Genomic DNA, 67,295 nt, shown 5'->3' on the forward strand with positions numbered 1-67,295 from the left:
GTTCCCATGTAACACCTCTCCTGCACGAGCTGCACTGGCTCCCGGTGGTCTTCTGGGTGCGCTTCAAGGTTTTGGTTACCACCTTTAGAGCGCTCCATGGCTTAGGACCTGGTTATTTACGGGACTGTCTACTACCACCAATAGCCTCCCACCAGCCGGTACGCTCTCATAGAGAGGGGCTCCTCCGGGTGCCGTCGGCCAAACAATGTCGACTGGCGGCCCCTAGGGGGAGAGCCTTCTCTGTGGGGGCACCTACTATCTGGAACGAGCTCCCCCCCCCCGGAGATACAGAGGATCCCAGATCTGTGCACCCTCCGCCGTGCTCTTAAGACCTTTTTATTCCATCAGGCGGGCCTGGCCTAATCTTTTTCCTCTTTTTAATTATGCAAATTTTAATCGGTTTTAAATGATTGGGGTGTTTTAATCTGTCTGGGCCAAATTGTTTAATTCGATTTTACTTTGTTTTTAAATTTTGTATCTATGTATTTTTACTGTTTGGCTGTTCACCGCCCTGAGTCCTTCGGGAGTAGGGCGGTATATAAATCAAATAAAGTAAGTAAGTTTATAAAGTGAGAAAAGAGGCCTGTTTCTGCACTTATTAAGTCAGTGTAGAATCATTACCTTTTTTAAGATTGTGTCAAAATTATAAATATTTAAGTATGTATAAGAACTATTACCCATTGAAACTAAGAGATACTTGTTGTACTGTTTACTTAAGTTTTTAAAGAACTAGTGCAGAGCCAATTTGGTGTAATAGGTAAGGCACTGCACTAGAAATCAGGAGACTGTGAGTTCTAGTTCTGCTTTAAGCACAAATTCAGCTGGGTAACTTTGGGCCAGTCTGTCTCTCTCAGCATTAGGAAGCAGACAATGGCAAATTACTTCTGAAATCTTGCCAAGAAAACTGCAGGGACTAGTACAGGCAATTGCTAGGAGTTAACATGACTCCCAGGCACAAAAAAACAAACAAAAACTAGTGGCTCTTGGATGGTGAAAATGGGATTGCTTTGCCATTTATTTATTTTTTGCCAGTGGAACTCCAATTCTTGAGTAGCAGTAGCCTTAGAGGTTGGCAGCGTTTAATTGAACTTGGCTGATCTTAAAAACTAGTTGTGTTGAGTCTTGCCAGTACTTGTATGGAGAAACTGCTGGGAATTCCTGTGCAATTAGCTAAATTGGGGAATCAAACAAACAAGCACACACATCAGAAGAAGCAGCCTATTGCAAACCATTACGTTAAGATTGGCACCACCTGGGAACAGAGGCAATAGAGGCCGGGTAAGGATTGGCAAATTTCGAGCTGATTTTTTTTTTTTTTTTTTTTTTTTTTTTGCCAATTTAAGGGTACATGGACAGCTCAATACAGTAGTGGGAAAAGTCCCTAAAACTAAATCAACCTGATTCATCAGGTTGACTCAACCTTCTATCCTTCCTAAGTGGGTAAAATGAGGAACCAAATTGTTGGGGACAAGAGGCTGACTCTGTAAACCGCTTTGAGAGGTCTGTAAAGCGGTATATAAGCCTAAGTGTTAAATGCTATTAATGCTGCAGTCTTCCTTTTTAGATTCTTCCTGCTGAAGCATACAAATTACTCTGAGTTACCACAAAGAAGTGTCTCTTGCTGATTTCTGAATATTGTGGAAATGAAAACTTGGCCCATCAACATGCTGTGCAAAGCAATATTAGTAAGCAAGAAAACCTTGAAAATGGAAAATTAGTTCAGTCTGACCAAAAACCACCATGAAAAAGATTGCTTGTTAGTAATCTTGATCAGAATTTATGGATTAAAAATATTTTAAAAGATTTTAAGATGGAAAAGCTTCTAAATCTTTTAGCATGCAAAAACATTGCAGTAGAGCTTTTTGACAGAGTCAATCTCAGCCATTTGAGCCTCATGTCTTACTTTTGCAGATGGGTGATTTCAACATATGCTTTCTGCTTTTTGTCCAGTTGTATGCCAGCCTATTTCTCTTTATTTTCTGGTGACTATATATTTGAGATTTCTTCTTCTGTGACCACCGTTCTATTTTTCCTCATTGCTTGGGGGAAAAAAAGTGCACTGCATATGACCGCCCAGGAACTCTTCCGCATAACTTTTAATTTCCCCTGCTTTAGATATTTCCATTTGACATTTGCTCCTATCTCCCCCACCCCTATTCTGGCCCCGCACATAGAGCACCATCGGGAACCAGAAGTATCTGCCGCAATAGCCGAGACTGTACCTCTTTAGCGAAAACAAACCGCCTTCTAGGTTCAGGGTGTCTCGCGGCAGCGCCGCTTTTCAGCGCATTCATTGGCTAGGCTTCGCTTGGGGGCGGGGACTGAGGAGGGAGGAGGGAGACCGAGACGATAAAGGAGCGCTTTCACCGGCGAACCTCAGAGCACCGAAAAGACTTTTTTAAGGGTTGCGGGGAGCACGTTAGAGGGGACCGAGACGGCAAACAGGGACTCTTTGGGGTGCGTCTTGGTGACAAGAGGCAGCCATGCTGTGCTATGTGACCAGGCCGGATGCGGTGGTGATGGAAGTAGAGGTGGAGGCCAAAGCCAATGGCGAAGACTGCCTGAACCAGGTGAAAAGTCGCGCTTTCCTTCGCCACCCCCTCCCCTTTACACCTGAGCGGCCGTTCGGGGCTCGCGGAGGGGCTCCTCCGGCGAGTGGCCTTTCCCTCCTCCCCCCCCCGCTCTTTCCCGATGCCACGCGCTCCCCCGCCCGCGCGCCCTGTGGCTCACGCGCTGGCGCGGCGCGAGGCGGGACCCTCAACCGCCGCCTCGCCGCTCGATGCAGCCGCTGCGGGTGAAGCCAGAAGGAAGGAGACGTGCCTGTCTCCCCCCCTGCTTCTCCCCGGCGGTGACACCGGGCTGAGCCTCCTCATCTCCCACGCGTTGCTTGGGAGCCACTCAGTTGATATGCCGGCTTGCTGGTTTGCTCGTTATCCCCCCCCCCACATACATACACACACAGACCGGGAAAATCCCCTCTTAGCCCCGTTTTAACCGCACTGGCCACGTGGCATTTGCAGAGGCGGTGGCGCCCCCTGAATTGGGCGCTGCTTGAGAACATCCCGCCGGGCTTCGTGGACCTGTTGGGATGCGGAGGGAGACAGGGAAAGGAAGCAGGAGCGCCTGTTAAGCAAACATTAGAGATGCCTGTGGAGATTCTCAATCATCCCGGGTCATGGTTGTCCCAGAGGTGCCTTTTCCAAAAGGCAAACTGGACTTTCTCGGTTTTTTCCCTTGGAAAACGAAAGTTAGAACCGAAGAAGCTTCTTGGAGGAGAAGCGAAACCTTTTCAAAAGTAAAGCCCAGTTGCCTTTTGGGGGGAAAAAAGCATTAGAGTGCTCCTAATTTTGACCTATTCGTGTCCATGTATAGTTGAAACTCCTGGTTTGAAACTCCAGCTGCTGCAATTGCTATCCACAAGGTTAAAGGTTCATATTTTAAGTTATTCTCTAGGGAGACTGTTATATTTTTGGGTTTTATGTTTGCAATTTTGTTGATCCCTTGAAAGCTTTAGATAGGAAGGTCACTAAGCTTCCATAAGAGCCCTCTTAGCTGACTACTTCTTCCGAAAATATTGTCTTGGCTGGTAATAATTGGGAAACTGTTTAGGTAACCTTGTTAAGTAAATGGGTACCTTATAGCATCTTTTGCTAGTGCTCATTACAGTAGTGTTTATGATGTTTAACTTGTAATCATAGGTTTGCAGGCGACTGGGGATTATAGAAGTTGATTACTTCGGACTCCAGTTTACAGGAAGCAAGGGAGAGAACTTGTGGCTGAATTTGAGAAATAGAATATCCCAACAGATGGATGGCTTGCCTCCTTACAGATTGAAACTACGGGTCAAGTTCTTTGTGGAGCCACATCTGATCTTGCAGGAGCAGACAAGGTAAAAAGAAATAAACCTTCACTGAAAATTGTTTCTGTTTATTATTTTGTAGTCTGCGGCTCCATAGAGTAACTATGACTTTGAACTTTCAGCAATACTTAAGGTGTCTTAGTTTTTCAGTTGATCTTAGCTTTATGGTATGCTTTTTATTGTGTACCCTGTACTGGAAAGAGGCCACCATTAAAGGCTCTAGTTGAAAATATTGAAAAACCTTACTGAAAATATTGGTGTTATGTAATTATTAGTGTTCCTGTATGGATTTGGCAATGGTTCATTTAGTTATGGAGTTCTAGAAGAATAAGAAATTTAAAGTATTGGCTCCAGTGCCCGATAGTAACCTCTTCGCAGTGTTATTGCAGGTCATTTTAAAATGTTCAAGACAGGAAACTTCCTCTGTGTTTCAGTTTACAGGACTCCTCCTTTAATCTGTGTCATATTACAGTAATACTCAAATGACTGTTTCAAGCTACAAAGAGAAAACAGATGTTTTTTCTTAAAAATATATAACTATAAACTGGATTTACAAGTACTCACAAAAAATTGTCATTGACTTTTAGCAATTTGGAAGACTATTATTTTATTTGTGGTTTGTGAACTGTAACATGTCTGAACTTAAACGTCCAGAGTATGTTCTTTATTTTCCTAGTTTTTGTAAGAGTTTTACAAAAATTTTGGAAAGTTTTCTGCATGTATGATGGAAGAATATTCTTTACATAAATCCTTTACTTACAAGTTTGAGGGTTCATTGAGGCTATCAATCACCTTCTCTATGCAGAATCAAAATTATAACTTTGCTGACAGATTGGCTACATTACCATATCCCTGAAGAGCCCAGACCTTCTGTTGTTCTACCCTTATATGGTAGAATAATTACTGAATATTTTGCTTATAACATTGTAATAGTGCATCACTGTACAATGCAACCCAAATTATTGTTTGAAATATAATTACAGCACTATGCAAAAATCCCACTTTGTTTTAGCAAAGGTTTAATGGCCATCTATAATTATTTCCTGGTCTTGGTTTCCTTTGAGAGTGGCTTTCCTGATGCAAAATTATGATTTTACATCTGTCAAATTCTGTGATCTTTGGCATTTTGGCTGTAATTGAAAGTTGGTCTTATTAACAAGTTTCCAACAGACATACAACATGTGTCTGAACTGTGTGTAATGCCCAAGCATGTCTTGCACAAACCTGGTATAATAGAGCTTTTTGCACAACAGTCATTTTGGCATGGAATAGAAGGACACATACAGGTGGTAGTAATGACAGTACTTAGTGTTCCATTCCATTTGGGTTTTCAGAAGTCATGTGTGTACTGTTGCTCAAGTGTATATAATTGCTACTTTAGCCTATGGAAGCTGTTTTTTCTCCCTTTTCCTGTTTTTTGAATACAGCATACAAATTTCCTATATTTTCTGGTTGTATTCTGATAAGGAGACTGAGACATAATTATACATATTGTCATTATACCATTGCTCCAGCAACAAATCTAATGGTGGTCTAAGACTTTCACAGTACTATATATTTTTGTGGAGTAGCTGCAAAGCATGATTTATACCAACCTGAGACTCTGTTGGAATTAAAATCTACTGATTTCTATGCTGTGATCTACACCACGATGATTCAAATTTATGTCACGTCAATAAATCAGCTGGGTTTTTTTGCCTACTTCAACAGGTTATGAATGCTATTTGTATATTTTCCCCTAATTGTTAGCATTTTTTCCTTAGCCTATCTAATGATTGAAGAAAATAGATTTGAGACAGCACCAAATTAGCACAGAAAATATGCTAAATATAAATATGCTATTTCTTTTCCCTCTCTTATGTGGATATCCATCTTTGGTAAAAAAAAAAACAACCCCCAAATAAATTAGGTTTAAAAAATACATGTTCCAAAAGGCATTGTAGTGTGAAAGCTGACTCCCAAACACTTTTGGGCGTGACTCATTTTGCAATTGTAAAGTCTCTGGCTTAAAGGAAGAAAGTCTGGTGCTGAGAAAAGCAACAACAATGTAACTATAGGTCATTGACTGAAAGTAACCCTTGTTAATAGCTGCTATGCTGTTTCGTCAAATCAGCGGCTGCTTCCCTGGAAGAAAGAGGAGATGCTTAAGAAATTCAGTCCCTGATTGGTCTGCCGCAGTTGCCTCTGGCAAAAGTTCTGCTTTTGTAGTTCAACTGTCTTGAAGAACTTATGGCAGTTTGCTATAACTTTTTTTTTGGGTGTTTAATGTCTAAAAATTAAAGAACGGATACAAATTTTTGAGAAAAGTCACCTCAAATTGATTTCCCATTTAGTGAAGAGCTTAATTTCTCAGACTTGAAGTGAGCTATATTAGATGTGCTACTTAGTTCAAATGGATGTCTGCAGTTAAAATCATAGTTTCATCAGACATTTGCACTAATGAAATATTTGTAATTTGTAGTCCAAACATCAAACCACTGCACTAGATAAAGTGTTTGTTTATGTAAGTGCTGTAGAATCTATTGCTTTTTTCTGAGATAAGTGCTGTATATCCTTAACTGCGTGCAGCAGAGTTGAACATCCGGAGTTAACCTTTCCCCTGATTAATCAGCAGTGTAGCTTGTAAAACCTTTGCCTTTGCTCTGGTATGCTATGGCACCGTACTATAAACCAGCCTTATCTGTTTTTGTATCTGATTCAATTCTTTATTTGAACTGACATAAAATGAAGCTACTTCCAAATATTCAGAGTGGTAGAAAATTAAATGTTTATTCTAAAAAGATGTTGCTATAAGGAATATAAAGAACAAATATTCTTTATATTAGATTGGCAATCAGCAGGAGGCACTCAGCAGGAGTTTCACATTAAATACTGGGCATATTCAAAAAGGTAAAAGTGATGAGTCCAGATTCAGGTCTCAAAAACCCTCAGTTTTAATAGGAGCAAATCAGTTGTTCTGAGACGTCACTAGATATATATTTGGAGTTATATTCCTAAAATATGATTTTTCTCAGCCTAAGATGTTCACATTATGGGATATTGGAATTTTTCTGAATTTAGTTGAATATGTTTGTATCCTGTCACATTCTTTTCTAAGATATTCCCTGAGTTTTTGTATAGAATATGGCATACCATATAACAGTTTCTTGGCTAATAGTTTTAGGAAGCTATGTTTGATGTTTACCAAATATCTTTTAAGAGATTAAAATCTCAGATTTCTAATAGGAATCTTGAATATTAGCTACTTTTTTTGTAATGATGGAATAGCTCTTTTTTTTTCTTCTAACTGCTTTACATTCTTTTATTTCATGTTTTCCTAATCCTATTGGGCTGGAACTAAATTTAAATATATTACTGGGTTTTAGTCTTCCAATTTTATTTTAAATGCAGTTATTTTACTGGCACTTTTTTAAAGAATGTTTCCAATCAATTTACTCTGGGATTTCTTGTAGTTCCATTTTTATTCACAATATATTTCAGTTATTAGCAGAAATATTTCTTGTAGTATTTGAGCAGGTCTTAAATGTTGCTAAGTTTCATTTCTGCATTACAAAAATAAATTTCCTGTTTTAGGCATATGTTTTTCCTGCACATAGAGGAGGACCTTCTGGCTGGTAATCTACAGTGTCCTTCTGAACGTGCTGTTGAATTAAGTGCTTTGCTTGCCCAGTTGAAGTTTGGTGATTATAATCAGAATACTGCCAAATACCACTACGAAGAGTTCTGTATGAAAGAACTGACCTCTTCTACTTTGGACAGGTAACTTTTGTTAAACTTTCAATACAGCAGGAGTATATAAGAATAATTACTTGTAAGTTTCATTTTTTATTTTTGTTTTAATGTGCATGTGAGTTCAGTAGATGCAAGGGTTTTAATTTATGAAAGTTGCTTTCTGTGAGAGAACTTACTTTCTGTCCTCTGTCCCTTGGAGCTGATTAGAATAATCAAAGTGATTAATTTTTGTCTTGGACCTAATAAGGGTTTAAATAAAAAGTTATACTTTTGATTTAGTAAATTTAATTTTCTCAATATAACTGATAATATTACATTCAGTAAAATTATAACTTTCCATCCTCAATGTTAATTATACCTTCAAATTGATTGTATTAAATTTAAGAGTTATGGATTGTGTAAAATCTGTTTTAAGAGTTCTCACAATAAAATCTAGCAAATCAATATATTTATAAGATAAAATCAAAATTGTGATTAACCTATTTCATATTTTTATCCACAGTATTATTGCAAAACATAAGGATCTTGACGGTCTCAGCCAAGTTTCAGCTGAATATCAAGTTTTACAGATTGTGTCAACACTAGAGAACTATGGAGTAGAATGGCATTCGGTTAGAGACAGCGAGGGGCAAAAACTTTTTATTGGAGTTGGCCCTGAAGGCATTTCCAGATGTACAGATGACTTCACTCCCATCAACAGGTGATTACCAGAAAGTCCTGCCTGAAAAACTTTATCAAAAGCTTGTAAAATAGCCAAAGGATTCTGAAGCATGCAGCTGTTTTATCTGAGTCTCTAGCATAACGGTATTGAACATTTCTTACTGTGTATTGTTGAAATGGATTGTTTCATTTAGATGTACTTTTGGGGATGGGAAAGATTCTAACTCCAAATAACTATAGATATTCTTTACTGCAGAAAATTCAGGAATTCTTTTTATATTTCAGATCTGCTACCGAAGTATTATACAATGGTTAAATTTTATTTCTTGAAGTGGCAACATTTTGGGAAAGATTTTCATTGCTATTAAAGCTAGTTTCATTTCTTTCCAAAAATGATCAATTCATCTTTACATTTCATCGTTAATTTTACATCGCCAGTCTACTTGGTCTATTTTTGTTTTGATAACAGCATTTTAGGGCTTAATATTATGGTGTCATTCTTTGTATTTTTTTCCCATTGCTTTAGGATTGCATATTCAGTTGTTCAGATGGCTACACAGTCTGGGAAGAATGTATACTTAACTGTCACTAAAGAATCAGGAAACAGCATCGTTCATCTTTTCAAGATGATCAGCACCAGAGCAGCTAGTGGACTATACAGAGCAATAACAGAAACACATGCATTTTACAGGTTTGTATTTCTGTGTACACACACATACACAGAGTTGTAGGTCAAATTCAACTACAGCGTTCTTGATACTATTATATAAGTGGTTTGTCATACAACTGTTCCATTATGTTGTAAACAAGTAGATAATAAATCCATTTTAAATCACTAATATTGAAATATGTAAATTTATATTATATTTATATTACGCATGGCTTTTCCCCCTCGCCAGATTCTTATTTCACTAGTTTTGGGATATAAAGGAAAAAAGGTTGTTTGATTCATGTATCTTTTATATCTTCTTTTCCTGCTAGGTGTGATACTGTTACTAGCGCTGTCATGATGCAATATAGCCGAGACCTAAAGGGCCACTTGGCATCCTTGTTCCTGACAGAAAATATTAATCTTGGGAAAAAGTATGTATTTGACATTAAGCGGACATCTAAGGAAGCTTATGATCATGCAAGACGAGCTCTTTACAATGCTGGCATTGTGGATCTAGTTTCAAGTAATGACCAAAGCCCCCCCAGTTCTCCTCTTAAATCGTCAGAAAACAGTATGAACTGTAACAACAATTGTGAGGGTCTCAACTGTCAGCAAATGAAAGCTCTTCAGGAAAAACTACAGAAGTTTAAGGAGTCTCTGCTGTGTATGGCATGCTGTGAAGAAGAAATAAATTCAACATTTTGTCCATGTGGCCACACTGTGTGCTGTGAGACATGCGCCATACAGCTACAAGTAGGTATAAAGTCAGTTGCCACAGTAAAGTATTACATTTTGATTTAAGTTTAAAAAATACTGGAAATTCTTTTAACTCTCAAACATACAATAACTTTGAATGCAAGATTTAAACATCAGTTCATGGCTAAGTATAGCCATGCATCAAGACACTATGGAAGGAAGAGAGGGATAAGCTTTATTCATCAATGCACTACTGGCCCTGTTGATTAACATACAACAAATATAAAAAGGCCTGTGGTGAGTTAAGTGATGCTGTGTCCTCCCTCTCGCAGTGTCTGGGGGCTGTTAGGAGCTGGATGGGGAGCAACGGGTTGAAACTAAACCCTAGCAAGACAAAGTGGTTCTGGGTTTGGGGTTTGTTGACTCAGGGAGAATTACCATCTTTGGTCTTGGATGGGGTGGCCAAACAGACACTGCGTAAGAGCAGGTGGTCGTGGCCAGGAGGGCCTTTGTTGCAACTGCAGGTTGTGCGCCAGTTAGGCCCTTTCCTGGACCAACAATCCTTACAGTCACTCATGCCCTAGTCACTTCCCATCTTGACTATTGCAACATGCTCTGCATGGAGCTGCCCTTGAAGAGCATTCAGAAGCTCCAGTTGGTGCAAAATGTAGCGGCCCGTATGGTTTTGTGCAGACCCCGGTGTGCACATGTATCACCCCTGCTGCGGGCACTGCATTGGCTGCCGATTTGCTTCCGGGTACAATTCAAGGTGCTGGTTGTCACCTTTAAAGCCCTTCATGGCTTGGGACCAAGTTATCTGAGGGGACCGTCTCTTGCTGGTCACATCTACTCGACCCATCAGAGTGGAGAGGCAGAGAATGCTGTGGGTCCCATCTCCGAGGGAGATACACCTGGTGGGACCCAGAAGAAGGGCCTTCTCCATGGTGGCTCCCTCTCTCTGAAACATCATTCCCCCAGAGATTAGAACAGCTCCCACTATAGTACTCTTCTGGAAGGCGCTGAAGACTTGGTTCTGCCAGTGGGCCTGGGGAACCCAGAATGGGATGGAGCCCATTAAATGGCTCGTGATCTGCTGTTGCTGGGGTTGGGGGTGATTTTATTATATCTAATTTATTTGATTCTTTTTATTAGTTTTATTGTTTTAAATGTGGTTTTATTCTGTAAACTGCCTTGAGTCTTCATGGGCGAATAGGTGGTTATATAAATTCAATAAATAAATAAATAAGTGTGAAGCTTTTAATTGAAATCTGTAAATGTTGCATTCAGATGAAATATTTTCTTAGGATTTTATTGTTTCCTAGACAGCTGCACCTAAATATGAGTAAATATGTAAAATGTTCTAAGTTGGCATATGTTGCAGTTCTAGAATCTCTGTCCTCATATTCCACCAGAACAGGTCAGTCCAAATGTTCCATGTGTCCATATGTTTCTGGAAGTCAATTCACTGGAATCAGAAATGTTTAATTGGGCTCCAGAAATATATGAATCATTAAATGAACATTCAGAATATTTTTTCTAGATATGTCAACATTTTGACAGAGGTGCCAAGTAGTGAAAGCGTACCTGCAAGGCTATAGCAACTTCAGGTGGGCAAGAGAAAGAGGGATATCTACTGCTTCTTAACTATTGCAGCAGTTGACCTAATGGCTTTATCTGGTCAATCACTACAACAGGTCCCCAGGCTGTGGCCCATTACTAGGCCGAGGCCTGTTCAAAATTGGGCCAGATGAGTGATGGGCAAGTGCACATGTGAGCTCCCTGCACTCATGCGAAAGGAGCTTTGCGCACAAGCATAAGTGCCTTCTGCTTGCATGTCAAGCTCCATTTGTGTGAATGGAGGGCGCGTGCATGCCACTCGCACAAATAGAGCTGTGTGTTCATGTGCATGCTCCTGCCCTCCCCCCCTCCCCCCATACATAGTGTCAGGTTGGGCCTCCAAGCTGGTAAGGGTGGGACCGCTGCACTATGAAGAATTCCTCTCCCACTGGGGGAGAGAAGGAAGAGAAAGCTAGAAAAAGTAGCAGAAGATAATGGCATTGGGGCTACCATTTCTTTACTGCAAAAATCCAGACTGTCACTAGATGACAGAAGGGATACAAACAAATCTTAACTTTATGTTGCCATTTAGTGGCAGTCTGGATGTTTGCAATCCAGATTTAGTTCAGACATTGGCGTCCCATAGATGTGTTCCCAGACAGTTTTAATTATTTCTGTACTCCTATTTTTAGATTTTGGAAAGGAGTCATTGGAAGAAAGCATTTGCTGTGTAATAGGGTAGTGTGTGTGTGTGTCTACGCAAATAAAATCCATTAATGGAAAAGACTTCAGTAGTGTCAATTGTGTATTAGCATTTTCTGTTTATGATAATTAATGAAACTTACTCTGGACATTCAGTTGGTAACATTATTCTTGTATTTTCCTTCTAGGTGTGTCCAGTCTGCAGATCTGAAATAGAACACGTGCAGCATGTATATTTGCCTACCCACACAAGCTTGCTTAATTTGACTCTAATATGACCTCTGTGTTACTTTAACTAATCCATACTTCCAAAGTACTGCCCTAAAGTTCCAATTCCACCGATAAAAAAGAACTATCACTTCTACATCTGCCAGCAATTACTGGAAGGACCACGACAAAAGTTGGAAAGGGAGAATATGAACAAGCTCTTATTAGAATAAATTTTAGAGGATATACTGTGAATGACTTGTAGACAAACTTGTGTTATTTGAAACAGCATTATTAATAAATTAACAATATTCTGAGAGTAAAGATGAAAATTTAGTCTGCAGTATCCAGCAGTAACTCAGTTTTATGCATTTTATTAAAATTGTTTTAAAAATTACTTTAGCATGACCATTCCCATTTATCTTTTAGAAAGACTAGTTTTTAATACGTACATCCATTGTAGTATAATTACGTTTCTGCTTTTGTTTTACTGAAGTAAGAAACTTATTTTTAAATTTGTGCACTTAAGACATTAAGATTGCAAAGCTTTAAGCAAATAGCTGGGTTTATTCAGCAGATCTTGCAATCAGATTACTTGCAAAATTTATTATCAATTTTTGAGTCAATCAGCAGCCTGGTGGGTACCTAAGAAAATGTGGATAAAACACTTAAAATGTAATTTTGATTTTCTAAAGATTTTCTGTCCTTAGAAAACTCAGCTGTTGTTTCTGTTCATATGCCTTATATTTGGAGAAGTGTTCCTCAAATACTATAATCTTAGTGTCTCCTTAAAATGCAGTTGTGTTAAATTTCTTAAAACCATCTGCCACAAACCCTATTTTCCCTAAGCATTTTGGATTTTGGTCAACTAGTGAATGCCACAGAATACTGAAAGCTAGATGATCATGTGCAATACTAGCTGAAATGAAAGCTAGAAAAGTCACTTTACTGCGACTTTCTAAATATACTTTTCATATTGCCTTAATGTAGCAGTAATATGTGTATGCATTTGTTTCTTTGCACAGACATTTTGTCAAATATCAAAACTACTTTTTTATAGCACATTAGCATATAAATCTTGTTCCCAAAAAGATATTTATTTTTTCACTTTGTAAAAATGTTTTGTTTCCACATGAAGTAAGAGCTCCTCTATGATAGAAAACTTCTCTTTTTTTATATATTCAGGTTAATAAAGGACTTTTAAAATAGCTTTGGCAATCTTCTCTACATCTCACTTGTGTATTAATCTTAACTATTCAATTCATCACAAAACATTTGCGACCATAGATATGATGTTCTCTTACCCATAATTGTTTTGGCTGCAGTGGTGAACTTACCTATAGGGCTGTTATAAGAAGCTTTTTTTATTACATAATGTTCAGGTCCTTCACATATAATTCCATGGGATAATTCTCATCCCAAGGATGAGAAAGGTGTTAGTACTCAGGTAGTTGATCAGTTTGCAGAGACTGAATAGAAATATAATGACTTCATTGGGAAAGGAGGCATAGTTATATCAGCATAGCACCCTCTTAAAGCTGTAGATGAGGGAATTTCAAGTCTACTGTAAATGTAAATTGCCAAAAGCCATCTTTTTGAGTGAAAAAGGTGGAATAGAAGCTAACATAAAATAAAAAGAGAAGCCTGCCTCTATTACAAGCTAGCTATTATTAACTAGGATGTATAGCACTTGCAAATGGAAAACCTTGGGGCAGAAGTTTAAGGTTTTTTTAGTAGTTAAGCAGTTTTATTGTGGGGAGGACCATGTATACATCAGTATGTAAGATTTCTAGGCTGGTCCAATCTGATGACCAGACAGCTTGCCAAAAGGACAATAGAAAATACAAAGATAAAACATTTAGAAAGGGTCTAGAGAAACAGCATAAACTAAAATACCACACAGATCTGGAACCTACTCTGACTCAAGACCTAGGGGAACAGTCAAGCCGTGAGAGCTCATTTAAATAAGGCCATGGTGAAAGCCAAATGGATCTCGAGGAGAATGTTGTTTCAGAGGCAGTGCATGACAGGTCCATTTCTTGAGTTCCATCACATGACACTTAAATTGATGGGCACCTGATTATGCCAACTTAGAATTCAGGGGTCTCGGAGAAACTACTAGAGATAGATAATTCCTCAAATAACTAGATGCTGTGTCATGAAGGGGTTTACAGATATGTAGACAATTTATGACCCATTGGGTCATCATTTCAGAGATCTTTATTTACCTAAACAGAAATAGAATGACTACAAGCAGATTAAAAAAGCAACGGGAGTAGGAGTGATGTCAGACTTCCTGCCAGCTTCCATACGACTTTCGTTGTGGAAGCTGACAGGGAACATTGGAAATGACAATAACCAGATGATGGCGCAGTGGTACTAAAATGGCCACAACTTTGCCAAATTTCAATTCTATGAGAATCATGGGTCCTGGATATTGGATACATTCTTTAAGATAGCCCTTTTGAAGCATGTTGATTCAAAAATGGTTGCCCTATCATGTACCATTTCCCCCAATTAAAAGTTACAAACAGATAAACAGCAGACTTACATATATACATAGCCAGCACCTTGAATTGTACCTGGAAGCCTACTGATTACCAACTGATAAAGCAGAGATGTTACATGGACATGGTATAACTGCCCATGCCCCCATATTCTGGACAAATTACAGTTTCTGACTGGTCTTTCTACTGGCAACCCAGGTAGTGTGCATTGTGGTAGTCCAGATATGATGTGACAAAAGCATAAGTTGAGTGTCTTAAGGATCTCCTGGCCCATGTACGGGCACAACCGATGAACTTATATAAGCTTTCCTGGCCACAGTTGCACTTCCTATTCAAGGAAGCGGTATGATCCAAAAAAATTCCCCAGACTGTACCAGCATTGAAAGGGGAAGTACAATTCTGTTCAGGGCTAAAAATGGACCCACTCCAGACTCAGACAATCAAGTGTTCTCAGCCATTCAGTTTTGTCAGAGTTATGAGCCCCTACTCACCCAAACTGCTTCCAGAAATTGTTATGAGACCTTGATGTGTCACCTGGTTAGCCTAGGGCCTAAATGTATAGCTGGATAAGGTCAATAGCTAATAATAGTGAGCCACTAACCAACAGATGATCTCATTCTTTCACTCAAATGTGAAAGCATCAAGCTTTGAGGTACCCCACCTCTACCTCAATTTCTATTTTCCCCCTTATACTGACTGGAACTGATTCAAAGGAGAGGAATCACTGGAATACTTCTTATTCCAGGAAGCAGTCCAAAAGGACACTGTGGTCAAGGGTATTGAAACAGTGGTGGGTTGCCCCTGGTTCGCACCAGTTCTATAGAACCAATAGTAAAACCAGCGGGAAGCTCCGCCCACTGACCTTGACATCACCAAAATGCTTCTGTGCATGCGCAGAGTAGTGCGTGTGTGCGCCGCCCCATTGCGAACTGGTAGTAAAGGTAAGTAGAACCCACCCCTGTATTGAAAGCTGTAAGAGATAATCTAGTACAGCCAAGTACTGACCAACCAATGCTGTGGTGCTGATCCAGGGGTGGGTTCTACTTACCTTTACTACCGATTCGCAACGGGGCTGTGCACACGCGTGCTCTTCTGCGCATGCGCAGAAGCATTTTGGTGACGTCGGGGTCGGTAGGCGGAGCCTCCCGCTGGTTTTACTACGGTTCTATAGAACCAGTGCGAACCCGGGACAACCCACTGCTGTGCTGATCATCTACCCAGCAAGTTTCTCTTCTGAGGGAAGATTGAGTGAAAATTTTCAGAAAGTTGGATCTGGCAATGGCTTTTTGAGGAGGGTGCTTATCACTTTCACCTCAAAGGTAGGAGGTACTGCCCCTCCCTCAAAGGAGCAGATATTACCATCTTGGTGCAAGTGTGTGTTATCTCCCAGGTGGTCTTCATGGATCTAATACAATCTCATAATCTAATCTGAGATTAAGTCCACAATAGAAATGACATTTTAGTCCCACATCTTCAGGAATTTGTTCACCTCAGCAGCCTTTGAAGCTTTTAACTGGTTGCCTTACTTGGTTAAAAAGTTGGCCAGTTTTTATTGGTATGTTTATTTTTCTGTCCCTCTGGGATTGTGCCTTGCAAACTGGATATATTGGAAGATTTATGAGATTCGTCACTGCTACTGCTTATAACCCTCCTCTTTTCCCCCCATTTTCATAACCAGTTAACAAACTGATTTCCATCCAGTTTTATTCTTCTCTTTCTTTTCCTTCGAAGTGTGTCTTCCCGTTTCCTTCAATCATCCCCATCTGGGGTTTAGTTGTCTGTTTCATTTGGAAATAGGGCAGAGCATTGAATGTGGTATGTGGGAGAAAGTTTGGTACCTGCAGGTAAGATTAAGTTTATAATGGAGGTACCTTATTTCACAAGTTTATAATGGAGGTACCTTATTAAACAGTGATTTAATATTTTTCTTAGCCCCATTCTTTTGGGGGTTTCTATATCAGGATTCTATAGCAACATTTGTATTAATCTAACGTCTCTAAAAGTTAGCTGTACATATATCATATGTGACCAGGCACAAAGTTTCTGTGATACATGAACTTTCTAAATAATTGTTTCCTTTAAAAAATACTTTGATACCTTGGAAAAGAGATGATCTATTCAAAAGTATATAAAAAAGTACTGCAAGTTTGCAAAGTTTCTTTGACAAAAGGAAGCCTTAGTACAAAAGGGCAAATCATAATCCAATTAAACAGATGACATTTTTGTCTTCTTGACCTACAACATGGCTGTGCCAGCCTAGCAGAAGAAACACAACTATATGAAAGATTAAATGATAAGATAAACAACCTTTATTCAGGAGCATGTGAAAGATAAATACCTGCTGATTAATCCTTGCAGATGATAAAGTTCAACTTTTTGTGTGCATGCCTTCCTAAGAGATAAAAGATTAAAAGTCCCAGGGCAAGCTGTATACTAGCAATTTTGCTTGAGAGCTAGAAAATTCTATTTATAAGTGACCAATTCTAAACTACTTGTGCAGGAGCTCAGATGAGATGTCAAATTTTCCAAGAAGCCATTGAGCTAATGTGATACTACATTTGTAGAGCTAGAGTTGTTAGCCTTGTTTCTGAATTGTTTGCTGTTAAAAGCAACAAGGTTGAACGTTCTATGGTCTTCCAGATGTTGATAGACTAAAGATTATGTTGGCCATGTAGAATTTGCTGGCTCTAAACATCTGGAGAATGGCAGGATGGGTAAGGCTAAATGAAAAAGCAATGTGTTTAAATAAAAGCCAAACCAGCAATTCAAGCACTGCCAGATATCAGATATGTTCTATGCTGGTTATAAATATTTTTAAAAATCATCTTTGCACAGCTCTTATGCTTGTTTACTTACAAAAGTATCATTCAGCCATTCCCTTTCTCTTGATAACAAGAGATGACATGCTTCAGGCCTATCAATTAAAGGGTGTCAAATGATGGGATTTAGGAGGTGGTGGGCTTTCTCACTCACAGCACTGGCCATCTAGAGTAGCATGACCAATGACCCCTACTTTGACCTCATCACACAAGCCTTGGAGACTGATCTTCTCCCAGGCACATAGTGCGATAGATCCCTTTTGGAAACATGGCAAATTAAGAGTTATATTTTTATTGCTTTGATATGTCTTTTTTGCTTGGTTATTGTGATTTTTATTGTTTTTAATGTTCACCACCCAGGATTGTTATGGAGTCATGTGGCTTTAGACTTTGGACAAACAAATAAAAAATAAAACTTATTCCAAAGTATACAATTATATCTCAGAATACTGATAGCTTAATAATGCCTAGCAACCATAACTCTAGGCAAATTAGTTTGGTTAATCTCTATGAAAGGCAGGAGCTGTTATACAGAAGAAAGCATCTGAATTAGTGTGGGATCAAATTATACAGGACTTTGAATGAAATTAGGGTTGCCAGGTCTGCTTCCAAAAAATAGCGGACAAGCGGGGGGAGGGGGGGTTAAGTAGTAAAAAAATAAAAAAAAATTACAATTAAATTATACATTTTCTTACAAACATTTTAACACGTATTAAAATAATCACTTCAAAACTTTACTTAAAATTCAAAACATCAAATATATTATAATAATATGTAAAATATTAAATTACATTTTACTTTGCTGTCGTGTGTATTTATTATTTGACTGCGCAGCTTTGATCAATTCTTTGTGTTTAAGGAATAATTCCTTAATTTCAGTACAACGTTGAGAAATATTAAAAAATATACAAAGTTCACTTCGAACTGATGGTACAAGCAGTCGGTTACATTTGTCAGTCCACAAATTTCCCATGATGCTGAAAATTCGTTCAACGTTTGCATTTGATACCGGAATTGATGCACAATACTGGAACAGTTTCAGTAAACTCAGAGCTGGCTCTTTCTTGAAAAAGTACGTCCACTTATCAAGGGATGAATCGCCCTGCAGATGAACATAAACTTCTTCTAAGGCAGAAATTTCATCGAAGAGAGTATTGGGTGGAAGTTCTTCTCGCCATGGTGATAATAACCAGATGTTTGTCATTTCTTCTAAAGTTGGAGGATTATTGCGATCAATTAGATTGAAACAACTTAGTGTCTCATATACTGAATCGGTGAAATTATACCACTTTTCTAGGTACGCAATGGCTCTTTGATACACGTTGATGGCTTCTTTCTTGAACTTTTGCACAGCATTCTCAGGCAAATGTTTTTTATGTAAGGCAAATAAAACTTTCATTCCAAAAAACTGCTCATCGTATTTTTTTTTTGCAAAGAATCACGCAGCTTACACATGATAATGTGAAGATCATATGCAAGAATTTTCTTGCTTTCCAGCTTCAGTAGGGTGTCTTGCATTATTGACATGAAGAAGTGCGTGAAATATAAATACAATTCTGAAATTGTTGGTTCATCGTCTTTGCAAGTTCATTTTCCTGATCCGAAATAAGGTTCCAGATAACCTTATGGCACTCATCAGATCCAAGAGAAATAAAATATGATTTTAGAGGTATCCAGTTTAAAAGAAGTCTTTCAACCGCTTTAAACAAACTTAACCAATGTGTTGGAACATGGTGCAAAACTTCATGGAATTCTGACTCGCAAAACTTACGTACCATTTCATCATAAAGCTTTTGAATAAAAGAAATGTCCACTATTTTGTGAAAAAAAATAGTGAACATAATGTGAAAAAAGCGGACTGTCCGCTCAAATAGTGGACAGAATATTTGAAAATATCAGAATATATGACCAGAATATTTATGAAATATATTTCATAAATTAATCAGAAATTAACTGGCAACTAATATCATGCCCTCAGTACAGGTGTGATATGATTGCTTTAAATTTCCAGGGAGGTCAATTTGATTGCAGAGTTCTGTTCTAATACAAGTTTGTGGACTAGACACATAATAGAGTTAATCTGATTATAGGATAGTACTCAAGGTTATTTTCTTCCAGACATAATAGCTAAAGCTGATAAAAGACAATCTTACCAGTGTGGGCTGTTTCTCCCAGTGTAAGAAACATCTGCATGCCTGTTTCTTCTAGGTCACTATAGCAAGATCAACTCAGTGGTGAAATCTAAAATTTGTTACTACCGGTTCTGTGGGTGTGTTTTGGTGGTAGTGGGGAAGTTCGGTGAAGAGGTTGTAAAAAAAATGCTTTCAAAAGGCTCTGACGATCCCAGCTGAGTTGCCTGATCGGCAGAGGCTTTTTTTTCTTTTAAAAGCCTTTAACGATCCCAGCTGAGCCGCACGATCATCAGAGGCTTTTTTTAAAAAATTTTAAAAGCATTTTTTCAGTCGAAGAGGTTGTAGAAAAAATGCTTTTAAAAGTTAAAAAAAAAGCCTCTGATGATCGTGCGGCTCAGCTGGGTATGCGGGGGGAGGACAGGGATTTTTGCTACCAGTTCTCCGAACCACCCGCCTCCATCGCTACCGGATCGGGCAATCTGGTCTGAACTGGGAGCATTTCACCCCTGGATCAACCCCTTCCTTGAATTCTGGATTCGTTATATTGTAAAGAAGGTGATTATTATTGCAAAACAGGAAATCCTTAGAATAAAAGTACCCACTAAGATAAAGTCATGTACTACAATCTTCCTGAGGTGAAGCTCTAATTCTATCGTTATGTATATATGGGATGCCAGCAGCTCTATTACTATTGATACAACCATTGATTTCTTCTTCCATAGTTGCTCAACTTCAATTTGCAAATCATGATATTTTGTTATTTTTTTAGAGCGGTTTCTCTTCAATTCGAGCATCACCTGGTATTGCAATATCAATGGATTATTGTTATCATTATTGCTGTTGTTATTGCTTGCACATTCAGATTAGATTTGGCATTTTTGTCTACCTAGCAAATTCTTCCCAAGGACCTGGGATAAGCAGATGTTGTTGTTTGATAGTATTAAAGGTATTGTCGCAGGATGTGATTTGTTCCAAGTAAAGCTGCCTTTTGCAATTGACATGGCCATTTTGTCAAAGTTGATGGTGTGGAAGTGTTGTTCTAGATATATTAGGACTGGACTCAAGGCATCTATTACTATCCTCCTCCTCTTTTTAAAAAACAAAATACTTTCAATATTTTAAAAACAGTATGTATTAGGCTTGTGCAGAGCCCTGGATTTGAAGAGACAAAAGTGCTCTGGAGTATGAGAGGCCAGTCCGCAATTCCATAAGGCAGTTGTGATCTTATCCAGATGGCACAGCTGCCCTCCACAGCTGCAGCACAAGCCAGCAAGGAAACTGAAGGAGTTGCTGTCAAGTGTTAATGCACATCTATCCATGTTCCAAAGCACTTTTTCTTTTTTGAATCTTAAGTTTTGCACAACTCCAACACACACAGGAAATGAAGAGGGAGTCCACTGGAATGTTTAAAGACAAATAAGGAAAATGTAGAAATAGCATCAGAAATGCCAAAGCTCAGAGTTATCTGAGATTAGTGCAGGATGCTTCGCCAAGGATTTCATCAGAGTTTGGTCAAGAAGAAAAGAACAAATAAATAAAAATATATAAGTGGTTTGCTAGTTACTCAGAGTAGACATTAAAGAACAGGCAGAGCTACTTAGTGCCTATTTTGGCTCTCCCATGGGCAGTATGTCTGCCAACACGAATTTTGAAGAGCAAGATGAATCATAGTCAGGGAGTATCTGTTTATTTGGAAGAAGTTGATGAATTGTATTTGAGGGCTCTGTGAGAACCAGCTGATGGCTTGGCCAAACTCTATTACCTTTGAAGAAGCTGGGAGAACAGATGATTAGAGAATGGCCTAGGATGGCATATGTTGCCTTTATTTTCAAAAACAGAGGGAAAATGTTGGCTTCCAGGGCAACATGGCAGACTGATGCTCCTTGATGGGATGAAGATCAAGTTGTTTAAAAAGAAAACAAGGAAAAAAAAGATTTATTAAGTGAATCTGGTGTGTGTGTATGTGTGTGTGTATGTGTGTTTGTGTGTGCAATGGTTTCTGGTAGCTGTTAATGGGATTTCTGTATGAGTAAGATTGTATAATGAGGCTTGAAAACTTAGTTTATAAGTGGGAAGAGGTTTCTTCTGCTTTATTTCATAGGGAAAAGGGTAAATTAGGATTAAAAAGTTGATTCTTTAAGATTAATATATACATATTAATATTTCTGGTAGCTCATAAATATACTTTTGCTAATTAGGATGGAATTGTGTGTTTTTTGTAATTTGAATCTTGATAAGGGATGAGATATGAGAAACTAGGGTGTTTTTTTGGAAGTAACTAGAGAAGGTACTAAATTAGTCAAATAGTTCATACTTGTCTGGAGGGAGGAGTCATCTTTAATACACCTTTTTAGTTTTTTTCTATTTCTTTCCATTTTTCTTCTTTTTTATTTTTTATATTTCTCTTAGTTTGCACTAGTGCTTAATCTTTTTATTTATAAACTTACTATTTTTTAAAAAAAGTGTAAAATAGGGAGAACTACAAACAAATCAATTTAATATCAATGTTTGGAAGCTTTCTAAAGTATTTAATACAGAGATCAACCTGTAAGCACACCGAAAACAGTGCAGTAGTTAGTAGAAACAGGGTCAATTTGTCAGGAACAAGTCTTGCTACACTAACAATACCTTGTTTTTGATTTGGTGATTTATTTATTAGATTTCAGCAAAACATTTGCCAGAGTACTTCATAAGATTCTGATTAGTGAGCTAGTTAAAAGTGGGCTAAATAGAACGGCAATTCAAGGGATAGGAATGCAAAATAATTTGCATGAAAGTTAACTAAGGAATCTCTTATTGGAAGAGACAAGCAGAATGCTGGGCATGTTCAAGTTAAAACCTGCAACTCTCTGCATATGAAATATGATCCTTGAAATACACAACTTCCTCAAAGATTAAACAGATGGTTGTGCTTTCCCCTATTACTTATTTTGGAGAGGGGGTAGTCAATATTTCATGAGATTGTCTGCAGTTTGAAGGGATCCTAATGTATTTTGCAGTGCCAGGAAAAAAGCTAACATACCAAGAAAATTATTGCTGTTTTCAGTCTGCAGTAATAATAAAACATACTTTTAACCAAATGTATGACATGGCCACCTCGTCTCTTTCCATTATTATATCAGAAGGTTACAGATGTTTTATTCGCACTGTTCAAAAATATTGCTGAGCTATCATTTTATCACTAAACAAATGTGGTGAAAATAATGATGTTTGCCCACTATGATAATATATAAAGGCCATTTGTTGGTAGTGGGCCCTGATATTTTTCATGCCAGTTATGAGATCAATCTTGGTCTCAGAAAACAACCCTGTGCTGGTCAATGTTAGTATTTAGAAGAGAATGATAAATCAAAATGTTGAAATGAGAACCAACCGGTTGCTGTCACTGTTTCTTTGGTTTTTGGGTTGTTTTTTTTTTGCCTCACAGTACAATTGGTGTAATCATTTTAAGTAATTTAGCTTGGCCAAAGGCATCAACTGTGATTTATAGGATTTTCCAAGCAATGATTTACTTGTCTGAATTTAATCAAAGTGTGGTGAGAAGCAACCACATATTTTTCCAACTGTTGGCAATTAAATCCTTCCTGGTCTTCAGTTTATCAAAGCAAGACCCAAGTTAGATGCATGTAAGGTACAAGGAGTACATTTTTTCTTAACGGTTATCTTTGGAAATGCCACAAACAAGAAAGAGGTCTGTGTTCTTGGCATTAAAAAAAAACAACCTTTCTGTGCCAAGAAAAAAGTACTTCCTCATTTCTTCACTCTTAAAACTTGCTGTTTGTTGCCATTAAGTAAAAGCTGAAGTGTTTTCTGTTGCCCAGAATAAACACCACTGATTGCTATGACCTTGGGGGGGTCAGTCTTGAATCCCATTTTTTAAAAAAACATAACTAGCACTGAGAAAATGCCCCAGGTCTAAGACCATAGGAACAGTAGTGGGTGTCAATTTTGGCCGCTATCGGTTTGCTCATGGGCGCTTGCGCGCTCGCAAAACTTCTGCACATGTACAGAGACGTCCTGGCAGGTGGGCGGAGCCTCCTGCCACCGCCGCTACCAGTTCTCTCGATCCGGGGCGAACCAATCGCAATCCACCACTCCATAGGAAGAAGCCATAACAAGTAAAAAACAATAAATAAAGGGGTCAGCAGATTGATCCATTCAGCAGTGCCCAAAAAATAAGACCTGCCTCTTCAGATATTATATTTTCAGATGCTGGGATTGTGAAAGAAAGGGAAATTTACAAAATGGATATTTAGATAGGAAGAATCTTCTTTGTACAGGCAGGTCAAAGGAAACTATAGGTAGTCCTTGATTTACAATCATTCGTTTAGTGGCTATTCAGTTACAACAGCACTGAAAAAAAGTGACTTGACTGTTTTTCACACTTATGACCGTTGCAGCCTCCCCAGCATCATGTGATCAAAATTCAGATGCTTGGCAACTGGTTCATATTTCTGATGTTTGCAATGTCCTGGGATCATGGAATCACCTTTTGTGACCTTCTGACAAGCAAAGTCAATCGGGAGGCCAGATTCACTTAACAATCATCAGTAATTCAAAAACTGTAATGATTTACTCAGTACCTGTGACAAGAAAGGTTGTAAAATGGGGCAAAACTCACTTAATCACTGTCTCATTTAGCAACATAATTTTGCGGTTCAATTGTGGTCATAAGTCAAGGACCACTTGTTTTTTTTTTTTCCTAATTTAGAACAAACCTTTCATCCTTCTCTTTTCTACCGGCACTATCAAGAAGTAGCTTTCCCAGTTTTCAGCTCTGCCTCTAAAGGCAGAAGGCTAAAGGGCAGGATGCAACTGTTAACACACCTATAGACATGTCTGGTCACACTTCCCCAACCTAATGAGGTGCATTGGGTATCTTCTTCCCCCCACCCTCAAGAGAGCAGCATGTAAAGCAAGACATGTTTTATTCCACTTTGAACAATGTATGAGTTTGAACAAGTTTGAAAAATGTGTGACTTCATCCTCCTGATGGCATCCAACAGATTTGGTCCTTGCTTTTTATGAACTGAGTTTATCCAAACATAACCCAGGAAATTTCACAATGTGCCAATTGCTATGGCACACTGCAGGAGTGAATGTCAAAACGGCTTTCTGTGAAGATGAAGAGTTTCAAACCCCATTTAACACATACAAGCAGGGAGATACTACTAATTTGATTAATCATTTCTCATGATCATTATTAATCCTGAATTGTAAACTTTTTGACATAGTCTTACCACCGAGCTCTGAGAGCAGGTATTTGAAAACTGTCCTTAGGAGTCAATAAATCTATGTGGAGCTCATTTTCTTTTGGCAATTCACACTTTTAATTCTAAGGGCACCTTCAGACATGGCATCCGCACCATTCCAGGAATGCATCTGTCTTGCAATGCAATGAAGTCGTACGGTTTGCCATCTGAATGTATTTCTTACTCTGTTGTAGGGAACTTCAATATTCTGTATTATAGGTATCTGAGGCTTGTTTCCCTATTTATGGGAAAAAATGGCCTCACCTTGACTTCTAGATCATAAATGGTTGATAATCTACTCTCAAAAGAACTAGTGGGATTTTTTTTTTATTTTTTTTTTGCAAATAACCAGAAAAATGAACACAGTGTGAAACAAGGTTGTGGCAGATGGGAGAGGCTATTTCTTTAAATTCTCTTTACTGTAGCATGGAGCAGGGTGTGGGGGTTGATGTTATTAGAGCAAGGTAGCGATTTGCCCTGTTTTCAGGATTTCTCAGTCAGCAGAAGCGATGACTGCAGATCACCTTAAAACCGGTTTTGGGGGATTAAGGAAAAAAAAAAACCCTTTGCAGTGCTAAAATGTCCAAAGCAAAAAAAGCAAGTATTTAAGATTATTTAATGAAACCTTACTACATTTTGTAGATTTTTTTCTAAACTCAAGGCAGGTTACAGTAAAAGAAACCCAAACATTATGAGAAGCAATTATCTAGAAGCACAGAAACATGTTATGATATGTAGAAATGTACATTTTCAGTTTTGAATCCAATGCCGTGGGAAGGTGTTACAACCTTTCTGATAATAGGGAAAAAAATTATCCTTCTATCTTATGGGAGAAGGTTCCAAGAGTTCACCTTAAAAGAACAGACTTTAATATTAAATATCATATTAAAACGCTTTCAAGGTAGGTTTGAATTAGATATTGCATAACAGCCTAACATCAGAGTAGACCAGTGGTCCCCAACCTTTCTGCCTTTGCGGACTGGTGGCGATAGTGGCAGTTGCGGGGAGGGAGTGGGGACGGTTCTATGCACACAGCAGGTGAGTGTGCAAGCATGTGCAGTTCCATTTGTGCAAGTGCATGTGCCCACTGCTTGTGGAAATGGAGCTTTGCATGCAAGCAGATGCACCCACTGCTTATACTTGCACGGCCCAGTTCTGAATGGGTGTGTCCCAGTACTGGACCGCAGCCCAGGGCCTGGGGACTCCTGTAGGAGACATGCTGTTTCAATAGTTGTTAACTTGAGCCTGTAGTACAGTGGACTAAAGCACTGTTATTAACAGATTAACATCTGCTGCTTGCAATTACTGCAAGTTCAAATCTCACCAGGCTCAAGGTTGACTCAGCCTTCCATCCTTTCAAAGGTAGGTGAAATGAGGACCCAGATTGTGGGGGCAATAAGCTGACTTTAAAAATATACAAAAGTATGAAGGCTATTGCTTAACGCATTGTAAGCCACCACGAGTCTCCGGCGGCATATAAATTAAAGCAAAAAAAAAAAAAAACTTGCTGAAGCTAAGTCAGAAGAGTAGCATTTTCTTCTTCCTATAGTTTTCTCTCTCTCTTTAAACCCCTTCTTACTGAAATAAAGTTTGAAATATTTGGATTTATGTACTGTAGCTCACAAGCAGTGGTGAAATCCAATTTTTTTTACTACCGGTTCTGTGGGCGTGGTTTGGTGGGCGTGGTGTGGCTTGATGAGCATGGCAGGGGAAGGATACTGCAAAATCCCCATTCCCTCCCCACTCCTGGGGGAAAGGATGTTGCAAAATCCCCATTCCCACCCCACTCTGGGGCCAGCCAGAGGTGGTATTTGCCGGTTCTCTGAACTACTCAAAATTTCCGCTACCAGTTCTCCAGAACCTGTCGGATTTCACCCCTGCTCACAAGCATAATCCCCTTCTATTGAGGGTGAGGGCCATCAGATCTAGCAGATTCAAGCTTGTCTAAAATGCTGCTTTTCTTCCAGTGGAAACCATCATCATCATCATCATGGTCATCATCAGCAGCAGCAGCACACCAGGTACCTAAAGTTAGCAAAACTTCTGAAATAATAACCAAGTCCCTTCCACATCTTCCTACTTTAACCTCTGTTGACCTCTACATTCAAATGGAAAAAGAATGGGAAGAAGGAGCTCTTGGAACAGGTTTCCCAGGAGAAGTGCTGCATTAATTTGGATTTTATGCAAATTAATGAAAGAAGACAGGTTGGACTACCGAAGATGGTAAAAGAACCTTTCTTTCAGTGATTCAGTAATTACTGAAAAGATAAACACCATTCTATTAGTGTATACTTGTTACAGGACAATTCACAGGATTTTTAAAAGAAGGCAATTTTAATTATTTATTTTATGAAACAATCTTCCTCCATGTTAATAACAATGAGAAATTATTGTGAAGGTTATTGTGAAACAGTTGTGCTGTTTTCAGTTCAAACTTATAAAGAAATCTTGTGATCAGGATAGATTCTTTTTGATGATTTAAAGATCCATATGGACACAGGGATATATTTAAGTAGGGATGGAACTGGAATGTTTCTTAAACATCCAAATCTCAAGAAACCCGTTTCAGTAAAAGGTAAAGCTGCCCTCTGCTGGTTCATCTATTAAAGTATCTTAGTTTCCTATAAAAATTCCCATGATGTAGAAAAGTAGAAATATGATTTTTTTTTTATGAATGGCCATATAAACAATAAAACAAAGCAAAGCAAAATAATTTTAAGGGTGCTAGGCACATTGAATTTATCGATATCAATCACATAGGAAATAGTCTTTTTAAAATAATCCAAACTCTGAAGCAACTTAATCCTAGACTCTTAATACCTGCCTGTCTGGAGGAAAAAAAGTAAAATTAGTCTAATTTCTTTAGAACATGCAGATTTGCTTTCTGCTAAATCTCAGGAGAAGGAAGATAAAAACACTGCAGCCACCACTAACAATTTATGTTAATTTATTGTATTTGCTTTAGTTGTTTAGGTCTGTCACATATATGTTGCATAATTTAGAAGGCATCCAAGAGATGTAGCCATCTAAATTTGATTGGAAATGGACTTCTCTGTATTTGTAGGATGGGCAAAAGTGTGTCACTGCACCTTCTGTCTGAAGGGCAAACTATTGTGTAAAGACCATTTCTTCACTAAAAAGTGAAGGAAAAAACTGGAGAATTGGAGCAATGAGAGGCCACATTTTAGCTGATAAGGACAAACAGTCAATGATCAGCTGAGACAGAGAAAGAATTGCAATGACACTGGTGTACAAAGTCATCCTGGGAAGATTTTCTTCTTTTTTTATAAATATCTTCATTAAATTTTAAAAACAAACATTAAAATACAAGCTAACATAAAGGAAGGGGGGAAAGGGAGGGGAATAACAGGACAGGTAAAAAAAGTGACCCTCCCAAAATATCAAATATATAACAAAAGTGACTTCCAATGTATTTAATGTATTTCAGTGCAGAGATAACACTTTTTAAAAATTTAAATAAATAATTAATATTTAAACTATCCTAAACTACTAATAATAAACATTCTATATATCCATATTATATTTTTTTTAATTTTAATCTGATATGTAAGAAATTGTCAAATATGAATAACCACATTTTAAAAAAAAACTCTACATTTCTCTGGTTACATCAGATCTAATCCTCAAATCCCAAAGATGATAATTTTGGTTGATGTGCTGGTTGTAGCCTTATCTGGCTCAGGAAGCTTTAACAACCCCATGCTCTCATCACCTTAAACCTGAACTACTACAATGCATTGTATATCCAGATACTTTTAAGGATCACATGGACTCTAACTCATACAAGATATTACTTCCTGTAGGTTGGAGAGGGAAGCCATGTGACACTGATGCTATGGGTGCTGAATTGGCTGTCAATAGTTTTCTAAGTACCATTCAAAATTTTAATTTTCATTCATAGAGCCATGAAGCTTGGCTCTTAGATATCTTCAAGTCTTAAATTGTATCAGCCCACAGGAGTTTTTAACTTTTTCCATTATCGGACAACCACAGAGGAAAAGCAATAGAGGATACTAGAAGAATTCAGTGTGCTCACACAAGAAGTGTCCAAACAAAAAGGGCATGTCTAAGAGGTAGAAAGGGAAACATATAAATTATCTGGAATTGCAGAAATACCAGCAAGAAAGCTCAGAACAAAGTGGACAAAGAGTACTGAATACACTGTATTTAGATATGTTCAAAATAATTCATATGGCCAATATTAAGTGAGGACAGTAAATGCAAACAAGCATGGGAAGGAAATCAAGATTACTAAGAGAGGTAACGAAAGAAAAGCAGGGCTTCTTAACTCTTTTTTTGGCTCAGTCTTCTTCAACAAGAGTGTACATATTCCACAAGCAATAATGGCAACTGAAGGGCCATAACTTAACCTTGACACTAATAGAAACACAACCAGAAAACTTCTGTTTACTTTGATTTTAATCCTCCCAGGCCAGATGAATTGAATTTTTGAGTTTTGAAAGAATGTTCTGATGATCTGCCTCAACTTTTTTTAAAAAAAATTGATAGATAACTGAGAGAAGAAAAGAAGTAAAAAGTGATTATGTGAGAAGAAATGTCCAATAATAGAAAATAATAGAAAAAATCTAAGGAACTAAAGTACAATCAGACATTGCTATTTGGGAGAATTGTAAATAGATCAATAAATAAGCACTTTAAAAACAATGTAATCTCTAGAACAGCTGTCAAACTAATTTTACTGCATTTATTCATCAGGTAATTTCACTAGCAGCCTGTGAGAACGCAATGTAGCATTTTGATTTTAGTAGAGATTTAACGAAGTACCTCATGTAAGTCTGATTACCAAGTTAATTAGAAGTGGCCTGGATCATCAAATGTGCAGATGATATAATCTTATGTGGGATAAACTTGTTTGGCAATAGCACTTGTGAAGAAAAGTACTTGTTTGGCATACAGGTGGTCCTTGACCTACGACCACAATTGAGGCTAACATTTCTGCTGCTGAGTGAGACAGTTGTTAAATGAGTTTGTCCCATTTCATGATCTTTCTTGCCACAGTTGTTAAGTGAATCAGTGCAGTTGTTAAGTTAGCAACACAGTTATAACGTGAATCTGGCTTCCCCATTGACTTTGCTCGTCAGAAGGTCACAAGAGGTGATCCCATGACTCCTGGACACTGCACTGTCATAAATAGGAGTCAGTTGCCAAGTGTCTGAATTTTGATCCTGTGACTGTGGGGATGCTGCAATGCTCATAATGAAAAATGGTCATTAGTCATTTTTTACAACTTCAGTCAATAAGCAAATGGCTGTAAATCGAGGACTACCTGCAGTGATTGAATGTAAACTGAAGACAAACCAACAATGATGGGTCTTTGGTGTTCTCTGAGCTTGCTTGACTTCTTGCAGACATTTCATTAACCCAAACTAGGGTTAATGTTACCAAATTTGGTAATGAAACATCTGCAAGAAAATAACAAAGCTCAGAGAGCACCAAGGACCTTCATTTCAACCCTGAGCCACAAATATTCTCCTTTGTTCGAACCAACAGTGTCTTTATGGCGTACTTTTAGTTTTGTATGTATAAGAGAGCAAAAGAGAGGAGAGAGAGGTTTTTTTTAACTTAAATGTGGTTTAGAGGAAAGTCTTTAACAACTGGATTGTGTACTGGGGGATGTGTCACCTTCCTTGCCTTGAGGTTTTGGGTCATATTACTTGTCATCGGTATACCTTCCTAAGAAAAGGATATTTTATGACTTGCCACTCATAACAGCTGTTTTGTGAATGGACATTCAATAGCAGCCATTTTCGAACACTGCTTGGGAATATTTGCAAGAAATAAAATCAAGTCAAAACTGGTGTTTGTACCAATTGTTATGAGCACATGGACAAATGATGGAATGTTCAGGATACATTTGAATATGCTCACATTTCTTCTGTACAGCCGACAATTTTCAAGGAGCATAGAACGCTGATTATTGCTCTATAACTGCCATACACTTCTGCTAAAAAGTACTAAAACAATTTGATTTTCCAATCAAAGATATTTTTAAAGATATACAAAATAACGTTATTAGGTAGAAGATAATATCATTGGCACATATGAGATTATCCATTGCGGTATCTGTTAAGGATAAAAGTGTTCAAATTTAAGGACAGAGATCTGATCTTCACAGAATATCACAGATATGGAATTCAGAGATGTTCACTAAATAGGGAGGATTTTTTTAAGAAAAGCCAAAAATGATCATGATGTAAACTCTGCCGTCATGTATTTGGTGTCACAATGCATACGTAGAAAAAAATCAGAGCTTGCACAGCTGCTTATCGCAAAGTTGTTTTCTGTGTAATCATTTTCTATACATTGGAATTTCATATAAAAAATGGAAGGGAATATTAGTGGATGTACTGAGAAGGAGAAAAAGAATTCAGGCAGTCCTCGACTTACAACAGTTCATTTAATGACCATTCAAAGTTACAATGGTACTGAAAAATGTGACCGTTTTTCACACTTATGATCTTTGTAGATCCTGGGGTCAAAATTCAGATGCTTGGCAACTGGTTAACCTTTATTCACTTTTTGCGACCTTCTGACAAGCAAACTCAATGGGGAAGTTAGATTCACTTAACAGGTTTACTAATTTAACAAGTGCAGTGATTCACTTAACAAATGTGGCAAGAAAGTTCATAAATTGCGGCAAAACTCATTTAACAAATGTCTCACTGAACAACAGAAATTTAGGGCTCAATTGTGGTCGTAAGTCGAGGATAAACTGTCAGTTCAGAACACAGGACATATTCTCACAGGCTCAGGCATACAATCTACATTCATGTTGTGGTCTGGGGAAGAACATGGGCCAGTCCTGGAGTCTGGGGAAGCCCGGACAAAGGCTCTGCGTCGGAGGTAGAGATGGGGCCAGGGCCATCTGGGAGTGATGTGTGGCCTCTGGAGCCCCCAGAGTCGGACAGCAGAGAGGCAGAGGAACAGGAGGAGCCTGTTCCTAGTGCACACATGTGCAGAGCTGCCAGAAGGCAAGAGCAGCTAAAGCAAAAGGGACGACTCGGGAGTAAGGCCAGGAGATGATTGGCCCCTCCCATAAGGCTTAAAAGAAACAGAGGCACTTGGGCCTTTTTGCAGGAAAGCAACGTTGCTAACTGTTTCCAGTCGGCATCTCGTTTGTTTCTGAACTTCGTGGGGCTTTGCCAAGTAAGGCCTTTGGCAGGGTGTCAAAGAAGATAAAGGTTATCCCGAAGGACTTCTTCTGAAAGACTTGTTTTGCAACTAATTGGGACTCAGCTGGGAATGAACGTAATTCTCAGCTGTTACAATAAAATAATTTGTTTGGGACTAATTGTGTCTTGTAATGACTCGGTAAACCTAGTCACAACAATTCACACGGGAGAGAGATCCTCTGTCACTAAGCAAAGACGGGTGTCACAGCCTTTCCCTATATTTGGGGTATATTTGAGTCCTTTTAAATGACAGAGCTAAAACTGGAAAGGGAAATGGAAAAAGAGCTGGCTGAATTCAGGGTCAGGGTGGGGTTTACTGTCTTACCAGAATGCCCAAGAACCTCAGAAAAGCAAGCAGAAAAATAGATCCTCCAGTAAAAGTTGTGAACAAATAGGCCCCAAAAAAAGCAAACAGGAATTTGCATGGAATACTTTCTTTTTTTGTACATGGAATTATTTTAAGCATAACGTCCTTATTTTGCTGTACAAATTTAGAAACTGGGTTTGATGTCAACCTGGCATCAAAGCTCAGGTTGTGGATGATCATTTTATTTATAATTTTCTTGTGGTCTATAGAATATGAATCTCTTGACCGGTAACTTTTTATTTGTTGCAGACCTGCGCCATCTTCTGGTCTACATGGAGTAGTTATTTCGTATTTTCTTGTGGAATTTTGTTTACTGTAATTGTTGACCCGATTAAAGCAACTGTATAATTTGTTCGTCTAATAAGCCCCAACAAACTAAAAATGCAAACTAAGAAAGAAAAGAGACAAAGTTTGATTTTGTTTATGTTTAGTGAATTTAGTCTATCTCCCAAGGATGCAAGGAGACTAGACACATAACCCACTATTTGACCCAGAGATAGCTTTACTGACATTGAGCTTTTTAATCAGCAGAGAGGTATTTCTCTTACATACTGAGATTGGGATAGGATGACTGTAAAACAAGTGATGGCAGCAAATAATAAGATTCAATTTAAAGCAGGAAGACCACCCAAAGGGCTTCAAAAATGGAGATTTGAGATCCTGCACGTTCTTCTTTCTCATTGGAGAAGATATTTATATAAAGAACTAGTTGCACTGAATATAATTATTTCTATTTATAAAGCTGAATGAATGTAGCAATGATTATAATGCTGCCTGGAGCAGAGGTCTATTTATAATGGAAATTTTTGACCATTTAATCTGGGGAACTGAAGATGAAAGCACAGCCGATTAACACTGTGTTTTCTGAGAAAATCAAATGAATAGTAGTTTGGGCTGGTCCAGAAGCAATTACTCTGATTTGCAAATGTCACCTCTGACTTCATTTAAATGTAACCATCTGTGGAGAGAGATATGGAAATGATTTTAAATTAAAATTACATTATTTAGAGCTGGATTTACAAGAGGAACTCAAAGCGCAATCCATTATTAAAATAACCACCCTGCCTGGAAAATGAGAAACATTAGAAAACAAATATTTTCTAGTATCTAAGGCATGGTAGAGAATTGTACTACACAAATATCAAGCATCACAGCTTATATTAACTGTGCTACACTTTGAGCTACTAAATAAGTGCTTTAATTTTTTTTTTAAAAAAATACAAATATGCCTGAAGTCAGCAGGAGGCCTTTGAGACTCATATACTATATTTGTAGGAGACAACTTTAAATCCTGGGAATAATCTCCTTACCTTCCCAACCTCTTCCTCCTTGCTGTAATTCCAACTCACCTGCCTATCTAATTATGCAAACTGGGTAAGGAAACAGATATGCTTCCTTTATTTATCTTGTGTATTTTCTTTCTTCTGAATGGCTAGAGACACGAGTCCAGAAGGAAAGTTCAAGTAAACGGGTACCATAATGAGAAAAAATAATTTTTATTGACTAAGAAAAAGAGTATCCAGCAATTCTTCTTATATGATTGCACTACATCCGTTTCGGTTGGTGATTTCCTAAAATGGCAGAAATGAGAGCCCCGTTAATTCTTCAGGACTTGGCTCAACATGGTTGATTTCATTATTAGGACTGTCCTTGTTTGATATCAATAAGAGAAGGCAGGATAACTTCATATTTAAACAAGGCAATTGTTAGATCTCTTTTGAAGTGGCCTCAATCCCTTAGTGATAACTCTAGGTTGGTTTCCATTCTACCTAATCTGTTTCAAGAAAAAGGTTACCTTTTGGAAGAAATGCTGATCAGGAAAAATCATTTAGAATGGAATATAGAGCAATTATGCAGTTCAAAGTTGCAAAAGCCATATGCATTATCACCATATACTATCTATCACCATAGTTATTAAATCTGTATCAGAACATATTCTTAGAAATGCCAGACTAAAAGAAACCAAAATTGAAGTTTAAATTGCTGAGAGAAATATTAAGAAGACATCACCTTGGTAGCAGGAAGCGAGGAAGATTTAAGAAATCTCTTGCTGAAGGTTAAAGGTGAAAGTGCAAAAGCAATTTTGATACTCAGTATTAAAAAAATGTCAGTTGCTCATATCAACCCTATGCACATAGCTGTAAATTAGTGCAAGAACTGACTTCATCTTCCTCAGCTCAAAGCCCCACAGAAATATCTGGGTCTTTGGAGAAAGATTTTAATAGATAACCGAATGTTAAAGCATAGTCAGATCATACTGCCAACAAAAGTGTATACAGTCAAAGGTTGGGGTTAATAATGGTTCGATACTAGATGAGAATCAGATACCACCAGAGGAGATCCAGTGTGGTGGTTAAGGTGCTGGACTGACACTGGGGAGATGGGTTCCAGTCTACTCACAGCCACAATAGCTCACTGATTGACTTTGCGCCAGTTATTCTCTCTCAGCTCCACCTACCGGTGTTTCCCCGAAAATACGACCCTGTCTTATTTTCTTTTGGGCCCCAAAGTAGGCACTAGGTCTTATTTTGGGGGGATGTTTTACCTGCTTACCTTAGGACCACTGCAGCCAGGCCTCCCACATCCCAATAACTGTTGCGCCACTGCTCGACTTCTTCTGCAGCCACTTCGGTCAGATGTCGCGTAGCTCTTTGTGCTAGAGCCACCGCTCGCAGGAGGATGTGTGTTATGTTGCGCCGTTGGGGCAGCTCCATCCGTTGGGGCAGCTTAACTAGGGCTTATTTTTAGGGTATGGCTTATATTAGGCACAGGCGTGAAAATCGGGCTAGGACTTCTTTTCGGGGTAGGTTGTATTTTCAGGGAAACGTGGTATATGGTTATAAAGCAAAATAGGGAGAGGGAGACATGACCTCTTGTTATAAAAAATCAAGATGTATAGCACGGTAGAGACGATATCTGTGAATGCACAGTGAGATAATACCAGGTGCAGAGATATAGAAGAATTCAGACGAAGGGCATTTAATTAATAAGCCAGTTTTTCACATATTTTGTTTTGCCTATTGTTAGAAAAGCTTTACAAACCAGCTCCATGGCAAAGACATGTCATGGCAGAACACAGCATACATACATGTTGTCTGTCACAAGGAGCACTGTATGTTTACTCCTGTAAGTATTTATCGTTAATAAAGTTTGTGAGGATCACAGTGGCTTTCACCTCTTGTTTCTTGGAAATCTTTCATAGATATTGGCTCCTGGAGGGCATTTACATTTGGGCATTAAACAGCTCCTGAAAAAAAGATGAATACACACATCCAACACACATACAATTAAATAAAATAATAATTTAAACAATCCAGTACTAATGATGAAAAATCAATTTGACACGATGATTAGAAACAGTACAGGTAGTCCTCGATTTACAATAGTTCATTTAGTAACCGTCTGAAATTACAATGGCATTGGAAAAAAATGACTTACGGCTGATTTTCACGTTTAAGACTGTTGCAGCATTCCCATGACCACATGAATAAAATTCAGAGGCTTGGCAAGTGACTCATATTTATGATGGTTGCAGTATTCCAGGATCATAGTGATCACCCTTTGCGACCTTCTGACAAGCAAAGTCAATGGGGAAGCCAGATTCACTTAACAACCTTGTTACTAACTTAACAACTGCAGTGATTCACTTAACAGCTGTGGCAAGGAAGATCATAAAATGGGGCAAAATTCACTTAACAACTGTCTCACTTAGCAACAGAAAGTTTGGGCTCAGTTATGGTCATAAGTTGAGGACTGTCCTATACTATCACTGACATTATAAGGAAGACACTACAAAACCTCAAATAATAAGTTGCTGAGAGATAAATCTAAGAAACCAATTGCGGGGGTGGGTGGGGGGTGTCACAAAGAATTGCAAGTGCTCTTCTGGGAAAATCTGAATTAAGAAAAGCGAGACACAGGTTGCATGGAGGTATACTAGAAATAGTTGTAACACACTTCGTTAGAATTAAAGGGCAAGTATGGAGAATTATGCACACTGCTTGTATAAAGGAAAAAGATGGAATACACACCAATTATTTAAAAAAGAAAATCAAGAACACCTGAGATATTATCAGAATCTGTTTCATGGGATCACAGAAGACACTAGAAGATACACATAAGTGGTGAAATCCAATTTTTCTTTTTACTACCGGTTCTCAAGAACCTGTCAGAACCTGCTGGATTTCACCCGATACGCATACTTTATTACAACCATATTTGCAAAAGCTTTTTAAGGCAGGCTTCACAGCCAGATCTGTGGGCACTACAACTCCCAGAATTCTCAGAGGACACACTGTCCCACTGGAGACAGTTATGGGAGTTGTAGTCACACAGCACAGCAAAATACAAGGAATGGACAACCTACGCCCTCCAAGAAGCACCGTGGTGCTAGCTAGCAGCTGAGAGGCAAATTTGTGAAGAGAGGAAGATTTTCTTCGCCTCTCCAAGCCATTTGCAACGCTCGGGTACATTTGTTTTTAAACAACCACAGGCAGCGCGCACGAGTTGATCAGAAAGACAATATAAATACAAACAAATAAATAGAAATACAACGCAAGAGAAGAACTCGCACACACAACCAACCAAAAAGAAGGTGGGAAAAGGAGGAAGAAAAAAAAAAAAAAGGAACGCGCGAACAGGAGAAGCAGCTCCTGTTATTTCTCCACAAATAAGGAAGGCGTGAGGGGAGCCGCCGTGTCCTCAGCCCTTCATTCTCCCGCAGGCTTCCAATCTGAAGCGGCGTCGGCTGCAACCCCGCGTGCCCGGCTTCCTCGCTCCTCGCCTAGCCTCTTCCCGGTGCCAGCATTGCAAGAGCCTCCTCCGCCTTCTCCTCGGTGTAGCAACGTCTCCGGCTGGCCACCGCTGAGCTGCATTGCTGTAGGAGCGCGCAACGCTCAGGCGCCAGCCAGAGCTGCAGTGCCGACCCGGGAGAGGCAAAGCGAGGTCGGGCGAGGAGCCGGCGGCGGAGAGCGAGGCCCTCTGACCCGCCTTCGAGGCCATGTGCATTCCGTGCCAGCCCGCTCCTAATAAAGCGATGGGGCCGGGAAGCTGCCTCCCGCTTCTTCACGCCCTATAAATATTCAGCCGGCCCCGAAGACCAGCTCGGGTGGCTTGTGGGCTGCCTGACCCCGGCTCAGAAGAGCAGCCGCCGCCGCCACCTCCTCTTCCTCCTCCTCCACCGCCACTACCACCACCGCGGGAAAAGCCTGAGACACCACAGCCCGAGCGTCCCTCCGCCCGGCCGAGATGCCCCGAGTAGATGCAGATCTCAAACTGGACTTTAAAGATGTCTTGCTCAGACCTAAGCGGAGCAGCCTCCGAAGCAGAGCAGAGGTGGGGGCATTTCCAAAGGCGCATGCTTTCTTTTCTTTCTTTTTCTCTCTCTCTCTCCCTCCCTCTCTCCCCTTCCCCCCTTTAAAATGTGGCGTCCGCTTTCATGAGATGTAAACCCCCCCCCACTCCTTCTCTTCCTGTTTGCATTTCAGGCTAATGGGTTAATGCCCTTGCCGCCTCTGTCCTTTTTTATTTTTTTGTTGTCCCTGATATGAAGTCGAAAGGATTTCAGAACTTTCCATGCGTAACCCGGCCGGCCAAGTCGGCCCTGTGTAGCAGCTACTGCTTTGCTTCTCTCTCTCTCTCTCTCTCTCTCTCTGTGTGTGTGTGTGTCTCCCCACCTTTTGCAGATTGCGATCCAAAGGAGAATCCTTAGGAAAGTGTCAAAAAACCGTTTCTTCGCTTTGCCCACCGGCGCATCTGATGGAATTGCTTCCAAATTTGCAAGAAGCCAGCGGGGATGTTGGGGGGTGAGATGGTGGTGGAGGGACCGACAGAAGGAGACCTAGAGTCGGCTTGCATTGTGCTCGGAACTGTTTGTAGAGGAAACAAGTGGCATGACAGATCATTTTGCGGCCGAGAGGAAGGGAGGCTGATTCAAGTTACAAACCCTCCAGGAGAGGCCTGGCTTTTTTTGAGTGGAAGCCGGGCTGGAGAGGCGATTTCCTGGGGCCGGCAGGTCAGGTGTCTTGAACAACGAAGTGCGCAACAAAGACACAAGCAAAGTGCAGAGAGAGGAGCTGGGAAATGCAATTGAATCTTTTTGTGTTTAGCAGAAAATCAAGTCATGCATTGGCTTTTAGCCTTCCAACGTTTATCATTGATTTAGCTCTACCCAGCCTTTAGTCTCCAAAAGGACGTTGAAGAATTCCTATTTACACAATGTCTTTCCAAGGGTAAAGATCAAAAAAGTCAAGATGTCACCTTGGACTGTCATTGGAAGCCCCTTGCCTTTTGTCCATGCATCAATATTGTGGGACCAGACTTTGATTCCGTAATTGGAACTGGCCATTCCCAGCTGAAGGCTTGCGAAGCAGGTTTAAAAAATAAATCTCTTGGATTGTGGGACAGGGTATATAGATGATGGTTGTCCAACCTTTGGGCTTGCTTGGGCCTCATTGAGTGAAGAGGGTTTGGCTTGGGCCCACATATAAAACATATACATAATGTAATAATGTTAAAAGTTTACGATCTTGTGGGGCTGCATTACTAGCTGTCCAGGACTACATGCAGCCCATAGGCCATGGGATGGACATGGCTGGTTTAGGTCAGGCTTCTCCAAATTTTAAGACTTGTAGATTTCTCCTTCTAGAATTCCTCAGCCAGCCATGCTGGCTGGGGAATTCTGGGAGTTGAAGTGAACAAGTCTTAAAGTTGACAAATTTGGGGACCCCTGGTGTAGATGATCCTTGGTCAGAATCCCACTGGAAGTCTGGATTTTCTTGCAGCATCTCTGTTTTATGCAACTGAAAAAAAGGGGATGGTTGTGAGTGAAAATGCAGGATTGGCCCCATTATGCAGATTACTGCAATATCTTTGGTTGAAAGCAAATGGTTTGTATAATTAACAATTATTGCTACGTAGCATTTGTTAATATACATTATACTTTTGAAACAAATTACCATAAGGGGAATTATTTCTGGAATATGATTTCTATATTGATCCAAAATGACCTATACTATAATGTCCTCTCATCTGGAAAGGACTTTGAAAGAGTTTCTAGAATTGGAGCCTTTTTAATTGAAGGAGATTGGAGCTAAAAATAATTACAATCCACCAGGCCATATTTGATAAATGTGTGTTAATTTTAAGTCTAATCACCACATAATTGTGAGCATCATTCACAAATGCAGGTTGCAAATTAACAGTGGCTTACAGTGAAATAATATTAAATGCTTCTTTTGGTGTAGTATGACCAATGTAGTATTTACATATGGATTCCATCTGAGTCTGTGAATTTGAAAGTAGGCCCTGTTGGATTCTGTATGATTCACTTAAACATTGGAATAGAATAACTATCAGCCTGGAACTTGAGCTGCTTTTCTCCTATTTCTGGAAACATGTTAGGTATTGGCTCTTGATTCTTTCTGTATTATGACATACAAGATTCAATCTTGTTCTTAGGATGCATTCTGGATGCTGAACTTGCAAATGAGTGAGGTGACCTCCTTCCCATTTGAATATTTCCAGGTAGTCCTCAACTTAAAACCATTGTTTAGTGACCATTCAAAGTTACAACGGCACTGAAAAAAATGACAGTTTTTCACACTTATGACCATTGCAGCATTCCCATGGTCATGTGATCAAAATTTGGATGCTTGGCAACTGGTTCATATTTATGACGGTTGCAGGTCCTCGGGTCCTGTGATCAATTTTTATGATCTTCTGACAGCAAAGTCAGAAAATGGAAATTGTAAGCCAAAGAAATTAAAGGCATAAGATAAGGAAATATAATTAAACTGAAGTATTTACAGCAACATTTTTCACTCTACCTCTTTTTATACTTGCAAACCAGTCTTTCAACTTGTGCATTCATACACCAAATCAGACACTGTTTTTTTTGTTCTTTCAAGAATTGAGTAGCTGATGAAAAAGTCAACACAGCCCGATAAAAATATTTTTAACCGGTTCACTTTTGTTAGCCAGGGATTGGATGGATTGGAAAGTATGTCTGAATTATAAATATACCTTTTTTGTGAGCATGTGGTTCCGTGGCTCACATTTGCTGATAAGTTTAATTACATGATTTAAATTTCAGGCTTATCTCATGATCTAGATCAGTTTATTGCTTAAATGGGATGCTTAACAACGTTAGAAACAAATTGGCTATCTCCTTCCTTGTCATTTTAGGACACTGAAGCATTTATTATGAGATTGTAGATACTATATTTATGTAGAGAAATAATTATTTAATATCTGTTATCTTAGTCCTTGCATTTTCTTAAGTTTATGACTTAATTATGCTTTCAGACCCAAAGTAAAAAAGGTGTTGTTTTTACAGGTAGATCTTACACGTACTTTCTTCTTCCGTAACTCCAAGCAAACCTATACAGGCATCCCCATTATCGTAGCAAATATGGACACTGTTGGTACTTTTGAAATGGCACAAGTTATGGCTAAAGTAAGTGTTTCTTAATTCTCTTCTCCTATAAAAAAACAGAAATGAAAATAACATTTGAATTAATTTCAAGTCATTGTAATGATGAAAGAATTTTTCTGAATTTATTTTATTATCAAACAGCCCATTTTTTCCCCTCAAAGAATCCTAGGAACAAATGCAGATTCTTTTGATAAGAATTCCCAAGATTTCCTGAGTGAACTTTTAGCACTTGCAATGAATTTCATTAGAATTTGATGGTATGTACATTATATGTAGAAAATTTGCTAATGTTAATATGAAATTTAAATTACATAATTTTATTGTTACAGTCTCCAAGATCAAAACATCCGTCATCTCTATTATAACTCTTGAAGGACTGCATTGAACGTCAAAACTATATTTATAGTTTTACTATTATATACAATACAATATAATAGTATAGATTTAGTAGTATTTCAGATGTACGTGGAAACTGAATTATAATGTACATTTCTAGTTTGCATAATGCATATAGTCCATATTCTCCTAGTAAACCACAGTCATCTGCTTCTTCCATCCTTCAATTTATATCTTGTTCTTTGATTTATTGATTGCCAAACAATTAGCATTAAAAATACAATGCCACTCAAAATAAAATTAAAATAATTGCATTATACATACAGAAAATTACTTGCAGGCATACATGCATGCTTATCATATTATTCTCGTTTAAGATACAATTATGAGGAGTGTAGAAAAGGAGTAAAAATTACTAAGCAAAAGAAATTAAAGGCCTGAAATTTAAAAAAAATCATTCACTATAACCTCTCTTTATCTTTCTTTAAATGATCTTTGCTTTCATCACATTCATCCTTTACTTTATTCATTGTCTTTTGATTTTTATCTCCGTTTTTGAGGATATCATCATCCAACCGTAATTTTCTCAATATTCCTTTTCTTTTCATTCATTTTCATTGTGATTTGATCTTCATTATTTCTCTATATATGTTCAAATCACCTTACTGTACTTCTTGGTTACTATTGGTTACTCACATTTGTTTGACCATATCTACTTCTTAAGTAAACTATTCCAGTTGCAATCAAGTTTTTAAAATGTTTCTCTTAAAGAGTTCCAATGCTCACTCTTTTGCTCTCTAGGCTGCATTCCTTGCAACTTTAAGTATTTACTTGTGAAAATTTATATGACCGCTTAACTCACCCTCAGTGACTCTGGGGCACTTACAAGGATAAAAACCAATATAAAAACAATAAAAAAGCAATAATCTCCGCTCCCTTAATGTATGCCCTTTAAACAGTATTTTCTTTTCACATTTTGTAATAATAATTCTCTCATGCCTTTTTCTCATGCACGACTTCTTCTGCTTTATCGTTTCACCCAAGAACTTTCCTTTCATACTTCCTATTTACCTCATGCTTGTGTTGTAGCCTGTACCAGTTCTTAGATAAGAAAAGCACTTTTCTCAGAGTCATGTCCTTCTCTAATGGTTTCTTACTATAATTACTAAGTTGTTATGAAATGTTGCAGGCTTAGCATCCAGTCCTATAATGTTTGAATTCAAGTAAAGTTTGCAAATAATGCTAAGATTCTACTGTTGTGGAAATTTATTGCAATTACTGATGAACAGAATTCACTTTTAAAGTCAGTTTCTTGTATCTGGAGGACTAATGACCTTGAAAGGAGCATTCAGGCAAAGGTTTTAGCTCCTCATTGTCACTTTCATGTATAATCTAGGATCTCTGCATAGTTTTCTATTTCAGTTTCGGGTTCACACCTTCCTATTGTTTAAACAAGAACCCTTCATGTATTTGCAATGATGTCATGGTTCTTTGTTTTGTATGTGTGCATGTGTCTGTTGTGTAATTATAGCATATTTGTTTGTTTTTCTAGTACACTATGTTTACTGCAATACACAAGCATTACTCTCTAGAACAGTGGAAGCTGTTTGCAAGTGATCACCCAGAATGTATAGAGGTACTTTTTTTCACAAAGTTAAATATTAGACTGCATTTTCTGAAATATTAGAAAAACTGATATGCCTTGTACTGTTTGCAAGAGAATGGTTTATAAAATCATACGTTTCCAAAAGATACTAGACCGTGATAGTGAACCTATGGCACGCATGCCACAGGTGGCATGCGTAGCCAAATCAGTGGGCACGTGAGCTCAGTTCCGGCACACACGTGTGCACCAGCCTCCAGACACTCCTAGAGAGGGAAGGCTGTTTTCGCCCTCCCTAGACTCAGAGAGGATCTGGAGCCAGGTGAGAAAGAAAAACGGGCCTACAGGGCCATCGCGTGCCAGGAAGGGGGGGTGCCACGTGCGCAGGGGCCGGGCGCATAGAATTATGGGTGTGGGCATGTGCGTGCGCAAACCTCCCCCGCCCCCCCGGCACACGATGGCAAAAAGGTTAGCCATCCCTGTACTAGACCAATAGGATGCATGATATTTTATTAGAATCACCCAGTGTTATGGGTACAGTGATGCTTGCATGTGTGCATGTAGGGAGGCTGCCCAATAACTGTTGTGATGCTTACAAATCACAAAACATTAGTTTACTAGAACAGCGGTCTCCAACCTTGGCAACTTTAAGCCTGGTGGACTTCAATTCCCAGAATTCCCCAGCCAGCAAAGCTGGGAGTTGAAGTCCTCCAGGCTTAAAGTTGCCAAGGTTGAAGACCCCTGCACTAGAACACAGACAGATGAGCCTATCCTCACCTTCATATCTAGCACAGTTGTATGTTCTGGATACAAAACACCTCATGTGCTTCCAAACAAAGTGGTGAACTAGAACTATTGGCCATATTTATTTTCTACAAATACATTTAGAATTGAAATGAAGCCTTGAGACATTCTTAAAAAACTAAAGGACAGACGTTTAATAGGATGCCAACTTCTTGCTGGTAATTACTTTTAATTAAAATAATATGTAAAAATAAATTACCATATTTTTCAGAATATAAGAGACACTTTTTTCCCCCCTAAAAGAGGATGAAAATTTGGGTGCGTCTTATACACCGAATGTAGCCCCACCCACCCGCTGGCCCCCACCCTTTGGCCTCTGCCTCCCAGCAATTTGCCTCCTTGCAGCAAACAGCAAACGGCCTGTTTCAGCTTCAGCACAGCATGATTAGCACAAGCAGCTGATTGTCTGATGGATTCCTCCTGACCATCAGCTGTTTCAGGCTGCAGGGATTGCCATTGCCTATTGCGGCCTCCACGCCCCATTTTCCACCTTTGCTGTTTGCTGCAAGGAGGCAAATTGCTGGGAGGCAGAAGCAGAGGCAGATTTTTTTTTCTTGTTTTCCTCCCAAAAAAAGGTAGGTGCGTCTTATAGTCCAGAGCGTCTTATACTCTGAAAAATACGGTAAATGGGACTGACAAAGAGCTTGAAGGGCAGTAGAGGTTGTGTTTATAGGTACTTTGGTACTCAGGCATCATGTTGGTTTTATTATATTTTTATTTCCACACCATTTTGGCTAATGCATCCCGGAAGATCAAGGGTATAATATATAATATAATATAATAAAAATTAATATTTTAGAACACTGGAAAGATGTGTGCATATCTAAGTGAACATTTATAAATTTATGGTTATGTTACACAATTCTTTTCATGTGTCTTTACAAGTAAATTCACTCTGAAAAAGACTATTTAGGGTCTTATCTTAGCCCGAACAGTGTGGAACAGCAAAACATTAATGGAATGTAAAAACTGAGTTTAAATTATTAAAGATATCAATAGATGATTGTTGGCAAAGTTAGATAACAAGTGTACACATTAAAGTAAAGTAGTCTGACAAAAATGTATAAGAAAATGGTGTATTGATCAGTGGCAGTCTGTGAAAACAGCTGCAAGCACAGTATTTTATTCAGGCAAAAACATTGAGATCAAGTAGAAAGTAAAACATTGTGCAGTGTATAAAACAATGTTGGAAAAGAAAGCCCAAACAAGCTTTTTAGTTTTGTAAATTAAATTAAATTGAAAGAAATGAGAATTTCTATAATAATGACAATATATTCTAACTGGCAAGGAAGCAAATACTTCAAACGAATAATAGAAGATTGCACTGGTAGACTTGCTAACCAGTGTTCCTAAAGATTAACTACTGATAAAGTAGCAAAAGTCTTTCATTAATTTTGGAGAATTCCAGGCCAAAGCTCGAATCCCTCCCTTTTGTCCCACTGTACTCAATCTGAAAACTTCTTATTTCAATACTTATTTTATTTTTGGGAATGGGGTATGCATATCCATGTGTGAAATCATAAAAGTTTGAGATAGGGTAGTATGAATGTCTTCAAGGGGTTGAAAGGGGAAGGATCGAGAGCTTAAATGACTTATTTGGGATAATGTAGGCTTTAAAAGTTATATAAGGGCTTTATAGATTGGCAGCCCTTTGACTTTTGCCTAGAAACAGTGTCGGCAGGGGTGGGTAACTGTGGCCCTTTTACTACCTGTGGACTTCAACTCCCAGAATTCCTGAGCCAGCTTGGCTGTCTCAGGAATTCTGGGAGTTGAAGTCTACAGGTTGTAGAAGGGCCACAGTTGCCCACCCCTGGTCTAGGACAGTGATGGTTAACCTTTTCGGCACCGAGTGCTGAAACTGGAGTGCGCATGCGCGCTGGAGCACTGGAACCCAGAAGAGAGTAGCTGGCTGCTGCACATGCGCACAGAGAGGGGTCTGCGTGCCACCTCTGGCACACATGCCATAGGTTCGCCATCACGGGTCTAGGAGATGTTTTGTTATAGGAGTCACCAGCTGTATATATTCAGCCTGTTGATTGTATGAACAAATCTTTTTAGATCAGTTGTCCTTTCTACATATTTGGTGTACTAGTCTCATTTTAATACTTAGATAAGTGTAGTAACTTAGAGATATTTCACCATGGAGCAGATTTGGCTCAGAAAATGGATGTAGCCAGAGAACAGATAAAACCTAATATATTCCTGAAGGTTAAACCTAATTCCAGAGAATATAAAGGTACCTTGGACAGCCTTAAGTCCCTGTTCCTTGATTCGGTTTTGGCTAACTAGAGGGGACCTCAATTTAAGAGAAAAATGGCCAAATCCCAGTGAAGGACATCCATTTCTCCCTTATTGCAAAATGTTCTCCTTCCAGATGTGATAACTGTGCTTCATAGCATGTTCACCAATCTCTCCAAGATGAAGCAATAGGCTCTGTTTTTCATGTAGGGGGTCCCAGGCTTAATCTTTGTCTCTTCTAGATAGAGTTGAGAAAACCCCAGTTTCAAATTCTGCAGAGCTGCCACTAGTCCATGTGGATGGCTCACGGGACAAGGCTTTTTCTTATATTCCTATTTAAAACTTGGAAATTTCTCCTTAACAAATTGTATGGACTCAACAAACGTAGGAAAAATGTAGGATACTAAAAATCCCAAGGATGTTCTTGAATGTTGCATTACATTTCGATCACAAAAGAGATGCAGCTTACATGGCAATAAATAAAAGTGAACAGTTGTAGCGGAGAGCATGATTCACATGCATTAAAACTTCATCCTACATTGTAGCTTTGCTAGACAAAAAAAAAAATCACCTTGAAAATCCACAAGTTTAATTGTCTTAGACATTTTTCCCATTTGGCTTCTTCTGCAAAGCCATGCAGTATGTGAATGCTTTTGACCTCATTTCTATAAAAACTTTTAATTGTTCTCATCTTCTTTTTGCAGCATGTAGCGGTGAGCTCAGGCAGTGGGCTGACCGATTTCGAGAAGCTGATAAGCATCGTCGATGCCATCCCTCTGATCAAGTACATCTGCCTGGATGTGGCCAATGGTTACTCAGAACACTTTGTGGAATTTGTGAAAGCTGTTCATATCCGGTTCCCAAAGCACACCCTCATGGTAGGAGTTGGAGAAGTTGGGAGATGGATAGGCTTGTAATTTGGCAAAAGAGTTTCTTGATTCCAGCCATTGTGACTCATGTCCTGTGTCTTAGCAAGAAGCATAAATAATAAAACATGAATTTAGTATGTGGAAAAAAATAATAATCCAGGATTAAACTGTATAGATTCCTGTATGAAAACTGGCAGCCAGTCAGTATAGGCAACATTGAACAGAATTGATGAATGGTTTGATTTTGTATTTGTCTTCCATGGGGTGGAGGGCTCTTTACTGCTATCTTTGCATTTTATTGTGAGATGATTCAATTCCACTCAATTATGCTTGAGTGCTCCATTATACGGCTCCATTATACTGCTCCATTCCACTCAAGTATACTGTAGAAAATGTTACATGAGAGAGTCTCCCAACACTTTGACAAGTTGTTGATAAAATTCTGCAAGATTTGTAGGATTTCAAGAAACCAACATTTTTATTTTGGGATGGAATAAGGGTAGGCACTGCGTAATCACCTTCTACCCTCTTCTGTGGAATTAACTTCCCACTCTCACCTTATTTTACTAGAAAGCAGATAATTAAGTCTAGAACAGGGTTTCAAACTAATCCCAAGAACTTGACATATTACAGTGAGAGACTAAAAAAAAAGAGAGAGAAAGAGATCTCAAGTCATTTTTCTATCACTAATGTATTGTCTTCTGATCAGATATTCCAGGATTTTTTTTTAAAAAAACCTAACCTTTTCTGCAGCATGAAAAACCTTGATGTAGATCATCAAGTTAATGGTTTACTACTTGTTTGAATATGCTCAAATCTGATGGTTCATCAGATTGGCTCATTTTAAGTGTTGCTTAAATATCAGTGTTCCTTGCACTAAGGAATGACTCCATTTGTATTTAGAACAAGGGAAAAACTGTTAGTAATTGATGCTGGTAGACATTTCTACAGCAGGAAGAAGTGTCAACTTAAACACTTATGATTCATTTTGCTTTTGAGTTATCTCACAAATGGATGAATAAATGCCACCAAAAGGCCCATTTGAATTTCTTTCCATAGTACTCTTTGCATGCATGCATATATAGAAGAGTTTTAATTTTATATATATACATCTTTAATTTTCTGTATTTATTTAAAATGCATAAGGCTGTCCAATATAAAACAACCTTAAGTGGGTTACAGGAAAAGAATAACTAATAATATACAATATTATATTTGTGATTTTATAAGGTACAATATTATATTTGTCATCGTGTCTCTTTTTATTTAAAAGGTTAGAAAAACATTTAGGGCTTATGGGATAGGTTTGGATAGAGATCTAACCACAACACAAAGATTGGCATGTTTGTTTAACACATGAACAGGATCATGTGTTAAATTGTAATGGCAGTTATGTCATCAGTAAGTTTTAGAATGAACTAGGGGTTTGAACCTGGGATCTCCAACTTGACTCTGTATCATACAGGATTTAATTTTTTATAAATATATACAGTATAATTTCAAAACATATAATTTTGTTTCAAGCATGTAAGCTTATTAAAAATATTCAGAAGTAGTAAGGACACAAAGGCATGGTTGGTGCTTTCCCAGTCAGTAACGACTTTATTATTAGGTACACAGCATCCTAAGCTTCTGGGAGGAAGGATGAGTTAAAAAAATAACATAACAAAAACAAAAAAAAATAATTGGTGCATAAATAGAGTCAACATTATGTAAAGTGGTAGACAATTACTTCTTATTAAATGCTAATAGAATGTAATATTGCCTGTTTTGTAATTGAGACCCTTTTCTGAAGAAGTAGTTCATCAAGAGCAAATCAATTGCTGAAGCAAAGTGCTTTTCTTTTATGCGTGCTTTGACCATTGTCATCAGTGAGATGATGTTTTTCTGGAAAATGGGAGTTTCATGACATTGAATAATTCAGTCAGAAAGGGCAAGTTTTTGCTTTGATGTTTCTGTTTGGATATTAATCTTTCTGGCCTACCGTATTAAGCAAGCTCTTTATTCTATTAAATAAAAGTGTTAATTGTACAAAATGGATTATAAGAAATGTTTGTATTTGCTTCATACAGTCATGGCTATGATGAAGTTCCCTTCATTTTCAACATTTTAAAAAAATGCAGATAAGAGATACTAGAATAGGGGTGGGGTGGGGAGGAGGGATACTTAGCTTACCAGAATGATCTGGCATAGGAATTATAAGGTCCAGTTAATGCCAGGGTAAAGAAGCCGTCTTTTAATGGAAATATTTGTTTTTACAGGATAGAAAGTAGATGTATCATATATCTGCTGATCACATGAAAATTTAGGGTGTAAATTGGCCAGGATTATACTGATTGCTGAACAGGGCATTGGATAATCACACTCCCATTTTAAAAGAAATTGTGGTTTTGAAAATAAGGCAATTTTCTGCATACAAGTGAGAATGCACACTGTATATGGAATCTGCCCAGAGTGGAAGGCAGGTTAAAAATGGGAGGATAGAAGGAAGGAGGAGAGGTAAATATATTTGCTTACTACTGCAGTCATTGTGGATTTATTCATTATTTGCAATGATTTTGGCTCTATTTTAGGCAGGCAATGTAGTAACAGGAGAGATGGTGGAAGAACTTCTTCTGTCTGGCGCAGACATTATTAAAGTAGGAATTGGACCAGGTAAGCTGGGTAGAAGGATATATGCTTGAATGTCCTGCTTAACATTTATGTCAGGAGTATTTTCTTTGCAATCTTACTGCATACATATACTAACGAATAGATAACAAAAGAACAAAAAAGCAGTATCTGAGCTGATGTATGAATGGACAAGTTGGAAGACTGGCTTGCAAGTATAAAAAGAGGTAGAATGAAAAATGTTGCTGTAAACACTTCAGTTTAATTATATTTCCTTTTCTTATGCCTTTAATTTCTTTGGCTTACAATTTCCATTTTTGTGCTTTGTGCAACAGTATTTTCCCCCAAAGAGAAATGATGAGTATGTACATATTTTGCAACATCTGGGGGGAAAAATAAGCAACCTCAACTGCCGTCACATAGTCTGGGAAAATGTACATCCTGATAATGATGTGGAGGGGAAAAAAAACCCTAAATACTATAAGTATTTGTGTCCTACAAATATTTATAGATAGGCCTGGAACTGACTCGAAAGGAAGTGATATCCAGGGTTTTATTCAAGACACATTATTGAAAGTGATTACAAAGCCCTTAACACAGAAGTATGTGGATAACATTGCCAAATGACAGATTTGATTTGAAAAGAGAAAACTCTTCCAAAATTAAGGGATTGAATGCAAAGATGCATTCAAAACCACAATACTAAAAGCTCAGGTAGCAATAGCACTTAGACTTATATACAACTTCACAGTGCTTTACAGCCCTCTCTAAGCGGTTTACAGAGTCAGCATGTTGCCCCCAACAATCTGGGTCCTTGTTTTACTGAACTTAGAAGGATGGAAGGCTGAGTTAGCCTTGAGCCAGTCAGGATCGAACTGCTGGCAGCCGGCAGTCAGCAGAAGTAGCCTGCAGTACTGCATTCTAACCACTGGGCCACCATGGTTCAGCACATTGAATGAAAAGCAATCAAAATGTGCCACTGAAAATTTGGCTGTTTTGCCGATTAAAATCCAGTGATGAGAAATTTGGGTTTATGGGGGTGGGGACACATAGACTAGAGAACGAACTTTCTACTTATGTGGAGAAGTGAACCAATAATTGACGTCAGTGTTGATGTGGATTTCTAGCTGAATGGAGGTTTGGATCTGGTGCCTCCAAGGCTCTGTGGTCCTGTTTCATGTAAAGAAAGAAGTCAAGAGGAGAAAAGGGGTGTTTATTGGTTTTGTTATTCTTATCTTTCAATCTTTATGGATCCTATCAAATGTTATTTTGGCTTTTGTGAATGTTGTGTCCTGTCTTCTAGTAAACAGCTCTCTCATTCTCTCCCATCCCTATGATATTATTATTATTATGTGTCTGTATATGTGAAAAGACTTCTGGAGGGGTTCATCTATTTCAGGGGTGTCAAACTCAATTTCATTGAGGGCCACATCAGGGCTGTGGTTGACCTCGGGGGGGGCGTGGTTGACTAGGTGGGTGTGGCCAACCGAATGGTGTGGCCAACTGGATGGGCGTGGCCAGTTTGAAGCCACTCGCCAAACTGCTGGCACGTATCCTCTTCACAATGGGTAGACCGGGCCGAAGCTATGTTAGCCTGATCTTTCCTTTTTGCATTGGGTAGACTAGGATGGCCCCATGGGCCAGATCCGACCACATCATGGGCCGCATCTGGCCCGTGGGCCTTGAGTTTGATACCCCTGATCTATCTGAAGGGATCAGGGGCTGCTTTTCCTCTAAATCACAAGATGCTGTGATGTCATATTTTGTTTGTTCTTCATGCCTAGGTTCTGTGTGCACTACTCGGATAAAAACTGGGGTTGGCTATCCTCAGCTCAGCGCAGTAATTGAATGTTCAGATTCCGCTCATGGACTGCAAGGACATATCATTTCCGTAAGCAGGATCTGCGTTAAATTCCATAAATGAAAACAATGAATCCAGAAGCAAAATCCCAATAACTAGTAATTGAAGGAGATTTTTCTTGGATTTCTTAAAAAAATTATATTTGTTATTTTATTTAATAACTTAAGAGTTCACATCCTGAATCAAAGACATGATTCTGCTCATAAAGATTATGGAAGTTTTCAAATATTTGTTTCCTCTTATATTGTGTTTAGAAAAACTACAGGTAGTCATTGACTTACAACTATTCATTTAATGACACTTTGAGGCTACAATGGCACTGAAAAAAGTGGCTTTCACATGTACGACCATTGCAGCATCTCCATGGGCATCGGATCAAAATTCGGACGCTTGGAAACTGGCATGTACTTTTGACAGTTGCAGTGTCCTGGGATCATGTGATCACCATTTCTAAGCTTCCCAGCTGGCCTCTGATAAGCAGTCAATGAGGGAGCCAAGTTCACTTAAGAACTACATGATTTGCTTAACTGCAATGATTCGCTTAACAACCATGGCAAACAAAGGGGCACAGCTCACTTAGCAACAGTCTTGCTTAGCAACTGGAACTTTGGACTCAAATTATAATCATATGTTGAGGACTACCTGTACACTAATTATAATTGATTCTGACATACATAGAGAAACAGTAACTCATCCTTGGTTTGCACCAGTTGCACCAGCGAAGTGGTTTACAGAACAATCCCATGAAGAGTGCATTATTGTTGTTCATTCTTCAGTGCGTATGTTTAGTAACAAAATATTCACACTTGGTGTGAAGCGGGTTGAAGGAAAGGAGGATAGATAGGCACTCTCATCTCACCATTCTGTGAATGTGTTCAGTGTACTTTGCAATGTTTTATATTGGTTTTGTCATCTTATCAAAGATAATTTTAAAAAAGCTACATATTTAATACCTTTCTGCCCATTCTGAAGGATGGAATGCCATGCTTAAGTACATCCTTCGTTTTCTAATTTGTACAGAGAAATTAGAACATCAGACTTATAGAATACAGAATAATAATAATAATAATAATAATAATAATAATAATAATAATAATAATAATAATAGTAGTTCATTAGTCAGTCCAGGGATATTCTGGAAGTGCTCTTGAAAAGCAAGTACATTTTCCAAAATACTAGGACATATAAAACTCTCCATCAGTCCCTCCATCCTCCTTTGTTTTAGTGAGATTAAATGGGTGAATTCTAGGGGAAAAAATTCTCCACATCCACAATAGTAATGCTGATGACTGCTTGTGTGGACAAATACATCTTTAATGATTAGAGTAAAATTATGCCTAAATCCTGCTTCCAGTACTCTTTAAGAAATCTGCATTCTACTCTGCCAAATCCTTTGAAGCCAGACCAAATAGTAAATGGAATTTTAATCTGCATGTGAGAGTTGATTCCTGATGACTGCCTGGATTAATCCTTGAAATGTTCTTGGCAAGGATTTTTTCGGAAGTAGCTTGCCATGTTCTCCTTCCTAGGACTGAGCGCACATGACTGGCCCAAGGTCACCTAGCTGGCTTCCTAGCCTGAGGCCTTAACCACTATGCTCTCATAATGTGCTTAGTGTATTGAAATTAAACCTTTTATGAGAAAGGGTTGATGCTGTCATTTTCTTGCTCTCATTTCTATAAATGCTTAGGCTGAATCCTTCTTCCAACACCAGCTTAAATTGTCAGTGTGTAACAGTAACAAGGAGTTGAATGTACTGACTTCTTCTCTTTTCTCCATCTTTTATTCAGGATGGAGGATGTAGCTGTCCAGGAGATGTGGCCAAAGCTTTTGGTGAGAACTGTCTGTTGCTGAAATATAGGAAATGCAACTTAAAATCATTTGTTTAGTGACAATTTGATGGCATTGAAAAAAGTGACTTATGACTGTTTTTCACACAACTGTTGCAATGTCCCCATGGCCATGTGATCAAAATTCGGATGCTTGGCCACTGGCTCATACTTATGAAGGTTGCAGTGTCCCAGATCACCTTTTGCGACCTTCTGGCAAGCAAAGTCAATGGGGAAGTCAGATTCACATAACAACCAGGTCATTAACTGGTTGTTAACTACTGCAGCGATTCACTTAAGAATTATGGCAAGAAAAGCCATAAGAACTTACTTAACAACCATCTTCCTTAGCAACATAAATTTTGGGTTGAATTGTGGTCGGGGAGTCCCTGTATATATAATGCTTGAATTGATAAGGAGATTGCAGTTATTAATGCAGCCCTGTATTTAAACACCGTAAGGGCTATTTTGTGTTGGCTTAACCCCTCCTATTTTTCCTTCATGCCACTCACAGGAGCTGGTGCTGATTTTGTGATGCTGGGGGGCATGTTTGCAGGACACGATCAATGTGCTGGAGATATTATAGAAAAAAATGGTAAAAAAGTGAAGCTTTTCTACGGGATGAGCTCTGACACCGCTATGAAGAAGCACGCAGGTGGTGTTGCAGATTACAGGTACCGCTTCCTTTCCAGCATAATATGCATAGTTACCCCTTGAAACTCTGTTTTTCTTCATATGGAATTGGCAGCAAACAGAAATGCAGCCATCTGCACTGTGTTTCATGTGGGGCTGCCTTTCAAAGCCACTTGGAAGCTGTAGCTGGTCCAGAAGGCAGCGGTGTGGGTAGTAATGCATGTTGCTGAATGCAGAACTTGGATTTAGTAGACGCCCAAGTTCAAGATGCTGGTTATCATCTATCGGGTTCTGCATGGCACAGGACCAGGTTACTTGCATGATCACCATTCTCCTGTTATCTTTTCCTGTCCCTGTCACTCAAGAGTGGGCATGGTCCAAGTCGCTTCTTTGAAGCAAGATGACTTCAGGAAATAGGCCAGGGGTGAAATCTAAAATTTGTTACTACCGGTTCTGTGGGCGTGGCTTGGTGGGGGGGGGTGTAATGTGACTGAGTGGGCGTGGCCAACTTTTTTTTCTTTTACTTTTAAAAGCATTTTTTCTACCACCTTAAGAGGTTGCAGAAAAAAATGCTTTTAAAAGCCTCTGACGATCCTAGCTGAGCCGCAGGATCATCAGAGGCTTTTTTTTTTTTACTTTTAAAAGCATTTTTTCGGCCGAAGAGGTTGTAGAAAAAATGCTTTTAAAAGTAAAAAAAAACAGCCTCTGATGATTGCGCGGCTCAGTTGGGCATGGGGGGGGGGTTTGCAGGGATTTTTGCTACCGGTTCTCCGAACCACCCGCCACCATCACTACCGGATAAGGCGATCCGGTCCGAACCGGGAGCATTTCACCCCTGAAATAGGCGTTTTTTCTGGCTGAGCCTGTCTTTTGAAATAAGCTCCGTGAAATTTGAGTGGCCCTGACTCCACTGGTTGTTCATATAGCTCTAAAGACCTAGCTTTTCTCTCATGTGCCGGACCAGGATGTTAGATGATCTTGTTCTGTGACAAGAGCATGTGTTATTGTTTCCAGGCTTATATGTTGATTAGAGTTGACTTTGTTGTTTAACTATGTTTTTGCATAGTATTTATTTTCTTCTTTGATTCTGAAAGGAGTGGCTTTACTAATCAAATAATAAAACAGACAAGATTTATTGTTGGAGGAAGTTAAAATGATGGCCAAAATATGATTGAAGCCCCGCCCCCTTTATATGTCTGGCATAATGTAGGTTAAAAAAAGGGGTTGAACTTCAACCATATGGTTGAGTTGATTTTTTTAAAATTTTGATTTATATGCCACCCTTCTCCGGAGACTCAGGGCGGCTTACAATGCGTTAAGCAATAGCCTTCATACTTTTGTATATTTATACAAAGTCAGTTTATTGCCCCCACAAACTGGGTCCTCAATTTACCCACCTTAGAAAGGATGGAAGGCTGAGTTGACCTTGAGCCTGGGGAGAATTGAACTCTCAGTAATTGCAGGCAGCTGGATGTTAAATGCTGCCTTTAGGAGGCATTAGCCTCCTACGCCACTCAGGCTCCACTCAGATTTATTGCTACTACTCCTGCCATCACCCAGACATTCCCAGATGCCAAATACTTGGCTACTTGAAGAAGTGCAGTCACACTAACAATCAGTGGAAGTTTACTTGAGAATGTTATCACACCTCCTGACATCTGAAAATTAGATTCTGACAACATGGAGTATGCATGGTAGTCACAATCCAAAACAAAGTTGGGGTGATTTCATTGGGCTTAGGGGTTCTAGAGTGGGCCGCTCCATAGGTAATAGTGGGGCAGGAGCACTTACAGTCAGGATTACTGAAGATTAGGATACTGTGGGACTTTCTCTCTCCCCCCCCCCCCAATTATTTAAGATATATATGAAACCATTGGGAGGCATCTATTGATTTGGAGCAAATTAACATTAAAATTTGGGAGATATACACATTTCTCTAATAATATGTGAATAATTCTTATAGCTGAACAATGAAACAGCATCTTTGAAGGGTTAAAAATAAGCTTACAAGTATATTGTGAGAATTTTCATATGAAGCAAATGGGTGTTAATTCTCTTTAATAATACTCTCATACAAACACACATGCATATGCTATCTAGATTAATAGTAAGTACAGTGAAGAATGTCTATGGTTACCTTCCAGATGGGTTTATTTCAGATTGGAATACAAGCAAATATATCCGTGTTTGGATAAAATAGTCACTATTTGGAAATAGCAATAGTATTTAGGCTTATACATCATCCCATAGTACTTTACAGCACTCTCTGGGCAGTTCACAATGCCAACATATTGCTCCAACAACCTGGGTCCTCATTTTATCGGCCTTGAAAGTCAACCTTGAGCCCCATCAGGATCGAACTCGAGGCTATGGGCAGAGTTTGCCTTCAATGCTTCACTTTAACCACTTTGCCACCAGGGGTCTGTATTTTAATAATATGTTTTAATAGTTTTAATTCCAGAGAAGGCAGCCCAGCAATGCAAGTGAAATTATTTTCCTTTTCAGAGCTTCTGAGGGCAAAACGGTGGAAGTCCCCTACAGAGGAGATGTAGAAAATACCGTCCGCGACATCCTGGGTGGTCTCCGTTCTGCTTGCACATACGTGGGCGCTGCCAAGCTCAAAGAGCTTAGTCGAAGGACAACCTTTATTCGGGTAACTCAGCAGCACAACCCAACTTTTTCTTAGCCAAAGAAGAAAACCCTGGGCCTTTGGAGACGTGAAATGTGCTACGTTCTGTTTCTCCTCCACTTTGCTTCTTCTTCTTCTTTTTTTTTTTTTTTTTTTTGCAAAACGGGAAGGCGATTATATTCCAAACTAGGAAAGAAGCAGGTTGCTTAATACCATTGATTGTAATGGTTGGGGCTGGGCCTAATGAGAACAAGCCAAAAACTGCTTCTGGGTCCACAGTTTGTTCAGAATTGTTCAGTGGTATTCTTTTTATATCCTTGTCTATTTAAGTTAAGAGATCTAGAGTGATCTTTCAGAACAACCGATCAGAGGGACTTAGCTGTCCATTCATAAAGCGTTTGTCTGTTGGATCTGCCATTACCAGAAAAAGCAAAGCCATTCACAGGGTTTTATATTTCAAGTTTCAACTGCTCCTGCAATGCGTGATGATAGTCAGAAGAACAGGAAAGCAACTCCGAAGCCCAGAAAACCCTCACTGCATGGATACTGCTCCAGCATGCCACCTTGGAAGAGCACTTACAGAATTAAAAAAAGAAAAGAAAAGAAAAAAGCTGTTTTATTTTCACAGGCATCAAGTGCTCAATTTTTAATGTGTGCTGATTATTATAAAGTTCTTAAAAATGGTTGATTAAATAGTTACACTCCCTTTGTCGTAATGCTTTGTTAGGGGGTATATTTCAGCATTGCAGATGGAGATGCTTCTTTGTTCATTCAGCTCATTTTAAAGATGAAAGAGGTAAGCCTAAGGATGGTTAACTAATTTTCTCCAATGCCTTTGGGCAAAGACAAGAGAAGGCGCTACTGTTCCACATCTGAGCCTATGTGCAGAGCCATTTTTTTTTTAAAAAAAACACCATTAAAAAAAAAGATCAATTGTTTTCAAAAACTACAAAACAGACGTGGAAAGATTTCTCTGTAAATTGAGCAATCTGAAATACGGATTGATTAGCTCCAGTCAAACTCAATTTGTAAGCATTGGGCAGGAAAATCAGGTTTTTCTCTCATCAGGCCCCCGTGTGCAGCTCTTACTTTCTTGTGTAAATAGTATGTAGCACTGCATTCATTTCTATTAAAGAAGATTCAACACCTTGTTATGAAATTGTTCATGTAGGGTCAAGACTGGTCTCCTTTATTGTCATTAACAGGGTGGATGGGTGGGGTTTAATGTCTGTGAGTCACTGCCAGCTTTCCTTAGAAATATCAATTTTAATCAAATAGAATACGTGGGTATAGCAGGGAGGCAAGGGATATATGGCAAGGGAACAATTGAATAGAGTGAGGAACTATCCCCCTCTCATTCATTGATATATTTTTTTTATGTAGACAGATGATCTAACTAAGAAGTAGGCATATTATCACAAGAGCAGAGTGATTTGGAATTATCACTGATACTTTCGTAATCAAATCAGAATTACAAGGGTTTCTCTGCCAATAATAGTTGCCATTATTGGTTCTGAGAACCTGTTGGTGGGTTTATACTGTTTTAATCCATCAGACTAATTTCTCATAACCAGGACTACCTATTACAGTCCTCTCCTCATCATGAATGTTCTAGAACTGCTCCGGAGCCTTCTGGCACAGATTTGGATGGTCTGAATCTGTTCCATTCATGAAATGATATTGTTGATATTAAGAGATACGTCTTCAGAGGAGAACTTTACCTGAGGCAGCAGGGCTACGATCCACGTACTGTGACTGGACCTTTTAAGTAATCAAATATTTTATTTGGATTAAAATTTAATTTGTTTGCAGTCCTCCCCTTGCACACATAGATTACACATTTAGAACTCGTGCAATTAGGACTGCTTTGAAAGTGATTCAAAAGAAATGTTTCAAACTTGGTGAACAGGTATGAGTCTGTAAAAAGAGATGCAGAGACGTGTTCTGGTAGTGCAAGATCTAGATCTCATTTTCCATATCACAATTGTAATATGCGCAACCAACCCATGACATTTTTTTTCATAGTTTTATGGGGCAGAAACTTGACAGATGATATGCAGAGATTCAGAACAGCACTCCTGAAGCTGCATACCTGCAAAGTAGTTTTACTGCAAGTAAAGTTCCTTACTTTTTAAAATTACCCTATAGATCACAGGTGTCAAACTTGTTGCGTCACATTGCCATCACGTGATATTTCGTGACATTTTTCCCATTTGTGGCACTGGAGTGGGTGGGGACTGCATGTGACACATCCGGCCTGCGGGCTGCCAGTTTGACACCCCTGCTATAGATTCTTACTATATCATTGTTTTATTTTCAAAATCCAAGTAAAATTTGAGTAATTGGTAATCAAAGTGTAACTATAAATTTGTGATACTAGATTTGGAAGTTTTGAAATCTTTTTTCTGCCACCCGGTGGTTGTCTCAATTATTGCAGCTCAAACTGGAAGCTGACAAGTTTACAGTGAAACAAAAAACAAAATTAGCCACTGATTGTTTTTAGACGTATGATACATAAAGCCATAGAGAACATGGTTCGTATGTCCAAAAATAATAGAGATGCAGCTGCATCAGCTGTCCAGACACATTTTAAAAAATGCAAGACAGAATTGTAGTGACAGAAACCACTGCTCTCACTGGCATACAAGAATGAGAAGCTTGAATTGGATTCAAGGCAGTTCCATGATACAAAACAAGGCTCGGAAAACCATATTATGCTAAAATTAAAAATAATTACATTGGCTACTTATTTATTTCCAGGAAAAATAAAAAATGGTGGTGACTACCTATGAATTACTAAGTGACTTAAGTCTAGGTTATTTAAGCAGATGTCTCTCACTTTAAAATCCTTCCATATGAAGACAAGCTCAGGAAACCCTGTATTTACCACAGGTATACCAGATCCTGATTGCGAATCAAGCCTGGGATTAATGACATTGCTGACCTTGAGCAAGGTTTTGGAAACCGAACTTTTTAGTCAGGCTGTTTAATAGGGTTGATTGTAATTGTTACATGTTATAAATTTGAGATCGTTCATAATTGTGGCTCTTAAATGTTCAGGAAGGGGTTCGCTGTATTGAACAATATTTGTCATAGGCCAGTTCTTAGCACCAGCCAGCTTTCACACAAATAGAAGGGCTATATTGGTATTTTAAGTGGGACATTTTTCTCCCTTGGACCATCTGGCCTCATTTTCTGAGTACAGAAAGTTTAGCAGTTTAGCAACTGTTTGAAGTCGTCAAGGTGCTGAAAAAAGTGACTTTACAACTAGTCCTCGCACTTAATAACCCTTCTAGCATTCCCACGGTCACGTGATTGCCATTTGAAACCTTCCCAGTCAGCTTCTGACCAGCGAAGTCAATGCTGAAGCCAAAAGGAAGTCAAGGTCATGTGATGTCTTGCTTAAAACTGTCATGAATGATTTGCTTCACAACTGCAACTGAGACTGCTGGAATTGCTGTGGTCAATTGGCACATTCATGTTTTACTTAACAACCGCAACCGAGTTGCTCATCCCAGTTAGGGTCATTAAATGAGGGCTACCTGTACCAAGTACCTGCACTACGCGCAAGGAGATAACTGCAACCACTTTATCTCAAGCCTTGGAATTGTGAGTTTTGGAATTTATTTGTGATAAATGCTCTAAAACAATTTTTTTCTCACTTCCAAAATTTTCTTCATGTTAAGCTGATAACAGATCTTCACTATAGAGTTTGAAAATGCTTAAGAGTCAAGCAACTGGATAAAATTCTTCTACGTCAACTATTTAATGTGTGGTTTGTAAAGAGGGATAAATACAAAGCTAAAACTATGAAACTTTGTTTCATATATTCAGAGCATAACATAAACTGCACTGTTAAGTTACTTGGATCAGCTGGTAGCAGGAGGCAAACTTGACAGTGCAAATGAGCGCTTGTATATTATTTCAGAAAGTTCATAAAATACTCATGTATTATGGATTTCTGCAACCTGTGAACAAAACTTGTCATAAAATAAATCCTCGGGAAAACATACATGTGGAAAAAATTGCTCTTTCAAAGATGATCTACTACCAACCTCTTAAACACTACAAAGAACACTAATTTGCAATTGGCACTGTTATTTTATTAGTACGAGTATACTGAAACAATAAACTTGTACTGGTATACAGACAATTTCTTTAAAACAATTTTGTTCAAATTTTGAATCAAACATTGTTTTATTATCATAATGAAATAATTTCTACCTAGAAAACCTGCAAGCACCATCAAAGAAAGGGACCATAAAATTCAATAAACAGACGCGAGTGTATCCTACAAATAGACACACCACGATTAGAAAATAGAATATGAATTCTTCCATTTTTTTTTTAATATTTGTTTTAAAAAAAGCTAGTGCAAGTACAATATTTTACACTGGAATTACAGAGAGTATGCACGCATATGGAAAAAGTTCTTGTCACAATAAAAGCTCTTACCTATGTCGGTATGCAATTTCTCTTCTCATTCTTTAAGGTGCAAAACGTTCCCTCCCTATTTCTCCTTTGTACTGGCCATGTCAGCCCAATATGACCTCAGCATAAAGCTATGGTACCCCTTTCTCCAGGCCAACATCTGGCAGGACACTGAAAGTGTATTTTGTAGTCGTTTGACTAAAAGAAATATGCACAGCATGAACTATGTATTGATTTGGGAAACATTCATCGAGAATTTGCTGGATGCTCAAACCAATTATAAAACACTACCAAAACTGCAAGTAGGCATCTGTAATTTGCCTATTTAACTTAATTATTTAAATGCGAGAGACAGGTGCTTTCTGATGTCATGCCCTGTCTTAAAAAAAGATTATTATTTTTTTGTCCCGACAAGACCAGTCAAAATAAAACTGTACATCTTCACAGAATCATGAGGCAAAAATCCTGAGATACAATAAAAATATGGGGGAAATGATAAATCGGCTAAGGAAATGCTTAGCATATTTTCAAAACCCAACACTTTGAGGCATTTCAAGTACTTGAGGCCTATTCCCTGGGGTTAAATAGATGCAGAACAATTTGCAATTTGAATTTAATCAAACAATTATTGTTAAAAAAATATGTAAAAATTTCAAATTTTTAACTTCTATTACCAATCACAGAGCCTCAATGTATGTTACATTTGCATTTCTTTGGGCAGTAAATGGCTGCATTTACTGCATTCATTCTTTATCTCTTGTCTGGAAAAGGTTTATAGTCTAACTTTAAAATTAAACTAACTTCAGTTACAAAGAGATTAATTGCAAGAGGAAAAGTACACACGTCGGTAATTTTCAGAGAACTCTCCTGGTGCCCCTCTTTTTTTGGCTGGTATATCTGTGTCTGCCACTGCTAATTTTGAATACAGATTTTAAATGAAATAGAATACTTTTAAAGAATGATTCTGTATAATCTGGTGTTTAAGTGTTGTCAAGAATTCATAAGCTGCTGTTGCACACAAAATTGTTGTCAAGGCAATCTTTGTAAATTGCAAATCCCTGTAATCTGGACCTTTATAATGTCACATTCCTGGCCTCAATGAAACTGACTTCCAGGTAGACTTATTATAAGCAGTTCCAGCACCAGCAAGTTAAATCTATTGCAGAAAATACATCCAGTGCTGCCTATTGGTTGGCTGAAGAAAACGGAACCAAAGCTTTGATCAAGTGAAAGTAAATGAACAAACAAAAGCAATCTTAATGAAGCCTCGGATCAATTTTCATGGAAGACTCAAGTCCTTTTCAATAACAGCGAGAATAAACTTAATTTTTGCGATCCCTATTATAGAAACACTAGTCATTCACTAAAAGTACTTCATTTGATTGTATGAGAGGCCATCCCACTGCACCTGAAGGGTTCATATTAATACAGAAGTTATAGCCCCTTCTATATTAAATACCAGAATTAGGCTCAAATTATTTCTAGAGACTGCATGGAATAAGGAGAGAAGGATTCAGAAAACAATCAGCCATCCCTCATCCCCTTCATTTTAAATGTTTCCTTTTGTAAATACATTTTGGACCTCTTCCTCAGAAGTACTAGTTTTCCTAGATTCCCTTCATTTTTGGTGTGCCAGTAATAAACATTTCCAGAACCAAATGAAAAATAATAACAAACTCTCTGTACAACTGCTAGAATAACTAACATTGTCTTTAACAGTTCCAGGCATAAAAAGAGAGGTGTATATGTGTATATATGGGTTTGGGGAAGAGGGGACTTACAGGAGACAATATGATCTTCCTCACTTCTTTATTCACTTTGAGAATCCCTTGTAACAAACACTTCTTGCCCACTCTGAAATTCTTTGGGTTGTTTTCTTTTTTTAAGTACAGGAAGTGCAAAACCAAAACCATCCTTAGAAGATATCATGACATCCCAATCAACTTTAACTAAATTAAAGAGGGACAAACAGCCCTCAAATGCTGTTAAAGGTGACCATTCTCCCCTGCCCCAACAACGCGACTCATATAATGAAAATGCAAACCTAAGTATACTGTCTTTGAAAAACCTGTTAATTAGGCATTCTTTCCTGCCAGAACCAATCCATGAGAGTCTTCTATATACAAAAAAAAGGTAACTTTCACCCTTTCTCGACTTTTGTAGGTTTATTTAATTTTTACAAACAACACACGATTTTCAACATATCCATCGCTTTTCAAATACTGAATGAATCATTCCAAACATTCGTTTCTTTTGTGCAATTTTTTAAAAAAACATTACCTGTACTCCTCTCAATGTGAGTGCTTCAAAAAAGTTTGTTTAACCTTCTCATCAAATTAGGTTCACATAAAAAAATATTCCCACCAGTTATAGTGCTACAAGTAAAGATCCTATCAGTAAGGTAACACATCAGAAGCGAGGTCATCTATGTAAAAGAAAGTGAACTCTGGAGTAGAAGTGTGCAACTTGTTTGGAATTTCCCCATCAACAGAAAAACACAATACTGCTCTCGGAATCTACAAAGGAAATCAACAAAATATTTCTATGCTCTCAAAAGCAACAATCGCAATTTGGAGGACTATCCTTTTTCGGGAATCTTCAGAGTAATAAACATTTAAAAAAAAGCAAAACATTAATCACATTCTGCTTAAAAACAGATAGGGAACGATGTTCCTTTGTTTTTATGCTATTACTGTGTTTGTCCCTTGGTTGGACAATACCTACACATAATAATCTGAGGTGGGGTGGAGGGAATCGCATATTGCTGTTAACAGTGTTCATTTCATAGGAGATGAGACAAAAGGGCACAAATGCTTCATTGCAGTTAATCAAATATAAGGTACTGGATCAAAGTATTGGGAGCAGAAAAAAAGCCATTAGTTCACTTGTGTAATCATTAATAGAAGTGTTCATGTGGGGGCTATAATAAAGTAGGGCCTATTGTCATCTGTATGCTTCTGCTTTTATAACAGCTATAAAATACTTTCCATGCACAGAAGGTCCTTTTCATATGTGGAATGCTACTTCTGAAGAAGTTCTAAGCATCGATACCACAAAGCCACACTGTTAATACAAACAGATGGTACTGTGGAACTTGCTTTTAGACCTTGCTTTACTATTGGTTGACACTGCCATTGGGCCACATGTCAGCTGCTTTCTTCCCCTTCTCAATTGCTAGTGGAATAGGTGTGGCTAAATCCATCACTAATCCCATTTGTAATGATTTCCACTGTATGATCTGAGACCAAACAAGCAGAAAGTCTATGCAGGGTCATCTAATATCCAATGTGAATCTGTGGCATACATCCATAATATATAATAGCAGGCATATTAAAAACAAGTGAACTTTGACGCACAAGTGGGCCTTCAATGAACTGGGCATTCATTGAAAGGACTGGTCAATGCATAGTTCTGCTGAAACTAGTACTTTTAAGTCTAGTTAGATCTGTGATTTCAAAGGGGTAAGTATACATTTCACTTTAAAGATTTGGATCATGCCTATTTTATTGTAGGTCTGTATACTTAAGAAAGCAAGGATCTACAACACTGTGGCCTGGATATCTATGGCATTTATTTAAAACAATATTTAGGAACCCATCTCAAAAATTCGAAGCACCGCAAAATATCTTTAAAACAGCAATCTTATTTCTTAATTAAAAATTATCACTGATGTGGGCCTCCCCTCCCTCCCTGGCTTAGCAACGTAGCAAAATAAAAGCAAGCCACTGTGTATAGGATGTCTTCTCTATCACCCAAAGCTACAGCTCTGACTGGGTCTGTTGCTTATACCGCACATGACAAGTAATCTTACAGTTAGTTCATAACCATGCAGGAAATCCAAACAATTCCTTGGAATTGAACATCCCTACTCCAGAGCAGTAAAAGTGCTCCTTCTGGTCACATCAGTGTACCACACCATACACCAGCCCCATCCCTGAGTAAGAGGTTTGAAAGGTTTCTAAATGTTCCTTGACTGCGGGAAATCAAGCTGTGATGTCACTTCCTAGCTCCCAAACAATAGAAAAATATCAGATGGAGGGCGTGGGGTGCCAGGGATTAGGCATGCATTTTTTTCCCCTAGGAAAGGAAAGGAAAGGAAATGGGGTAGAGGAGAAAGAAGACCAAGATTTTTTTTAACAATTGAGATTTATATGCAGAATATGAGGTAAGTGACATCACATTCTGAAACCCCACCATGTGGCCCAGACAAACTGAAATGATGCCTAAGTTAAACACTATAAGGAACAGTCATTTTATATATAGATATATAGATATAGATATATAGATATAGATATATTTATTTAGAAATTCCTATAAAGAGGTTCTGGTATTTTTTCCTTTGCCCTGACTAATTTTATTGGTGATTGTATAGTTTCATTGTAAACTAAAGAAGGTCTAATACAAAAATAAAAGAAGAGGAGGAAAAAACTGGTGTCAGTTAATATTGCCATGTGGATACTGTACAGACTTTTACAATGAAATTAATCTTAAAATGTCTTCTACAACTGTCACTATTTCAGTAATTAGAAGAAATTGAAAAGGGAGTGACACTGTGAACCAGAGTTTACAGGACAAGTTGCAGGAACAACTTGACATTAAAATCTTTCATGTGAAATTAGGTGCCTTTTAAAAACAGAAACTAAGGCACTTGGGAGCACAAGGCTCAAATCTTAATCCCATTGATGAAGAGGACAAATGAACCCAACACAAATTTCACTGCAAACATCAATAGGACTAGAACTTGCCTTGAATAATTTTGGAATTTGGAAAATGTAAGGGGGGGAGGGGGAAGAGTCATAAAACTAGCTCCAATTTATAACTTTGTTTCCGTAGCCAAGAAAGCCAGATAGGATGGTCTAAGGGCAAAATCATATGAACTCACAAAAGAGAGCTACAATCAAAAAAAAAAACAAAAAAAACAAGCTTTCATCAGTCACAGAAAGACAAAGGAATGCCATTCTTCCCACACAAGATTGAATTTATCCACACTAAGTAAAGATTAGTCATGATAAACATAAAAGAGAATATGATGCTCTCTTGAAGACCGCGCCCATCAAGGGATGCCCAGTAATTCATTACTAGGTATTCATCTTCACAGAATGAGACTCAGCTCATATTATCTTTTTTCCACCATTAACAACCTTTGAGAGAGACAGATATTTGACATTTTTTTTTCTCTGCTTGGTTTTTTCCCCCCCTTTAAATGTGAAGCCCAGCAGGGCACTGAATAGCAAGAGCTGTAAGAAGCCCCTGGTCCAGACTGTGCAACGTGTTGACATCCAGACAAATTTTATCCCTACTATTTTCAAAGGCATAAGACCCCACATTTAACACTCCAAAAAAGATGGCATGAGAAAAGTCTGTTGTCACCATTAGGTGAATCTAAATTGGCACATAAAATATTGCACATACTAAAAAAAAGCAAAAGCACAGCAACGGGACGCCGTGTTTGGACGGAAGTAACAATTGCAAGTTCTAAGTCTCTAAATGCAAGTAGAGAACAAATACATTCCTATTGCTTGAAATCATTTATTAGTATTGGTTTATTTGTTTTACTTTAGTGTTAGTTTTATAGATGTGGTCAGTTTTGTAATCCCTGCTTTTGTTATATAGGCAATGATCTCTGAGGACATGTAAAAATAGTGGTACTGATAGGAATGAAATAGGAATTTTGCCTCATATCTTACTGTTCTTCTTGCTATCAGAGGTTGAAGTGAGAACAAAAACAAAACAAAAACAAGCCAAAATAAAACTTCAATAAACAATAAATTGAAAGTGCCCTGAGCAGAGTTTATGGAAGATTAAGCAAATTCTCTGAGCAGAAATGTTGAAAAAAAAATTACAGCACAAAAAAAGCAACATGATTGTGAGAAGGAACCCGCCCAGTGATCTAATGAATTACTGGGAGGTCATAATAACAATTCAAGATAGATTTTCAAGCTACTTTAAAACTTAAGCACATTTTTGGTGCATCCCCAAAATTGGTACAAAAATGATTCATTCTGGTGTGAGCTAAGGTTCAAGTAACAAAGAAACACAATTAAAGAGAGAGTTATATTGGAATCTTTAAAGGTATGTATTTAGGCAAGTGGGCAGGGAAATGAACATTTGGAGAAACTGTTCATTTAAAGTTCTGTTTTGATTTCTAAAATGCAGTTTTTTGCTAAATAAGAACCTGATATCAATGGAGTTATGTCAACCAGCAGGACATCAGGATCAAGGATAAAGAAAAATATTCCTCTGTAGGGCAACTAAATTGAACTACAAATTTGTTAAAACGCAGCTAAGGTCCCAATTTATCATGTGCTTCTTCTGTAGCTGGAGTTGCCAGTTGTCTATTTTGGCTTAATCCATTTCGTTTTGCAGACAATCGGCAAGTGAAATGATCACAGAAAAGAGATCAGGGCAAGCAGCCTGTTTATATAGGCACTATACCAACCTTCCACCTTACTTGTTCTTTCTTTGAATTTCATCCAAGTCAAATTACAAGTAGGGAAAGAAGATAATTGATGATCACCCACCTAACCTTGGTAAACTGGAATATAGCACTGATGCCAAAAAAATTCTTGTACCATTTTCACACAAGACACTAGAGTTCTTTGAGGTTCTCACATATTTGTATCACATGTAAACATATTTAATAACACCGATAGAACATGTCC

The 67,295-nt window shown here is 38.4% G+C and overlaps 2 protein-coding genes across 2 annotated transcripts; both read left to right on the plus strand.

Moving 5' to 3' along the window:
- The first annotated feature begins 2,397 nt into the window (after positions 1-2,397).
- Positions 2,398-13,273, plus strand: MYLIP (myosin regulatory light chain interacting protein). The gene is made up of 7 exons (XM_070940680.1): positions 2,398-2,570; positions 3,699-3,889; positions 7,433-7,618; positions 8,094-8,291; positions 8,778-8,942; positions 9,233-9,656; positions 12,047-13,273. The coding sequence occupies exons 1-7, from the start codon at positions 2,484-2,486 to the stop codon at positions 12,134-12,136; spliced, it is 1,341 nt and encodes a 446-aa protein (XP_070796781.1). The 5' UTR covers positions 2,398-2,483; the 3' UTR covers positions 12,137-13,273.
- Positions 13,274-37,473: 24,200 nt separating this feature from the next.
- On the plus strand, positions 37,474-57,341 carry GMPR (guanosine monophosphate reductase). Its single transcript, XM_070940681.1, has 9 exons — positions 37,474-37,690; positions 40,692-40,811; positions 42,679-42,762; positions 46,476-46,649; positions 49,214-49,295; positions 51,035-51,141; positions 52,902-52,944; positions 53,455-53,614; positions 56,079-57,341. Exons 1-9 carry the CDS (start codon positions 37,604-37,606, stop codon positions 56,257-56,259), a joined length of 1,038 nt encoding a protein of 345 aa, XP_070796782.1. The 5' UTR covers positions 37,474-37,603; the 3' UTR covers positions 56,260-57,341.
- The last annotated feature ends 9,954 nt before the right edge of the window (positions 57,342-67,295 follow it).

The sequence above is a fragment of the Pituophis catenifer genome, unplaced genomic scaffold (assembly GCF_029215685.1).
Source record: "Pituophis catenifer annectens isolate HBS135680 unplaced genomic scaffold, rPitCat1.0.hap2 SCAF_3, whole genome shotgun sequence".
In the NCBI taxonomy this organism is placed as follows: domain Eukaryota; kingdom Metazoa; phylum Chordata; class Lepidosauria; order Squamata; family Colubridae; genus Pituophis; species Pituophis catenifer.

Coding starts and splice junctions, on each gene's coding strand:
- MYLIP (XM_070940680.1), top strand. CDS start 2,484: ATGCTGTGCTATGTGACCAGGCCGGATGCGGTGGTGATGGAAGTAGAG. Junction 2,571..3,698: donor GCGAAGACTGCCTGAACCAG/GTGAAAAGTCGC, acceptor TTGTAATCATAG/GTTTGCAGGCGACTGGGGAT. Junction 9,657..12,046: donor CATGCGCCATACAGCTACAA/GTAGGTATAAAG, acceptor TTTTCCTTCTAG/GTGTGTCCAGTCTGCAGATC.
- GMPR (XM_070940681.1), top strand. CDS start 37,604: ATGCCCCGAGTAGATGCAGATCTCAAACTGGACTTTAAAGATGTCTTG. Junction 42,763..46,475: donor ATCACCCAGAATGTATAGAG/GTACTTTTTTTC, acceptor TTCTTTTTGCAG/CATGTAGCGGTGAGCTCAGG. Junction 53,615..56,078: donor GGTGGTGTTGCAGATTACAG/GTACCGCTTCCT, acceptor TTTCCTTTTCAG/AGCTTCTGAGGGCAAAACGG.